The 70,895-nt window shown below is 45.2% G+C and overlaps 4 protein-coding genes across 8 annotated transcripts in view; 2 read left to right on the forward strand and 2 right to left on the reverse strand.

The window, feature by feature from the left end:
* Positions 1–5,367: 5,367 nt before the first annotated feature.
* On the reverse strand, positions 5,368–15,767 carry BORCS8 (BLOC-1 related complex subunit 8). Its single transcript, XM_060784932.2, has 4 exons — positions 15,416–15,767; positions 11,087–11,199; positions 10,576–10,640; positions 5,368–8,170 (listed from the first exon to the last, which is right to left on the reverse strand). The coding sequence occupies exons 1-4, from the start codon at positions 15,450–15,452 to the stop codon at positions 8,065–8,067; spliced, it is 321 nt and encodes a 106-aa protein (XP_060640915.1). The 5' UTR covers positions 15,453–15,767; the 3' UTR covers positions 5,368–8,064.
* A 208-nt stretch (positions 15,768–15,975) lies between these two features.
* Positions 15,976–26,901, forward strand: RFXANK (regulatory factor X associated ankyrin containing protein). Of its 5 annotated transcripts, none has more exons than XM_060784929.2 (10): positions 15,976–16,193; positions 18,561–18,652; positions 19,849–20,014; positions 20,098–20,181; positions 23,323–23,388; positions 23,493–23,593; positions 24,039–24,164; positions 24,260–24,326; positions 25,854–25,934; positions 26,452–26,901. In XM_060784929.2, the coding sequence occupies exons 3-10, from the start codon at positions 19,900–19,902 to the stop codon at positions 26,508–26,510; spliced, it is 699 nt and encodes a 232-aa protein (XP_060640912.2). In that variant the 5' UTR covers positions 15,976–16,193; positions 18,561–18,652; positions 19,849–19,899; the 3' UTR covers positions 26,511–26,901. The 5 variants fall into 5 exon arrangements, with proteins under 5 accessions (XP_060640912.2, XP_060640910.2, XP_060640914.2 ...); XM_060784927.2 differs by having other exon boundaries at positions 18,561–18,648; XM_060784931.2 differs by having other exon boundaries at positions 18,561–18,648; positions 26,460–26,901.
* Positions 26,902–28,681: 1,780 nt separating this feature from the next.
* CNN2 (calponin 2) lies at positions 28,682–46,640 on the reverse strand. The gene is made up of 7 exons (XM_060784926.2): positions 46,471–46,640; positions 38,696–38,817; positions 38,502–38,568; positions 35,988–36,125; positions 31,486–31,602; positions 31,246–31,392; positions 28,682–30,386 (listed from the first exon to the last, which is right to left on the reverse strand). The coding sequence occupies exons 1-7, from the start codon at positions 46,531–46,533 to the stop codon at positions 30,153–30,155; spliced, it is 888 nt and encodes a 295-aa protein (XP_060640909.2). The 5' UTR covers positions 46,534–46,640; the 3' UTR covers positions 28,682–30,152.
* Positions 46,641–68,699: 22,059 nt separating this feature from the next.
* The window catches only part of ARHGAP45 (Rho GTPase activating protein 45), a 29,212-nt gene continuing 27,016 nt past the window's right edge, over positions 68,700–70,895 (forward strand). The window contains exon 1 of the mRNA XM_060784925.2: positions 68,700–68,960. Within this exon, the coding sequence (XP_060640908.2) occupies positions 68,738–68,960 (223 nt within the window). The 5' untranslated portion in view covers positions 68,700–68,737. The remainder of the gene's footprint in view (positions 68,961–70,895) is intronic.

The following is a 70,895-nucleotide window of genomic DNA, read 5'->3' on the forward strand; positions in this document are numbered from 1 at the left end:
TTCACTTGGGTGGTGGGCAGTGTGGTGTTTGTGGAGGACATTGGCAGGGCTCTTGGACATGTTCATCGCGCTCACTATAACCTGCGATGTCATTGGAGGAAGGGCCATTGGTGTCTCCTGAGTAGTGAGAGCTAGAGCTGTTTGTGGAGGCAGGAGCTTGTCTGTGTAAGTGGATATCCCAGCCACACACATATGAATATTTTCACTTTTATTGTGTGTATAAATTATTATTATTATTATTGTTATTATTATTATTATTATTAAATAATAATACATTTATTTAAATAATAATAACAACAATTATGTCAAGTGAGTAGTCTTTATTAATCCCAGTTTTCTCTTGTCTCCTTTTCCTCAGGAGGAGAGTGTCCCTCTTGGGATCTCTATCGGCTTCTCCTTCTTTTCCTTCCCCCTTTTCTTCCTCTCCTCTTTTCCCCATTCGGACCCAAGGCTTGCAAAACACCGGGTCCAGAAGGAAGGACTCGACGTTCCAAAACTACAATGTCTTCCCTTTGGCCCTGTGGCTTTCCCTTTGTCATCCTATGCCTGGGCAAATCCTTGGAGGCTGGGACGATAAAAGGAAGCCCACGGGGCCACGACACACCACCCCTGCGAGGGAGACCAGCCCCACCTTTTCCTTGGGTTCCCATCCACGAAACGTCCCTTTCCATCTCAAGACTCATCCACTTCACTACAAGATCATGGCAGCCAGCGGTGGACCTTTATGAGGACTAGCAGCTTGATTTGTTTTTTTAAAAGGACAGTTGACTCTCAGTTCACCAACAACCATGTATAAATGCATCCTCTGCTTGCTTGAAAGTTGCTCTTAAAAATAGGACTAATTAATACAATACTGTATACTATACATAATTTAGTGTATTATGTAGTACATTAGTATATTATGCATAACATAACTAAATATGCTATATAATACTATATAGATAGTATAGATAAAGGTTGTCCCCTGACATTAAGTCTAGTCATGTCTGACTCTGGGGTGTGGTGCTCATCTCCATTTCTAAGCCGAAGAGCCGGCGTTGTCCACAGACAACTCCAAGGCCATGTGGCCGGTATGACTCATGGTGCGCTGTATATAGAGTGCCGTATATAGCATATAGATAGCATATGCTATATATAATAAACTATATATAATACTATACTGTATACAAAACTACACCATACCGTAGTATTCTATCATACTATACTATACCATACTATATACAAAACTACATCATACCATAGTATTATATAATATATTTAAGTATACTACATATATACACACACATATATATTATACATATGCTATATATAATACTATACTATATACAACATTATAGCATACCATATAGTATTATTTATTTCAATTTCAAAGTTTTCTATACCGAGCTTCTCACCTCTTAGAGGGACTCAGCCATAAAAACATACAATCAGTAAAATATCATAGTTCATAATTACAATAACACATTTAAAATAACCACTATATTTAAAAAACTACGGTGGTCAGTCGTCATATTGTGTCATACTATATTATATGATTTATAATACTATGCCATAATATTATATAGTATATTATGTATTAAATAGTACATAATATATTATATAATTAATTATATATACTATAAATATATATTCTTTGGGTTGCATACATGTGTGTGTGTGTATATATATATGCATAAGCACAGACTATACATAATATACATAATATTATGTACTATATATACTAATATACATAATATTAGTACTATATATACTAATATACATGATATACTATATACAAAACTATATCATCCCATATAGTATTCTATCATACTATACTATACTATACAATGTATCATACTATACCATAACATAAACTCTGTATTGACTTGGTATTAATATTGAAATACAGTCATTAAAAGCAAATTAATAAAATACATATTATAGGGATTGGTCAATGTCTAATCAATGTAGTTTCCGGTTGCTTGTGAGTTACTATTAAATATAGGCTTACTTAATACTAGACTCTGTATTATACCATATGATAAACTCTGTATTACTTGGTATTAATATTGGAATTAATAGTAATCATTAATATCATAAATACTAATCATTGAGATGATTAATAATAAATATCATGAATACTAATTATTAATAGTTGTGATAATTAACAGCATTAATATTAATCATTGATATCATGGATCATCATCATTATTATTACTCATTGATATAATTAATTAAGGTATCTACATCAGCTATACTTATATCTCTAAAGTGATTGTAATTGAATTGAAGGTTGGATTCTATTTGAATATTTGTATGTTGTGGATTGCAATTCTTGAAATGATTGACTTGTATGTTGAGCTGTATTCAAATATCAGTATGTTGGGGATCTGAAATTGCATTGTTGTTTTATACCGTATACTATATATAATTTAGTGTATTATATAGTACATTATGTATAGTATATTATGCATAGCATAATTAAATATACATTATATACTGTATAGATAGTATATTCTATATATAATAAACTATATATATAATACTATACTGTATACAAAACTATGGTGTGAGTCACTTTGCATCTGGATCAAGAGAATTAAGTGAGATATAAATACATAATAATAATAAATAATAATAATAATAATTACTATTATTATTATCATCATCATCATCATCATCACACACAACAAAGCCTAGTTCCATCCCTTTAAGCCTACATTCTGAACCTAGTTCCATCCCTTCCAAGTCTCAATTTTGAACCCAGTTCGAATCTTAATGGTGAAACTTCAGGGGCTCCTTTCTCCCTTGTCTTTAGAGCTATCGGCATGAAACTTGCTACGATAGATAGATAGATAGATAGATAGATAGATAGATAGATAGATAGATAGACAGATAGATAGACAGACAGACAGACAGACAGACAGACAGACAGATCTGCAAAGTCTCTGGCACAAGCCAGTCAAAGTAGTCCCAGTTGTGATTGGCACGCTGGGTGCAGTGCCTAAAGACCTTGGCCTGCATTTAAAAACAATTGGCATTGACAAAATCACCTGTCAGCTGCAAAAGGCCACCCTGCTCAGATCTGCATGCATTACTTGCTGATATGTCACACAGTTCTAGACACATGGGAAGTGTCCGACGCGTGATTGAATACAAAAGCCAGCAGAGTGAGCTTGTTTGCTGTGTGCTCATCTTATTGTGTATATAATAATAATAATAATAATAATAATAATAATATTTTTGGGCTATATGGCCATGTTCTAGAGGCATTCTCTCCTGATGTTTCGCCTGCATCTATGGCAAGCATCCTCAGAGGTAGTGAGGTCTGTTGGAATTAGGACAATGGGTTTATATATCTGTGGAATGACCAGAGTGAGACAAAAACCTACAACAACCCAGTGATTCCGGCCATGAAAGCCTTCGACAATACAATAATATTTATTTACATCCCACTTTAAGCAGCTCATAACATCATACAATACAAATCAAAGCACATTTAACATAAAATACAAGACGAAAATCACACAAAGCATAATAATGTCAAGAAATAAGATAAAAATAAATATTAAGCATTATTGTGGAGACTCATCAATTAAATAGTATATTTCGCTAAACTCAGGGCAAATCGACCTTACTGTCATTAGCAATTGAACAATTAAAACTTGTGCGCCAGCTGCACCCGTACCTTGGGAAGTCTGACTTGGCCACGGTGGTCCACACTCTGGTTACATCCCGTATAGACTACTGCAACGCTCCCTACGTGGGGTTGCCTCTGAAGCTGCAATTAGTCCAATGAGTGGCAGCCAGATTACTAACAGGAGCGGGGTACAGGGAGCACACTACTCCTCTGTTGCGTCAGCTCCACTGGCTGCCAATTAGCTTCCGAGCACAAATCAAAGTGCTGGTACTTACCTATAAATCCCTAAACGGCTCCGGCCTACTTTTCCTGTCCGAACAGATTCTCCCCTACAAACCATCAAGGTTGTTAAGATCTTCTGGAGGAGTCCTGCTCTCGGTCCCACCACCTTCACAATCGCGTCTGGTGGGGATGAGGTACAGGGCCTTCTCGGTGGTGGCCCCTCGGCTGTGGAACTCTCTCCCAATGGAGATTAGATCTGCTCCTTCCCTCCTGACTTTTAGAAAGCTAGTAAAATCCTGGCTCAGAATGATGAGTGAGTCAATAACTGCTGACCATACTAGCGGATGGTGACGAATTGTGATTTTATCTTGACGATTTGGCTTTATGTATTTATTTGATCTGTATTTTAATGTATTTTAATGTATTATGACGTTATGATGTTATTTGTTTATTTGGTGTATGAATTTTCTGTTGTTAGCCGGCTTGAGTCCTTCTTCGGAGGTTGAGAAGACCGGGTTCTAAAAGTTCTAAATAAATAAATAAACAAATAAATAAATAAATTCGTCAAAAGCTTGCCTGAACAGGTTGGTCTTCAACTGATTCTTGAAAGAGAACAGGGATCTCAATGGGGAGAATTTCCAATGGGAAGAAGGCCCTCTCTCTCGTTGCCACCACCAGTATTTGTGACAGTGGTGGCAACGACAGAAGGGTCTCTCCGAAAGATCTAAATGATCGGGCAGGTTGGTAAGAGGCAATGCAGTCAAATAGGTAAGTTGGGCCTGAACTGTTTAGGGCTGTGAAGGTCAAAGCCGGCACCTTGAATCGGGCTCGGAAACAGATTGGCAGCCAGTGTTGGTGTTGTCACAGGGGGGTTGCATGCTCACTGGGCCCAGCACCTGTCAATAACCTGGCTGCAGATCTCTGAACTACGAGGGTTATCTGGAAAGTAAGGTTACAAGGCACGTAGCTCTTTTGGGGAATTTTCTCAGGGGAAGTTGGTCTCACTGCTGTGTAGCAAGAAGCAAGCGGAAGCGAACGAGCAGTGCCAGTTGTCGGTAGCTGATCAACTGGTGTCGCGGTGAAGGTTAGAGATGAGCGTCCTCATTCTGTTTCCCTCCAAGTGAGAAATATGTGCTGTAATATGCTATCTAAACGCTAAAGGCATGAACACTGCTGCGAGTCATCGTGAAATCATTTCCGTTTATGGAGAGGTTGTAATGTCAAGATAGCATGTGACAAAATGGGTACAGAATGAAGAAACTTTGAAGAGCCATCCAAAACAAACGTCGTGGGATGCTGATGGTGGGAGTCTGCCTCCTTCATGAAAATGCGCATTCGCACACAACTCATGCAACACAAGAGTTGTTGACTTCATTTGGTTGGGATGTTTGAAGCCCCCCGCTCCCTATAGCCCCGATTTTGCACTTATCATCTGTTCACTAAATTGAAGGAACACCTGGGTGGAAAAGACTCTTTTGATAACGACGATGTGAAAATTGAAATGACGAACTGGATAATAATAATAATAATAATAATAATAATCTTTATTTAATACCCCGCCACCATCTCCCCAGTGGGGACTCGGAGCAGCTTACATGAGGCCAAGCCCAACAGTATATTACAATAAAGTAAAACCAAAACACAATAACACAGTAAAATATATACAACATATGAGTACAAAAACGATAAGCAAAATCATACACAGTAAAATAACATAACAATGAGTGGGTCGCATGTGCAAGATAAAAACTAAAATACTAAAATCAGGATGAGATAGGGATGGAACAGATTGTTTGTGGGGGAGAAACTCATAAAGGAACGGGGTCATAAATATAGACCTTCATACAGGTGGGGAAATATACTCTGGGGACAAAAACCGTTGAGGGGGAGCAACTGTGTATGATAATATGGCTACTCTCCAAAAGCGCATCAGAAAAACCAGGTTTTGAGATCCCTCTTGAAAATTTCTAAGGTGGGGGCCTTCCTAATCTCACCGGGCAATGAGTTCCAGAGTCGGGGGGCCACAGAGGAGAAGGCTCTCTCCCTTGTGCTTACAAGACGCGCCTGTGATAGTGGCAAGGGCAAAAGGAGAGCCTCCCCCGAGGATCTAAGACCTTGGGCTGGTTCATGGAGAGAGATCCGGTCACGAAGGTAAGCGGGTCCCAAACCATTTAGGGCTTTGTAGGTGATAACCTGCACCTTGAATTGGGATGAAAAAGGCAGAGGGAAACTTCTATGACACAGGCATCAAAAACTCGTCCCACAGATGACAAAATGTATTGAATTGAATGATGATTATGTGGAAAAATAATGTAAAGCCTATGCTATAATCCATGTCAGTTTTGTTAAAATATATTCATTCTTTGTAATTTTTTTAAAATGTAACCTTACTTTCAGGATAACCTTCATCGTTGGAGTTTCCAGGCAGTTTTCAAAAACAGTCTGACGTAGAGTCCATTACAGTAGTCTAAATAGGATGTAACTGGAGCCCCTGGTGGCGCAATGGGTTAAATCCTTGTGCTGGCAGGACTGAAGACCGACAGGTTGGAGGTTCAAATCCAGGGAGAGCACGGATGAGCTCCCTCTGTCAGCTCCAGCTCCCCATGCGAGGACATGAGAGAAGCCTCACATAAGGATAGTAAAACATCAAAATAGTGGGGCGTCCCCTGGGCAACGTCCTTGTAAACGGCCAATTCTCTCACACCAGAAGCAAGTTGCAGTTTCTCAAGTCACTCCTGACACAGAAAACGGTATGTATCTAAGGCAGTGGTTCTCAACCTGGGCCCCCCAGATGTTTTTGGCCGACAAGTTCCAGAAATCCCAGCCAGTTTACCAGCTGTTAGGATTTCTGGGAGTTGAAGGCCAAAAACATCTGGGGACCCCAGGTTGAGAACCACTGATCTAAGGCATGAACAACCATGGGCAAGTCCGGCTTCTCAATGTACGGTCACAGTTGGTGCACAAGTTTTAGTTGTGAGAAGGCCTCCTGGCCACCACCCAGACCTAGGCCTCCAGGCTTAGTGATGAGTTCAGGAGGACCCCCAAACTGTGGACCAGTGTCTTCAGTGGGAGTGGGACCCCATCCAGCACAGAATGGCACCAAACTCCAAAACTCTGGATGAACTCTCCCAGCGATCATCAACATGAAGGACAAAACCGAGCCCTGCAGGATCCCACAGGACAATGGCCATGAGGTCAAGCAGGTGTTCCCCAATGACACCAAATGGGTCCATCTTTCCAGGAAGTACCAGAGTCACTGTAAAACAGTGCCCCCAGAGTCCCATCCCAGCCAGGCGACCCAGAAGGATGCCATGGTCAATGGTATCGAAGGCTGCTGAGAGATCCAAGAGTACCAACAAGGACACACTCCTGTCAGAAATATTAAAAAATAACTAGGTATTTTTAATTACAAAGATGTAAGTCAAGCACTGAAAGAGTTAGTAGGATGAAGCTGGTGTCCTCCTGAGGAGTGTGAGGTAAACCTCTGTGTGAGAGAAGCCTCGTGTGAGAAACCTCCAGTGTGAAGGCTGCTGTGTATAAAGATACTCTGTATTTGTTTATTTGTGTTGTGGAAACCTTGTTATTTTAAATAGTGCAACCATATTATTACACTGCAAAGAAAAGCCACCTAAGGAAGATACAACATTGGTCTGTGTGTTTTTGTTCTTTTCATCACTTTGGGCTACTGGCGCTGGGTCACGCTGCTACTCATGAGTTACTTTGCTGTACATTTATGAGGAGGGTCTTTTGTTAATAAGCCCACTCGCCCAACAACTCCCCCTATCAAGCTCACAACATAAATCATCCAAAGCCAGCAGAGTGATCTTGTTTTCTATGAACTAATCTTCTTCTTCTTCTTCTTCTCCTTCTCCTTCTTCTTCTTCTTCCTTCTTCCTCCTCCTCTTTCTTTTTCTTCACTTTTTGGCGTGCCTTTGCTTGCTTGTGCTGAAAATGAAACTGACTTTGGGAGGCTTCCGAGGATTACAGAATTTAAACGGAAATATTTGGTGAGTGTTTTGATTCTGAAGTTAGATATACGAATTTAAAACTAAGTTTTGCACACCCCTAGCATCTATAATGGTGTCAATAATGATACACATTTGCAGGAAATGCATTCCAGGTTTAATATTTTGAATTATAAACGAGGTGAAGAATTACATATGTCAATTGCAGACTTTTCTTGGAAGGGGAGCAACAGAGTCCGGATGGGGATTCGAACCCGGTTACCTGCGGGCCGAGTTCAAGCGGTCCTTGACGGCGGAGGCATGTCGGAGCAAGCCTTCGATGCTCTTGAAATAGACGCCACTGTCCTTCATGTTCTTGATGGCACTGCAGGAGGGAGAGAGAAATGCGGGTGAAGCCAAAGGACTGGGAGGGGCCGCTAGAGGCAATCTAGACCAAGCCCTGCCTGCTGGGAAGCAGCACAGCACAGGCCCATCCCATTATTTACAAAGTGTAAGAGCTATTTAAATATATATAAGTATACTAGCTGTACCCGCCACGCGTTGCTGTGGCCAACCTTCCCTCCCTCTTTCTCTCCTTCCTTCCCTCTTTTTCTTTCCCTATCTCTCATCTTTCTTCCATCTCTACCTGTTTCTTTCCTCCCTTTCTTTGCTCTTTGGTTACATCCTTCCATCCTTCCTTCCTTCCTTCCTTCCTTCCTTCCTTACTTACTTATCTTTTGTTCCTTCTCTCCTTCCTTCCCTCTCTTTTTCCTTTCACTTTTTTATTTGATTCTCTCCTTCCTTGCTTCTCTATCTTTCTTTCTTTCCTTCTTTCCCTCCCTGCTTCTCTCCTTCCTTCCTTCCTTCCCTTTTCCCCTCCTTCTCTCGTTACTTCCTGACTGTCCCTTCCTTTTAATATTGTATTTATATTTTAGAAAGAAGGAAAGGAAGAAGGAAGGAAGGAGGGACAGGAAGGAAGGAAAAGAAAGAAGGAGGTACAGGAAGGAAGGGAGGGAGGGAGGGAGGGCAGGAGGGAAGGAGGGAGGAAGGAAGGAAGGAAGGAAGGAAGGAAGGAAGGAAGGAAGGAGGAAGGAAGGAGGGAAAGAAAGGAGGGGGATGAAGAAAGGAGGGAGGGAAGGAAATGAAGGGGAAGGAAATGAAGAAAGGGAAAGAAGGAGGAAATGGAAGGGAGGGAGGAAAAGAAGGAAAGGAAGAAGGAAGGAGGGACAGGAAGGGAGGGATGGAGGGAAAGAAGGAAAGGAAGGAGAAGGAAGGAACAAAAGGAAAGGAAGGAAGGAAAGGGAGGAAAGAAGGGAAGCGGGGGAGAGAAGGAAGGTCCTTCATTCAAGCACCATGGACTTTGTATACTATGAAATAATACAAATATATAGATATAAAAATTATTTAAAATATAATATAAACTACTTTACAAAACTCTTCCAATACACTATATATATCTTTCACATCCATAATAAAAGTGAAAATGTGTATGTATGTGTGCGGCTGGGGTGACCACTTCCACAGACAAGCTCCCACTTCCACAAACAGATTTAACCCACAGTGCTGGGGAGCCACCAAAAGCCCTGCCTCCAATGACATTTCAGGTTGTAGAGAGAGCCATGAACATGTAGCCCAAACCCTGTCAATGTCCTCCCCAAACGCCATACTGTCCACCACCCAAGGAATGTTTTCATTCAGAGACAATTTCCTCCTAGATTTAACGTGTTTCCTCCACCACAGACATCCCAGTGTTTTTACTCTCTCCATCGGTGTGGAATTTGCATGACCCCTCCCACTGCCTCTCCCTTAACCTGCACAACAAATAGAGCAGACGTAATCAGCAACTGAACATACTGGAGGAGTTTGGGGGATTGATTCCACATTGTGGAAATTGTAGTTCACCCTGCATCAAGTCATGGTGCTGTGACCCCCACTGACAATGGACCTGGACCACATTTGGCACACAGAACCCCCATGACCAAAGAAAAATACTGGAGAGGTTTGGGGGGAATTCACCTTGATTTATAGACACTGTAGGTACTGGGATTTATAGTTCATATGCAATCAACAAGCACTCTGGAGCCCACTAACTATGGCCCTGGATCTCACTTGGCACACAGAACCACCATGACCAACTGAAAATACTGGAGGAGGTTGGGGGGAACTGACCTTCATTTCTGGAAATTGTAGTTCACTTACATCCAGAGACACTGTGACCACCACCGATGACGGATCTGGACCAAACTTGGCACACAGAACCCCTATCACCAACTAAATCTACTGGAGAGATGTGAGGGGAGTGACCCACCATGATGGGAGCTGTAGTTTATCCTGCAGCCAGAGATCACACTGAACCCCACCAATGATGCATCTACAGCAAACTTGCCCAACATGACAAACTTTAAGTACTGATGGAGTTTCAGGGGGTTAACCTAGCATGTTGGGAATTGTAGTTCACCCACAACCGTGTGCATTTTGTAAAATTTAAAAAATGACTTCTTCAAATAACCTGGGCAACACCGGGTACCCAAGCTAGTTGAATATAAAATATGTTACAATACTCTTCCAGTATAGGAAATATAAAAATATTTAAAATGTAAAATATTTAAAATCTGATATGAAACATTTTACAAAACTCTTCCAGTGTAAGGAATATTAGAAAACATATAAACATCTAAAATCTAATATAAAACGTAAAATGAGTCTGCCTACAGACACTATGATAATATAGGACACCTTCTATGCTACCACTACTACCACCCATAATAATAATAGCAATAATAGCAATACCTGCAGGCATACTCCACAGTGTAAATGGCCCCTTGGCTTTGCTCTTCCCAGCTCTGCATGTCGGCCTGCGGAAATAAAGAGTTAATTCCACCCTGGTTTAAAGTAGAAAAAGAAATGATTTCTTTCCAAATAGTAACAGATATTAAAATACATTGAAAATGACATGCATTTCTTAATAAGTGTCTATTCTTTGTGCGTAATGCACCAAACCCCATAGGATACAGTGCTCCAGGTTAAAACCATTGCTTTCCATTGGATAATATTGTTCTGTACCAAAACCCATAGGATACAATAGACAGTGCTCCAGCTTAAAACCCCTTCTTTCCATGGGATCCTACTGATCTGCATCGAACCCCATAGGATACAAGAGACTGCTGATGGGTGGGCAAAGCAGAATAGAGCAGGACCGTCACTTCCCTTGATCTGGACACTAGACTCTGATGGATTCAGCCCAGAATCATGTTAGCCTTTTATGCTACTGCATCACACGGAGGACGGACACGGATCTGACCTTGTGCTGAGCCAGTTCTGGGAGCGACCGGCGGACGTGTTCCTGGAGCCGATACAAGGCAACAGAGGGCTCGTTGGCCAGGACGTACATGCTTTCGGTGAATTTATCCGTCACTGTGCCCAAGAGAGAGAATAAGATCAATCAATCCAATAAATAAAAGACTAACCAGCATAACAAGTTTTACATACAGGAGAGGTTTGCAATGGTAGAAGGGGGTTGGACTAGGTGGCCTTTAGAGGTCCCTCCCGACTCTATGGGTCTAATAATAATAATGGATAATACTATAAGAGTAATTCTATCTTGCTTCCTAGCAGAACAGGTAGGACTAGGTGGTTTTTAAAGTCCCTCCCAACTCTATGAGTCTAATAATAATGGATAATAATATAATAATAATTCTATCTTCCTTCCTGGCAGAAGGGGTTGGACTAGATGGCCTTTAGGTACCTCCCAACTCTATGAATCTAACAACAACAACAACAACAACAACAACAACGGTTATTATTAAACTTGAAGTCTGTTGGGATTTTCTCAGTCACACACACTTTTTCAATTTTTTTTTCATGTTAAGAGCAACTTGAGAAACTGCAAGTCGCTTCTGGTGTGAGAGAACTGGCCGTCTGCAAGGATGTTGCCCGGATGTTTTGATGTTTTACCATTCTGCCATAAACTGTGGGTGTAGTTGTTGTTGTTGTTGTTGTTGTTATTTGATACACAACAAGATTAGTACACACAGCAAACAAGATCACTATGCTGACAGTTGTATTGGATCACACATCGGACACTTCCCAAGTGTCTAGGACTATGTGATGTATGCGATGTATTAGGCGACTAAAATGATCAAGGGTCTGGAGAACAAGCCCTATGAGGAGCGGCTTAAAGAGCTGGACATGTTTAGCCTGAAGAAGAGAAGACTGAGAGGAGACACGATAGCCATGTATAAATATGTGAGAGGAAGCCACAGGGAGGAGGGAGCAAGCTTGTTTTCTGCTGCCCTGGAGACTAGGATGCGGAACAATGCCTTCAAACTACAAGAAAGGAGATTCCATCTGAACATGAGGAAGAACTTCCTGACTGTGAGAGCCGTTCAGCCGGGGTGTATGGTGGAGGCTCCTTCTTTGGAAGCTTTTAAACAGAGGCTGGATGGCCATCTGTCAGGGTTGCTTTGAATACAATATTCCTGCTTCTTGGCAGAAAGGGGTTGGACTGGATGGCCCATGAGGTCTCTTCCAACTCTATGATTCTATGAATAATGTAGGCTGATCCAAGTAGAGTGGCCTTTTGCAGCTGACAGATGGTAATTTTGTCAATGCTGATTGTGTAGACCAAGATCAACACTGGGACCACCTTTACTGGTTTGTGCCAGAGTCTTTGCAGATTAATCTTTAAATCCTCATATATCGTGTCAGCTTTTCCGGTTGTTTCTTTTCAATCCTGCTGTCACCTGGGATTGCAAAATCGATGATCCATACTCCGCTTTCTAACAGTGGAGGAGCCAGGGCTCTGAGAGGGCAGAATGTGTGAGCTGTAGACCCCCCCCCCCTCTTCCTTCCCTCCCAGCTGCGTGTCTCACTCGCTGCGCTGTCTCATGCACATGTTTCCTTCATGAATTCTGACCCGCAGTGAACAACCAGCGTAGGGTCCCAGCTATCATATTTTTGTCGGTCTAAGCTGGCTATACAGATGTTCATTGGCTCTCCATAACAGACAAGAAGTCACACATAGGATCTAAACAATGGCACAACTATAGTCTATTGTTCTCCAGCCATGAACACTCAGTTGCGAAGTATCTATAGGTCGATACTTCAAGCAGCTGGGAAACTAGGGGAGTACAAGCTAACTAGTTCTGTCCTGATGTAATTTTATCCTTGAAACTTCCTCTCTGCACCAATGTTTTCCCAAACTGTCAGCACCTTCTACAAACAAAGGCCTATGCAAATCAGGACTTATGGGATTTAAAGTTATTGAAAGCATCCATGAAAATTACTCCTTTGTTATTACTATTATTATTATTTGAAACACAACAAGATGAGTCCACAGCAGACACTCTACTAGCTGTTGTATTGGATCACACGTCGGACACTTCCCAAGTGTCTAGGACTGTGTGATGTATCGGCAAATAATGCGTGCAGATCCCAGTAAGGTGGCCTTTTGGTGGTAATTTTGTCAGCACCGACTTTGTTTAAGTGCAGGCCAAGGTCTTTAGGCACTGCACCCAGTGTGCCGATCACCACTGGGACCACCTTGAGTGGCTTGTGCCAGAGTCTTTGCAGTTCGATCTTTAAATCCTCGTATCGTGTCAGCTTTTTTCAGTTGTTTCTCTTCAATCCTGCTGTCATCCATGATCCATACTTTTTTTTAACACGATTATGAGGTCAGGAGTATTGTGCTCCAAAACTCTGTCAGTCTGAATTCGGAAGTCCCAGAGGAGTTTGACATGTTTGTTTTCTGTAACTTTTTCCGGCTAGTGATCCCACCAGTTCTTTGTTGCAGTCAGATTGTATTTGTGGCACAAGTTCCAATGAATCATCTGAGCAATGGTGTTATGCCTCTGCTTGTAGTCTGTCTGCGCGATCTTCTTGCAGCAGCTGAGGATGTGATCTATCATTTTGTCTGCTTCCTTGCAGAGTCTACACTTGGGCTCTGTCGTTGACTTTTCAATTCTGGCTTTGATGGCATTGATTCGAATGGCTTGTTCTTTGGCTGCCAGAATCAGGCCCTCCGTCTCCTTCTTCAAAGTTCCATTTGTGTGCCACGTCCATGTTTGTTCCTTGTCAATTTTGCCCTCATTTTTTCCCAGAAACTGTCCATATTATTATTTATTATTATTAATATCCTGCTTTTTCTCTCCAAAAGGAGACTCAAAGTGTCTATGTATCTATTATTAGTATTAACACACTTACATACTTACTTAGGTGATCCCTCGTTGGACGAGTAAGATGGTCTTCCATTATACGTTTCCTTGTGGGTTCGTAGGTGGCTATGGAGCCCTATTCTTGACCCGCATCTTCTCCCACAGTGAGGGCATTGGTTTCCAGGTGGAAGACGGTCCCGGTCGGAGTTGGCTTGACACGCCTTCCTCCTGACACGTTTCTCTCTTTCACCCTCGACTCGTGCCTCCTCGAATTCTGCAGCACTGCTGGTCACAGCTGACCTCCAGCTGGAGTGCTCAAGGGCCAGGGCTTCCCAGTTCTCACTGTCTATGCCAGAGATTTTAAGGTTGGCTTTGAGCCCATCTTTCAATCTCTTTTCCTGTCCACCAACATTCCGTTTTCTGTTCTTAAGTTCAGAGTAGAGCAACTGCTTTGGGAGACGGTGGTCAGGCATCCGGACAACGTGGCCGGCCCAGCGGCGTTGATGGCAGAGGACCATCGCTTCAATGCTGGTGGTCTTTGCTTCTTCCAGCACGCTGACGATTGTCCGCTTGTCTTCCCAAGAGATTTGCAGGATTTTCCGGAGGCAGCGCTGATGGAATCGTTCCAGGAGTTGCATGTGACGTCTGTAGACAGTCCACGTTTCGCAGGCATATAGCAGGGTTGGGAGGACAATAGCTTTATGCACAAGCACCTTGGTCTCCCTACGGATGTCCTGGTCCTCAAACACTCTCTGCTTCATTCGGGAAAATGCTGCACTCGCAGAGCTCAGGCGATGTTGTATTTCAGTGTCGATGTTGACTTTGGTGGAGAGGTGGCTGCCAAGGTAGCGGAAACGGTGAACATTTTCTAATGTTACACCATTAAGCTGTATCACTGGCATTGGAGAGGGGCTGGCTGGTGTCTGCTGGAACAGCACCTTGGTTTTCTCGATGTTCAATGACAGGCCAAGCTTCCCGTATGCTTCTGTGAAGGTGTTTAGAGTGGCTTGTAGATCTTCTTCTGAATGCACACAGGCGACGTTGTCATCAGCATACTGGAGTTCTATAACAGATGTTGTTGTAACCTTGGTTTTGGCTTTCAGTCTGCTGAGGTTAAACAGCTTGCCATCTGTCCAATAGATGATTTCCACTCTGGTGGGAAGCTTCCCATCAACAAGGTGAAGTATCATAGCGATGAAGATGGAGAATAGAGTTGGGGCAATAACACATCCCTGTTTGACACCCGATTCCACCTTAAATGGGTCACTTTGGGAGCCACTGCTGTCCAAGACTGTTGCCATCATGTCACACACACTACATATATGGCTATATGAACCTCCAAGCCACTTGTTGGCTGGGAATTGAATGGCAAACTGCTTTCACCACCCAAGTCCAATTCAATGGCGCCCCCTCTTCTCCTCCCCCCCCCGGACGGTTTTGAGTGTAACACCAACCGGAAGTGCCTCCCGCCCCGTTACCTTTCTTCACTTTGAGCTGCATCTCCGGCTCTTCCATCGTCTCAGAAGGCGCCTTAAAGGGGCTTTCGGAGAAATCCGACGCGAATCCGGAGCGGCGCAGAGCCCAGTGGCGACTTCCGGTTGAGGAGTTCTTTCCTGTCGGAAACAGGAGCGACGAGAAGGGTTCCGGGATGGTGGAAGGCTTGCTATCGTTTAAACTGTGAAATAGAAGAAAATGTCCCCTTTTCTATCCCCAAATGTTCTCACGTGTTTCCAACTGGGAAATGCGGTTGACAACTTGAGGCTTGAGTTACTTCCCAATTGGGACAATTTCAAAACAAGGCAAAAACAGTGACGCTGTCCCTTTAAGAGCCAGAACTGGACAGAGCCCGCCTCCTCTTCCCGTAAACGGACGCTGATTGGCGGAGGAGCTGAAAGAGGGCGGAGACACCTCCCAAGCGCTCATTCATAAACGAAGCAACTTCCGCATTGTTTGGGGAATAGCAATTGCTGATTGGCGGAGAAGCGGAAAGAGGGCGGAGACACTTCCCGGTCGCTCATTCATAAAGCGCCATGTCCGGGGAAAGCTCTTAAAGGGCCAGTGCAGGCGGGAACCAAACAGAGGAGCAAGGAGGCGGGCTTGCTCGCCGATGCATTGTGGGACGGGGAAAGTTACTTTCACTGCTTGCAACGGAGAAGATGCGAAGGAAGGAAGGCTTCTGGCTGGCCTTTATGTGACGTAACCCCAGATTAAGAGAATTATGACGTCACAGGTTGAAAGAGAGACCAAGCTGCTTTGGTGAGTTAGGAATGAATGGCTGGAGAACCTGGATTTGTAGATCCTGGGCTTCTTTGCATCGTTCTAATAGAAATGCATAGAAAAATAGAAAATAATCAAGTCAATTAAGAGTATATGGCATAGCATAGTATGGGGTATAGTCTTAGATCCCTTCCACACAGCCATATAACCCAGAATAAGAAGGCAGACTATCCCACAATATCTTCTTTGAACTGGGTTATCTGAGTCCACACTGCCATATAATCCAGTTCAAAGCAGATAATGTGGAATTCAAAGTGCTGGAATTCAAAAGGCTGAATTCAAAGTGCTGGCGTTGGCCTTTAAAGCCCTAAACGGTTCTGGCCCAAGCTACCTATCCGACCGCATCTCTGCCTATGAACCCACCAGGACTTTGAGATCTTCCGGGGAGGCCCTGCTCTCGATCCCGCCTGCTTCTCAAGCACGGCTGGCGGGGACGAGAGATAGGGCCTTCTCGGTGGTGGCTCCTCGGCTGTGGAACACCCTTCCTACGGACATTAGGCTAGCACCATCTCTAATGGTATTCCGCAAAAAGGTGAAGACCTGGCTGTTTGAGCAGGCGTTCAAATAATTAGTGCAATGATTGGTTAATGAACACTGGAATGGAACAATGGATGACGAATCTGGAACATGTTTTTGATGACGAGACGACAGTGAATGGGTATTGTAGTAACTGTTTATTAATTGTGTAATGTGTTAGGTTGTTAATTGTTTCTATACTGTAGCACTGAATTTTTGCTGTTCGTATTTGTTGTGAACTTCTGTGAGTCGCCTTCGGGCTGAGAACAGTGGTATATAAGTAAGGTAAATAAATAATAAATTTTATTCAGCTGTGTGGAAGGGGCTTGAGTTAGGCCTATTTTGAATAGGAGCTGAAACTACAATTATCTAACATCATAATTTTGTTTTCTGTATTTTCTTTATTTACTGTGTCAGAAGCGAACCGAGGGTACAGTTGCAATGTATTTAAAAACACAAAGTTTAAAAAACTTGGGATTATACAAAATGTCCATTGACCAGAAGCTGGCCACTTGGAGTGTCTCTATAAGAAGGTCCTCCATTGTGTGTGTGGCAGGGTTCAGACTGCATTGTAGTAGGTGGTCTGTAGTTTGCTCTCCTCCACACTCGCATGTCATGGATTTCACTTTCTTATGGTTGGCTCTGCATCTTGTGGTGCCAGAGCGCAGTCTGTTCAGTACCTTCCAAGTCACCAGTCTTCTGTGTGCCCAGGAGGGAGTCTCTCATTCAGTATCAGCCACTGATTGAGGTTCCGGGTTTTAGCCTGCCACTTTTGGATTCTCGCTTGCTGAAGTGTTCCTGCAAGTATCTGTCAATCTTTGGAAGCTATGTCTTGATTTAAGGCATTGGCATGCTGGCTAATATCTGAACAGAGGATGGGCCAGAGCTATCACTGCTTTGGTCCTTTCATTACATGCCGCTTAAGCTCTGCGAGCGCAGCATTTTTCCGAATGAAACAGAGAGTGTTTGAGGACAGGGACATCCGTAGGGATACCAAGGTGCTTGTTTATAGAGCTAAGTAACTGCAATAAATAAATAAATAAATATTGTCCTCCCAACCCTGCTATATGCCTGTGAGACGTGGACTGTCTACAGACGCCACATGCAACTCCTGGAACGATTCCATCAGCGCTGCCTCCGGAAAATACTGCAAATCTCTTGGGAAGACAGGCAGACAAATGTCAGCGTGCTGGAAGAAGCAAAGACCACCAGCATCGAAGCGATGGTCCTCCGCCATCAACTCAACTGGACCGGCCATGTTGTCCGGATGCCCGACCACCGTCTCCCAAAGCAGGTACTCTACTCCAAACTCAAGAACGGAAAACGGAATGGTGGTGGAAAAGAGATTTAAAGATGGGCTCAAAGCCAACCTTAAAAACTCTGCCACAGACACTGAGAACTGGGAAGCCCTGGCCCTTGAGCGCTCCAGCTGGAGGTCGGCTGTGACCAGCAGTGCTGCAGAATTTGAGGAGGCACGAGTGGAGGGCGAAAGGGAGAAGCATGCCAAGAGGAAGGCGCGTCAAGCCAACCCCGACCGAGACCGCCTTCCATCTGGAAACCAATGCCCTCACTGCGGAAGAAGATGCAGAGCAAGAATAGGGCTCCACAGCCACATACGGACGCACAAGAATATTGGAAGACAATCGTCCTCGGAAAACGAGGGATCGCCTAAGTAAAGGAAATTTTACAACCTTGGATGTTGGTTATATATATTAACCCATTTGCTTTACACAATATCGCATTGGTTTTATTTCTGTCTGGATAATTTGTTTTACAACAATATTGCCTAGTTTTACATTCATATTCTCCTTACTTCCCCTTTATGTGCAGAGCAAGAATAGGGCTTCACAGCCACATATGGACCCACAAGAACACTGGAAGACAATCATCCTCGGAAAACGAGGGATCGCCTAAGTAAGTAAGTAACAGGCCGCTACTTCCCGGCGGATATCAGGTGGTGCAATACTGGCTACACAGTATAATTTCTCCAGTGGTGAGGGGCGTAGACATCCTGTGATAATGCTGCATGTCTCATTAAGAGCCACATCCACTGTTTTAACATAGTGAGATGTATTCCACATGTGTACTCAGCAGCAGAATAGCAAAGCACAACGGCAGATGTCTTCACTGTATCTGGTTATGATCCCCAAGTTGTGCTAGTCAGCTTTCCTGCAATATTGTTTCTAGCGCTCACTTTTAACTTGATATTCAGGCAGTGCTTCTTGTAAGTAAGAAACACGGTCCAGATTCACTCCCGGGTATTTGGGTGTGCTGCAATGCTCCAGTGGGATCCCTTCCCAGGTCATCCTCATAGCTCAAGATGCTTGTCTGTTTGTACGGTAAAAAGCACATGTCTGTGATTTAGATGGGTCAGGAATCAGCTGATTTTTCCTGTAATAGGCAGTAAGAGCACCTAAAGCTTTGGAGAGCTTCTGTCCAACCGTTCCAAAGCTCCCTGCTTGGGTGGTGATTGCATGTTCATCAGCATAGATGAAACTCTCTATCCCTTCTGGGAGTGGCTGATCATTTGTGTAAATTAGTCGCCTACAGGCTGAGAAAGGCTGTATACAAATGCAGTAAATAAATGTTAAATATTGGTGGAGTCAGCACGCTTCCCTGCAGCAAGCCATTCTTCTCTTTCCGCCATCTGCTTCTATGACCCTGGAATTCACCAAAAAAGCTCCTGTTTTGTAGCATATTTCCTATGAGGCGGGTGAGGTGATAATCCTTTGTGATATCATAAGTTTTTCTCAGAATGCGATGATTTACAGCGTCATAAGCCGATGACAGGTCTATGAAGGCAGCTCCTGTAATCTGCTGCCTTTCACAACCATCTTCTATGTGCCGAGTTAGGTTCAGCACTTGTGATGTGCAGCTTTTGCCTTTCCTAAAGCCAGCTTGCTCTGGAATCATACATGGATCTATTTTTTCTGAAATTATATGAAAAATAAGTCTCTCCAGAATTTTCCCATGATCTCATGAGAGATTGGTAGAGCCTATTGGCGTCAATCAATAACGTGATACAGGTTGCGCTTCCCTTCTCTCAAAGGCTTGGGACCGGATGCGTTGGGGATGCTGGGCCCTGGAATCTGCATCCATTCATTTTTTCCTCCTACAGATCTTATTGTCATCCTATCCGCACTGCTTGAGTAGCCATTCCGCCCGCAAGATGACCTCGAACGACCTGGACGCCCCTGCTAGTGATGGGGAGGAGGAAGACGCGTCTGTTGTGCTGCATTTATACCCATATTCAGAAGAAAAGGACGATCTGCAGGCTCCAAACGGTGAGTCCCTTACATTGCATTAGCAAAGCAATGCTTAAATGGAGAGGCTCTACATCTTATTTGCTTTCCTTTCCACAATGCAGACGGTGGGATTTTGAAGCATTCGACCACCCTGACCAACCGGCAAAGAGGGAACGAAGTTTCGGCATTGCCAGCCACCTTGGACAGTGAGATCTTCATTTTTTATGTTAGAGAAGCAGCCTGGCCATCTGTTAGGAGGGATCGGATGGTGTTGTGGCAAAATGGGGTTGGACTGGGTGGCCCTCTTGGGGGGGGGGGGAGGATCCCTCCCAACTTCCTAGGATTTCATGATTCCATTGTCTTATTTCTCCATGAACCTTCTGTTGTCTATGAGGTTGGATGGCCATCTGTTGGGAGGAATCGAATGGTGCCTTATTTATTTTTATATTATTTACTGTATTGTGTACAGGATTGTGGCACAGCTGGCTGAGTGTCAGCTGCATTAAGATTGCTCTGACCAAAAGGTCATGAGTTCGAAGCCAGCCCGGGTTGGAGTGGGTTTCCAACCAATTGTGTAGCCTGTTGTCGACCTTTGCAACCCAAAATACAGTTGCATCTGTCAAGTAGGAAAATTAGGTACCCCCTTGTGTGGGGAGGCTAAATTAACTAATTTATGAGGCCATAAAAAAGACTCCAGTAAAGCACTCCAGCAAAAGCATGCGGGGAATGCGGAAGTACTTCATCAGCGTCGCAAATGGACGATGAAAGCAACAGCTCCCCAGGCAGCCAGAAAAGTTAAATAGCCTCTGTGTATGTCTGTATAGGTTGTATGTCAAAATTGGCATTGAATATTTGCCATATATGTGTACACTGTAATTCGCCCTGAGTCCCCTGCGGGGTGAGAAGGGCGGAATATAAAAGCTGTAAATAAATAAATAAATTTATACCCCTCCCTTCTCAATCTCGTAGGGGACTCAAGGCGGCTTACATATATAGACAACATACATAAAACACACATAATAAAAAACGTAAGCATTAAACAATAATTAAAACATATAAAAACCAATTATTTAAAATCACGTAAATTGGTTTGTGTGTGCACAGAGGTTCCAATGGAATGTTTCAGAGCTCAGGAGTTTTGGCAGGACCTCCTGTGCATGGCCTTTTCTGCCAATTGAGTTCCCCAGAAACAGTAGTGAGCAAAAATGTTTTCCAACTGCAAGGACATCAAGTATGGTTATATTTTATCACGCTATTTGTTTAATTTGTACACTGACTGTATTGTACGTACAGCTCAATTCGAGGAGGAAACATCAACTACTTGAGATACAGAGTCTGTTACATTTTGAACACATCATGAGAAGACCTGACGCATTAGAAAACACAATGAGAAGGGGTGCAAAGCAGTTGAAAGAAAAGTTCACATTACACTGGGTAGATTCAATCAAGAAAGCCAATGTTATGCTAAGCAGGGTGATAACAGGCTGACTTGAAAATCACTGTAAGTCCAAGTTGAGTTTACTGCAGTGTTTCTCAACCTAGAGGTCGGGACTCCTGCAGCAGTTGCGAGGGGGTTTCAGAGGGGTCGGCAAGAACCATCAGAAAACATGTATTTCTGATGGTTGTAGGAACTCCTTTGGCAGAGAAGGATTAGGATCTCTCTGCCTGTCCTTCCCTTCCTTTTTTGGAAACAGACGGGAGAATCCTCCCACCAAAAGCCTTCCTCCATTGTGATTGACCGGCCTCTCAACCAAGGGGAGGGCTGTTTCTGAGAATCCAAGCATGGAGGGGAGAGCAGGCGTGCTCAGCACATGACAGCGTGGTGCGGATGTGTGGCGTGAGGGAGAGCATGCAAGGCTGGAGGGAGGTTTGCACCAGTGAGTCCCTTCAAAGCATGGTGGTTCTGTGTGGGAAGTTTGGGCCAATTCTATCATTGGTGGGGTTCAGAATGCTTTTTGATTGTAGGTGAACTGTAAATCCCAGCAACTACAACTCCCAAATGTCAAGGTCTATTTTTCCCAAATTAAATTTATTTATTTATTTGCAGCATTTATATTCCGCCCTTCTCACCCCGCAGGGGACTCAGGGCGAATTACAGTGTACACATATATGGCAAACATTCAATGCCAATTTTGACTTACAACATATACAGACATAGACAGAGGCTATTTAACTTTTTCTGGCCGCCAGGGGAGCTGTCGCTTTCATCGTCCATCTGCGACACTGATGAAATACTTCCACATTCCCCGCATGCTTTTTTTGCTGGAGTGCTTTGCTGGAGTCTTTTTTATGGCCTCATAAATTAGTTGATTTAGCCTCCCCACAGTTTAAGGTGGTACCTAATTTTCCTACTTGACAGATGCAACTGTCTTTCAGGTTGCAAAGGTCAACAACAGGCTACACAATTGGTTGGAAACCCATTCCAACCCGGGCTGGCTTCGAACTCATGACTTTTTGGTCAGAGTGATCTTAATGCAGCTGACACTCAGCCAGCTGCGCCACAATCCCGGTGCACCGTCACAATCATAGTGTTCACATTTGAGAATATTGAGTATTTATGCCAAATTTTGTCCAGATCCATCATTGTTTGAGTCCACAGTGCTCTCTGGATGTAGGTGAACTACAACTCCAAAACCCAAGTTCAGTGCTCACCAAACCCTTTCAGTATTTTCTGTTGGTCGTGGGAGTTCTGTGTGCCAAGTTTGGTTCAATTCCATTGTTGGGGGAGTTCAGAATGCTCTTTGATTGCAGGTGAACTATAAATCCCAGCAACTACAACTCCCAAATGAGAAAATCAATCCCTCCCCCAACCCCACCAGCAGTATTCAAATTTGGGCGTTTTGGATATTTGTGCCAATTTGGTCCAGTGAATGAAAATACATCCTTCATATTAAATATTTACAGTACGAATCATAAGAGTAGCAAAATTACAGTTATGAATTGGCAACGAAAATAATTTTATGATTGGGGGTCATCGCAGCATGAGGAACAATTATAGAATTGGGCCAAACTTCCCACACGGAACCCCCACGCCTTGAAGGGACTTGCTGGCATGAGCCTCCCTCCAGTCTCGCACGCTCTCCCTCGCCTGCACATGTGCACCACGCTGCCTGATTGTTGTGCAATAATATAATACAAGAATATAAGGATAATCTAATATATGAATGATATATTATGAGGTATAGAAAGGCTGATTATTCATAGTAGCTCTCGAGCAACCAGAAACTACTTATCTAGCATCTTATCCATCCCCATAGGGTTGCTATAACTGAAGAGTCTGCTGTATTTTGGAATCTGTTCTAATTATATTTGATCATTCGTTTCTTTTCTTTTTTGGGCATCTAAAGCTCTGTCTGTTCACCAGCTGGCAGCTCAAGGGGAAATGATCCTGTTGAAAGAAAGCTTGCGGAAAGGTAACAGACTCAATGATGTGGCTTCAGCCAAGAGAGCTGGACTGGATGACCTCTGGGGGCCCTTTCCTGTTTTATTTTCTAAAACAGAAATGTTTTTCCTGTAGGCGAGAACTTGTTGAATAAGCCGGATGAACGAGGCTTTACCCCTTTAATGTGGGCATCGGCCTTCGGGGAAATCGAGGCCGTCCGCAGCATGCTGGAATGGGTAACTCCCCACCCCCCACCCCCAATATTGTTTTGTAATTCTGTTCGAGACTGGACAGCTATCTGTCAAGAGAGCTTTGATGGTGCCTTCCTGCCTGATAGAATAGGGTTGGATTGGATGCCCTCTTGGTGTCCCTTCCGACTTTATGGCCCTTGATCTCCATGAACTTTCTAATGTCTATGAGGCTTGGCTGGCCATCTGTTGGGATTAGATGGTGGGATTGGATGGTGTCTTGGCAGAATAGGGTTGGACTGGGTGGTCCTTGGAGGTCTCTTCCAACTCTAGCACTCTATTTTGTATCAAATTTCCAAAAATATTAATGCCCATCTATGAGTATGGGAAATCTAATCTACCCCAGACTATATATCCCAAGTTGGAGCACAGTTGGAATGGGATCAGATGCGAATATGGAACAGAATGGATGTTCTGTATTCATTCTTTTTAGGGTGCCGACCCCCATGCCCTCGCAAAGGAGCGGGAAACGGCTTTATCGCTAGCTAGCACTGGCGGATACACCGATATCGTGGCCCTTTTGCTGGACAGAGAGGCCGACGTCAACACCTATGACTGGGTAAGTGACTATTGTTATTACTATTATTACTAATTAGGCTTTGGGGGTGCTGTGTCTTATTGGAGCGATAACGGGGGGTGCCCTCTCCTTTGCAGAACGGCGGGACACCCCTCCTCTACGCCGTGCGCGGGAACCACGTCAAGTGCGTTGAGGTTTTGCTGGGTAAGTCCTTCCCTTTGGGGTTTGCATCCGGATTTATACCTTTCAGTAAACACCCTGCTCAGTAGCTGCACTACTGCCTGCTGGCTATACGGAGTGCCTTACGTCCTGACTCCATTATTGCAGTGCTGTCTTTTGGCCACAGGGAGTGCCTTACTTAACTGGAGTGAATTACAGGGAGAAGTCCACCCCCCTGGTTAAGGAGCTCCATTGGCTGCCTTTCATTTTCCAGTCCCAATTCAAGGTGCAGGTTATCACCTACAAATCCCTGAACGGTTTGGAACCCGCCTACCTTCGTGATCGCATTTCCTCCTATGAACCTGTGATCCTTCAATCTTCAGGGGAGGCCATTCTCTCGCCCCTGCCTTCGTCACAAGCGCGGCTTGTGGGGACGAGGGAGAGGGCCTTCTCTGGGGTGGCCCCTCGGTTCTGGCACTCGCTCCCCAGGGAGATTAGGCAAGGACCCACCCTAGCAGCCTTTAGGAAAAGCTTAAAAACTTGGCTTTTCCGGTATACTTTTGAGGAATTAACAACTAATTCCCATGCCATGTCTCATCCCAGTACCAATTTGTCTTTCTGATGCACTTCATCTCACCCCTCAGTGTAAATTAAACTCATTGTTTATCCCACCAAGCCTCCCAATAGACACAGCATCTTATCTATCTACTTATCTCACCCACGAGTTTTACAATTTTTACCCTTCGCATTGGCCCAGCTCGCCCTTGTTTAACTTAGCATTTTATACTTTGTTTCTATTATGTTATTGTCATTATTATTATTATTATTATTATTATTATTTGCATTACTATGTTATTGTTAAGCATTTCTGTTTGATGTTATCATTGTTTTGTATGTACTTTACTTTGCTTTAATGTAATTATTTGGGCTTGACCTCATGTTAGCCACCCCAAGTTCCTTCGGGGAGATGATGTTGTTGTTCATTCGTTCAATCGCCTCCGACTCTTCGTGACCTCATGGACCAGCCCACGCCATAGCTCCCTGTCGGCCGTCACCACCCCCAGCTCCTTCAAGGTCAGTCCAGTCACTTCAAGGATGCCATCCATCTTGCCCTTGGTCGGCCCCTCTTCCTTTTGCCTTCCACTTTCCCCAGCATCATTGTCTTCTCTAGGCTTTGCTGTCTCCTCATGATGTGGCCAAAGTACTTCAACTTTGTCTCTAGTATCTTTCCCTCCAGTGAGCAGTCGGGCTTTATTTCCTGGAGGATGGACTGGTTGGATCTTCTCGCAGTCCAAGGCACTCTCAGCACTTTCCTCCAACACCACAGCTCAAAAGCATCTCTCTTCCTTCGCTCAGCCTTCCCTAAGGTCCAGCTCTCACATCCGTAGCTTACTACAGGGAATACCATGGCTTTGACTAGGCGGATCTTTGTTGCCAGTCTGAGGGGAGATGATGGTGGGGTATAAATAAAGTTTTATTATTTTATTATTACTTCAGACTCTGGGATTGCAGTGCTGCCTTTTGGCCACATGAGTGCTTTACTTTTACGCCCTACTTCCCTTTTTATTTCAGCCCAAGGCGCTGACCTGACCATGGAAGCCGATTCCGGTTACACGCCGATGGACCTCGCCGTTGCCTTGGGACACAAGAAGGGTGAGTCTGGGAAAATGCAGGGATCATCATAGCAGTAATATTAATGGGATATCTCTGGTGGAGGAAACATAAAACCTAGGATGAAATTGTCCCCTGCCTTCACTTGGATGGTGGACAGTATTGCATTTGTGGAGGACATTGGCAGGGCTCTTGGACATGTTCATGGCACTCACTATAACCTTCAATGTCATTGGATGGAGGGCTTTTGGTGTCTCCTGAGCAGTGGGAGCTATAGCTGTTTGTGGAGGCGGGAGCTTATCTGTGTAAGTGGACACCCCAGCCACACACACACACATACGTATTTTCATTTTTATTATGTGTGTAGATATACTAATAGTAAAATAGTAATTAATATATTAAGGTATTTGGATATATGTGTGTGTGCGTGCGTGCATTGTTAGCTACCTTGAGTCTCTCCGTTGGGAGAAAGCTGCCATGAAAAATAAATCAACAAAGCTGGTGTTCCTGTTTGAAATAATATATGTATTGAAATTAATTTTCTGGTTCTGGGTTTAAGTCCAACAGGTGATGGAAAAGCATATACTTAAACTTCTCCGGGACAAAGTTGCAGAGTAGGTCGCGTCATTTCCAGGAAAAGCAATGAAGGCTTTGACAGATTCAATCCAGCCTCTTCGGAACGGGTTTGGGGCCATGATGATGTGCCTGAAATATCAGGATGTTATGTCCGAAAGAAGCTCTGAGAAACCCCCAGTGTGAAGAGAAGGGAAATGGCTTCGATCCCCTGAATTCCAGGTCACTTGAAGAAGCGAGCCGAAGCTGCATGAAGGAAACCGTGCCGGCTTTGGGTTCAAACTGTTGCCTCTGGCAATTTTTATACAGCACTCTCCTTTTCCCAACCACTGCCTTTCTGGACGGCAGGTTGAGGGTTACAAACCGGCCCATATTTTGCAAAATCCGGGGCCATTGCTTTCTTTTAATAAAAGAAATAAAGCAGGAATTACATTTACATTCTCAGGAGGCATTTCTGAGGCCTGTGTTTGATTTCCTGGGTGAAGCTTCATCCATTATTTTCCATCTTGTTTCTTTTTGATGCTATTTTGCTGTTCTGAGTTCAGACAATCTGACAGTCTCTTGTTGATATTTGACTTTGGCGCAAATGCAACAAATCATGGTTTGTTGACTGGGTTTTGTTGGATGGGCTTTAAAGGAACCATAGTTTGTTGGGTGAGCTTTACATGAACCATGGTTGGTTGGGTGGGCTTTAAATGAACCATGCTTTGTTGGGTGGGCTTTAAAGAAACCATGGTTTATTGGGTGAGCTTTAAACAAACCATCGTTGGTTGAACGGGCTTTAAACGAACCATAGTTTGTTGAGTGTGCTTTAAAGAAACCATGGTTTATTGGGTGGGCTTTAAACAAACCATCGTTGGTTGAACGGGCTTTAAACGAACCATAGTTTGTTGAGTGTGCTTTAAAGAAACCATGGTTTATTGGGTGGGCTTTAAACAAACCATTGTTGGTTGGACGAGCTTCAAAGAAACCATGGATGGGTTTTTTAAAAACATGGTTTGTTGGGTGGGCTTTAACTATGGTTTGCTGGATGGGTTAAGGAACCATGGTTTTTTGGATGGGCTTTAAAGAAACCATGGTTTGATACATGGGCTTTTAAAAACATGGTATGTTGGGTGGGCTTAAAAAAATATAGTTTGTTGGACTGTTTTAAAGGAACCATGGTTGGTTGGATGGGATTTAAATGAACCATAGTTTGTTGGATGAGCTTTAAATGAACCATGCTTTGTTGGACTGGTTTTAAACAAAACATGTTTTGTTGGATGGGCTTTAAACAAACCGTGGTTTGTTGGATGGCTTTTAAATGAACCGTGGTTGGTTGAACAGGCTTTAAATGAGCCATGCTTTAAAGGAACCATGGTTTGTTGGATTAGCTTTAAATGAACCATGGTTTGTTGGATTAACTTATTAAAAACCATGGTTTGTTGGGATAGGATTTCAAGGAACCATGGTTGGACGGGCTTTAATAATGTAGTTTGTTGGATGGGCTTTAATAACATGGTTTTTAGACGGGCTTTAAATGAACAATGGTTTGTTGAATTGGCTTTAAATGAACCATGGTTTGTTGGACAGACTTCAAAGGAACCATGGCTTGTTGGATAGGTTTTAAAAAACATGGTTTGTTGGGTGGGCTTTAAACAAACCGTGGTTTGATGGATGGGCTTTTAAAAACATAGTTTGCTGGACTGCTTTAAAGGAACCATGGTTTGTTAGATGGGCTTCAAAGGAACCAAAGTTTGTTGGATGGGCTTTAAAGGGACCATGATTTGTTGGGTGGACGTTTTAAAAAAACTTGGTTTGCTGGATGGGCTTGAAATGAACCATGGTTTGTTGGATGGGCTTTAAATGAACCATGGTTTGTTGGATGGGCTTGAAATGAATCATGGTTTGTTGGATGGGCTTTAAAGGAGCCATGGCTTGTTGGATGAGCATTTTAAAAAAACATACTTTCTTCGATTGGCTTTAAAGGAACCATGTTTTGTTGAGAGATCTTTAAACAAACCATGGTTTGTTGGATGGGCTTTAAACAAGCCATGGTTTGTCGATTGGAGTAGGAGAGAAAGGTGGGTGATAAAATCAGCGTAGTATAATAAGACAGTAAGTTAAATAACAAACAAATCCGCACCCCCAAAAAACTCCTTAGGGTTGGGAAATCCCGCAACGCTCACCCAAAAGGCCACACAGCCCAGAATCCCATTTTGCTTCTGAAACCACACTTTGTTTTGTTTCTCTGTTTATTGCCTATAATCACACATGACATGGTTCACATTGTGGGGATTCCCGGCTCCCGGCAAAGGCCAGTTTGGCATCCAGTTTTGAAGTGAAAAGCAACCCCCTTTGGCTTCTTTGCTTCCAAGGCCAAATAGGGGATTTGAACCCGGGATTTTACCTTTTCTCGAACCAAGCAACCAGACAGGAACACTACACATCCCTGAAGTGATAACCCGGCACCGGGACCTCTGTCTCCATCCTTTGAACAAGCAATCCTATATTTAAACATTCCATATAATAATAATTAAAAAATCCCTTTCCTCCAGTATATATATATATATAAGTACTAAAAAACAGGCACCTCTTGATAAAAAATATTGGTCCCTCGAGAGCTGGAAAAAAATAAATCAGTATGTTCCTCGGCTTTAGTATTATATAAAAAGGCACGCATTATATATAAAAGGATTTCTTGGTCCCTCGAGAAGTTCCGGAGCCTCCGTGAGATATTAGGGAATATCATTCGATTTAAATAGAGGGAGAGTTGGAAAAATATCAGGGATATTCCAATGCTGGGGTCAGACTAGATGACCTTTAGGGTCCCCTCCAATGTCTATGGTTTTATTTCCTTTGGGGCAAAAATAATGCATTTGAATTATTTTAGAAAAACTTCAATGAAGAGTCCCATTTGGGATATTGGATTATGTTATGGTACATTAGGAATATTTTAATAGAGGGACCTGTTGAAGTCAGACTAGATGATCTTTGGGATTCCCTCCAATTTCAATGAGTTATCTTATTGGAACTCTATTAGTAATGTACATTGGGCTATCTCATTATATTAGGGATATTTTAATAGAGGGTCTCATTCAGGTCAGAGTAGATGGCCTTTAGTGTCCCCTCCCATACCTATGGGTTATTTTATTTTATGTTTATTAGTAATACTTTGATCAAGGATCATGTTGGGCAATCTGATTATATTAGGGATATTTTAACGGAGGGTCCCATTGAGGTCAGACTAGATTACCTTTAGTGTCCCCTCCAATTTCAATGAGTTATATTTCATGTGAACTCTATTATGAATACTTTAATCGAGGGTTGCGTTGGGCTATTTGATTTTATTAGGGATATTTTAATGGAGGGTCTTATTCAGGTCAGACTAGATGACCTTTAGTGTCCCCTCCCATTCCCAAGGGGTATTTCATTGTATTAGGAATATTTTAATTGAGGGTCACATTGAGCAATCTGATTATATTAGGGATATTTTAATGGAGGGTCCCACTGAGGTCAGACTAGATGACCTTTGGGGGGCTTTTTGAAAAACAGTTTTTTTCTTCCCTCTCTCTGGCTCCAAACACACTCCAACAGGCGTAATGTATCCCATTTTGTGTGTGTGAATTTGGGGTGATCAGCTTGTGACAGGATGAACCCCCAGCCCCGGGTTCAAGTTCACTGTTCCGCGTCTTCGTCTTCTGGATACTAGTAATACCCGCCATCTTCGTGCCGCGCGGCGTTGGCGGCCTCGCCAGGGGGCCCACTTTGAGGGCAGTATTTGGGGTCGTAGATCTGGCGTCCCAAGCCAAAGACCTGCCCGCTCTGGTTGGCGCCCAGGTTGGAGCCCATCTGCAGTGACATGGAGCTGTCGTCGCACTTCTCGGTGCCCAGCTTGGCGTCGTAAATGTGCCGCCGGGTGCCAGGAGCTGTCATGCCCACCTGGGAAGGAGAGAAAGCCCATGCCATTCTTAGGCGCCATCTATGGCCACCTGTGGGGAGGGATCAGATGGTGTCTTTTTGTGTGACTGAATGGGGTTGGACTGGTTGGCTTTTAGGGGTCTCTTCCAACTCTAGGATTCTATGGTTCAAATACTACTGCTAATAATCATCATCATCATCATCAGAGGCTGGATGGCCATCTGTCGGGAGGGATAAGTTGGTGTCTTTTCATATGGCTGAATAGGGGCAGACTAGTCCCTTGGGATCTTTTCCAACTCTAGGAGTCTGTGTTCAACTATTAATAATAATAATTATCAGCATCATAGGCTGGATGGCCACCTGTAAGGAGGGATCGAATAATATCCTTCACGTGGCTGAATGGGGTCAGACTGGTTGAGGTCTCCTCCAACTCTAGAATTCTATGGTTCAAATACTACTGCTAATAATAATAATAATAATAATAATAATAATAATAATAATAATCAGAGGCTGGATGGCCATCTGTCGGGAGGGATCAGATGGTGTCTTTCCATATGGCTGAATAGGGGCAGACTGGATAGTCCCTTGGGGTCTCTTCCAACTCTAGGAGTCTGTGGTTCAGCTACTACTACTAATAATCATCAGCATCATAGGCTGCATGGCCACCTGTCAGGAGGGATCGAATGGTATCCTTCACATGGCTGAATGGGGTCAGACAAGTTGGGGTCTCTTCCCACTCTAGGATTCTATGGTTCTAATACTAATACTGCAGTATGTAACAAATTTTGTAATTTTTGTTCCTAGTTTGAAAGTGTCCAGACGCGACCAGACTACAACTCTCATCGCTGTCTCTCTAACCCAAAAGGAATGCGGGGCTCACCTGGCTGGCGCACTTGTTGGTGCCCATCTGGAGGCTGATAGTGGAGTGGTCCATGGGGGCCAGGATCTGGTTCTTGGGGTCGTAGAGGTGGCGCCGCGTGCCGTAGGCTGTCATACCCGACTGGCTGGCGCACTTGTTGGTCCCCATCTGGAGTGGGAGAGGGCACACTCAGTGAGACACACTTTTGGCCCGCCCTTACCTGTCCCCCCCACCAGGTGTTTCCCAGGTCCAACGGCTTACCTGGAGGCCGATGACGCAGTGGCCGGCCTTGAGCTTGGCATCGTCAAAGCTCCGCTCTTGCCGCTCCGAGTATTTGACCCCGATGTCCACCCCGCTCTCCATCCCTTTCGTCTTGGCCTGCGGACGGGAACAGATGCCAGCGAGAAGGAAAAAGAGAGCACTGAACAAATTATTCAAATAAAGGATTTATTTGGACTCGACAAAGTGTTGTCGAGTCCAAAATCCATTGCAATGTCCACGCTGAAGATTCTTACTGTGTTCAGTAGTTATTCTATTTCCACTTTTGGTTTTCGATAGAACTTAAGGTCATCCATGTACAGAAGCTATGAAATTCTCAGTGAATTTTTTGCTGTTTGGTATCTGACTAGTTTAGAATAATAATAACAATAATAATAATAATAACAGTTGTTGTTGTTATTTTGTGTGCTTGAAGTGAACTTGGCTCAGACTTTTAATTGGAAGTGATTATTATTATTATTATTATTATTATTATTATTTTCTGTGCTTAATGTGAACTTGGCTTGGACTTTTAATTGGAAATAATAATAATAGTAATAACAACAACAACAACAACAACAATAATTTTGTGTGCTTGATGTGAACTTTGCTTGGACTTTTAATTGGAAATATTACTACTACTACTACTACTAATTATCTATATAAATAAAAATGTAATGTTCGTTTGTGCTATTCACAGAACTCAGAAACCACTGGGGCAACTGACATCAAATTTGGACACTATGTCCCTAACAACCCAATGTGTGTTCTCCACTCAAAAAAACAACGAAAACAAAAAGCAGAAAGGACTTCTAAACTGCATGGTCCACAGTGCTTGAATGAAGGACCTTCCTTCTCTCCTTCCCTTCCCTTTCCTTCTTTCCTCCCTTTCCTTCCTCCCTTTCTTTCCTTTTCTTCCTTCTCCTTCCTTTCCTTCTTTCCCTCCTTCCCTTCCTCCCTGTCCCTCCTTCCTTCTTCCTTTCCTTCTTTTCCTTCCTCCCTCCCTCCCCTCCTTTTTCCCTTTCTTCATTTCCTTCCCCTTAATTTCCTTCTCTCCCTCCTTTCTTCACCCCCTCCTTTCTTTCCCTACTTCCTTCCTTCTCCTTCCTCCCTTCCTGTCCTTCCCTTCCTTCCTGTCCCTCCTTCCTTCTTCCTTTCCTTCTTTTCCTTCCTCCCTCCCTCCCTTTCCTCCTTCTTTCCCTTTCTTCATTTCCACCCCCTTCATTTCCTTCCTCCTTTCTTCATCCCCCTCCTTTCTTTCCCTCCTTCCTTCCTCCTTCTTTCCTTCTCCTTCCTCCCTTCCTGTCCCTCCTTCTTTCTTTTCCCTCCTTCCTTCCTGTCCCTCCTTCCTTCCTTCTTCCTTTCCTTCTTTCTAAGACATAAATACAATATTAAATGGAAGGGACAGTCAGGAAGTAACGAGAGAAGGAGGAAAAAAGGGAAGGAAGGAAGGAGGGAAGCAGGGAGGGAAAGAAGGAAAAAAAGAAAGACAGAGAAGCAAGGAAGGAGAGAAGGAAATAAAAAAGTGAAAGGAAAAAGAGAGGGAAGGAAGGAGAGAAGGAACAAAAGACAGGGAAGGAAGGAAGGAACCAAAGAGCAAAGAAAGGGAGGAAAGAAACAGGTAGAGATGGAAGAAAGATGAGAGATAGGGAAAGAAAAAGAGGAAAGGAAGGAAAGAGGGAAGGAAGGAGAGAAAGAGGGAGGGGAGGGGAGGTTGACCACAGCAACGCGTGGCGGGTACAGCTAGTAATAATAATAATTTTGTGTTCTTTATGTAAACTTGGCTCAGACTTCTTTTAAATGGAAATAAGAATAAGAATAATAGGAATAATAAGTCAACGACAGATCCCAAGTGTAGACTCTGCAAGGGAGCAGATGAAACAATAAATCACATCCTCAGCTGCTGCAAGAAGATTGCACAGACCGACTACAAGCAGAGGCATAACACCGTTACTCAGATGATTCATTGCAACTTGTGCCACAAATACCATCTGCCTGCGACAAAAAACTGGTGGGATCACAAGCCTGAGAAAGTTACAGAGAATGAACACATCAAGCTACTCTGGGACTTCCGGATTCAGACTGACAGAGTTTTGGGGCACAAGACTCCTGACCTCACGATTGTGTTAAAAAACCAAGTATGGATTGTCGATGTTGCAATCTCAGGTGACAGCATGATTGAAGAGAAACAACTGGAAAAGCTGACATGATATGAGGATTTAAAGAAAGAACTGCAAGGACTCTGGCACAAGCCAGTCAAGGTGGTCCCAGTGGTGATCGGCACATTGGGTGCAGTGCCTAAAGACCTTGGCCTGCACTTAAACATAATCGGCATCTGCCAGCTGCAAAAGGCCACCTTACTGGGATTTGCACGCATGATTCGCCGATGCATCACACAGTCCTAGACATTTGGGAAGTGTCCGATGTGTGATCCAATACAACAGCCAGCAGAGTGTCTGCTGTGGACTCATCTTCTTGTGTTTCTAATAATAATAATAATAATAATAATAATAATAATAATAGTGTGTGGCTGATGTGAACTTCTGACTTTTAAATGGAAATAATAATAATGGACCAGCTTTGGCACAGCAGGTTAATCACCTGTTGCAGCTGCAGTAAATCTTGCCAATTGAAAGACTGACAGATCAAAGCTGGGTCAGGGTGAGTTCCTGATTTTCAACCCAGCTCCCCTGCCCGTCTAGCGGATCAAAATCAGCAATGTGAGTAGATGAATAGGAACTGCATTAAGCGGCCTGCCTCAGGGGAGCGTGCTCACTCCATCCATGTTCAACATCTACACAAATGACCAGCCACTGCCAGAAGGGACAGAGAGCTTCATCTATGCTGATGATCGTGCCATTACTGCTCAAGCAGGGAGCTTTGAGACTGTAGAACAGAAGCTCTCCGAAGCTCTAGGTGCTCTTACTGCCTATTACAGGGAAAACCAGCTGATCCCTAACCCATCTAAAACACAGATATGTGCCTTTCATCTCAAGAACAGAGAAGCATCCCGAGCTCTGAAGATCACCTGGGAAGGAATCCCACTGGAGCATTACAGCACACCCAAATACCTGGGAGTCACTCTGGACCGTGCTCTTACCTACAAGAAGCACTGCCTGAACATCAAGCAAAAAGTGGGTGCTAGAAACAATATCATACAAAAGCTGACTGGCACAACCTGGGGATCACAACCAGATACAGTGAAGACATCTGCCCTTGCGCTGTGCTACTCTGCTGCTGAGTATGCATGCCCAGTGTGGAACACATCTCACCATACTAAAACAGTGGATGTGGCTCTTAATGAGACATGCCGCATTATCATGGGGTGTCTGCGCCCTACACCACTGGAGAAATTACACTGCTTAGCCGGTATTGCACCACCTGGCATCCGCCGGGAAGTAGCAGCCAATAGTGAAAGGACCAAGGCAGAGACATCTCCAGCTCATCCCCTGTTTGGGTATCAGCCAGCACACCAACGACTTAAATCTAGACATAGTTTTCTAAGATCTACAGAGACACTCGCTGGAACACCTCAGCAAGCGAGAGTCCAAAAGTGGCAGGCTCAAACCCAGCACCTCAACCAATGGCTGATACCAAATGAGAGACTCCCTCCTGGGCACACAGAAGACTGGGCGACTTGGAAGGCATTGAACAGACTGCGCTCTGGCACCATGAGATGCAGAGCCAACCTTCAGAAATGGGGCTACAAAGTAGAATCCTCGACATGCGAGTGTGGAGAAGAACAAACCACCGACCACCTGCTGCAATGCAACCTGAGCCCTGCCACATGCACAATGGAGGACCTTCTTGCAGCAACACCAGAAGCACTCCAAGTGGCCAGATACTGGTCAAAGGACATTTAACCAGCTACCAAACTCACAAGTTGTGTATTTTTCTGTTTGTTTGCTTTGTTCTGTTAGACTGGTTGTTCTGACACGACAAATAAATTAAGCGGGGAGGTATTTTAGGCATCATGTTTCAGAGGAAGGTTTACAAAGAAAGCTCTTCAGCAAGGAGATGGCACGACACCAACCCCCTATGGCTGGAACCGAGCACAGCCTCCAAAAGATGTCGAATGATGAGAAAAAGCCTATCTGTTGTCTGTCTTGTCATTGTATAATCAGCATTAAATGCTTGCCATACATGTGTTCTGTAGTCCACCCTGAGTCCCCTTCAGGGTGAGAAGGGTGGAATATAAGTACTGTAAATAAATCAATAAATAATTTTGTGTGGCTCAGGCTTCTAGGTGGACATAGCGATAAGGATGATAATGAACAGCACAACAAACATCTCCAAAGTTTATATGTTTATGTATATGGCTGGAGTTAACACTTTTGAAATGTACCTCTTCCAACTTATGCGAAAATCCAACTGAAGACCAAACCTACAGGACCTATCTTGTCCGTAACTTGGGCACTGCCTGTCTACTGTTTCAAATTTTAAAAAAGCAAAACAAAAAATTAAAAACAAATTAAGAAGTGCATGGAAAACTCTGCTCGTCTTACCATTCCCGCCAGGGCCAAGAGCGACACTTGGACCTGGGTCATGTTCCCATTTTCATATAAATCGTTGGCCTCAAACAAGTCAACCGGCTTCAGTCCGTAGCTGATTGTAGCCTTGATGAAGTTGGAGAGGTTTTCCAGCTGGTTTTAGAAGGGAGCGAATTACAGAATGAGAAGCTTCCCCTTGGCTTCCGTGCAAAGCTTTGGAGGTCCGTTTTCGTCATTTGGAGATTTGTAGGAACCGTTAATAAAAATCTCTGAATTACTAATCGGAATGGGACCCCCTCCTTCGAAGCATTACGAAATGAAACAGACACCAATGTGTGAATGACAGCGGCAACTGCATGCTATTTTATTTTTCCTTGTCAGCCAATCACATGGCTTTCTGCAAAGCTGGTCTCCTCCTTTGATTTGTAAAAACTTTAACAATTTACTAAAAATCAGAGGATGACCGAAATGTTCTGAAACTTGACAGGCTTAAAGTTGTCAATGTTGCCTAATAATAATATAATAATAATAATAATAATAATAATAATAATCCTTTATTTATATCCCGCTACCATCTCCCAGAGGACTCGGTGCAGCTTACAAGAGGCCGAGCCCAAATACATCAATAAAAACAACACAGCAATACAGACAATAAATAAACTCATAAACAAAGCAATAAACAGTAATAATAACACCACGACGCATTAAAAACCTATGGCAGGGCCAAACTTTACGGTTCTGGTCCAGCGTATCTGTCCGAACGTATCTCCCTCTACGTCCCATCCCAGAATTTGAGATCATCCGGGGAGGCCCTGCTCTCGACCCCACCGCTATCACAAGTGAGGCTGGTGGGGACGAGGAGCAGGGCCTTCTCGGTGGTGGCCCCCCACCTGTGGAACTCACTCCAGGGGGAAATCAGGGCATCAGCATCCCTCCTTGCCTTTAGGAGGAAGGTAAAGACGTGGCTATGGGACCAGGCCTTTGGGCATCCTGACAATTAAATATGGAAACCAGATGGATAGGATCGACAAGGTATGGAAATTGGAATTTAAAACTATGAGACTGTGAAACGCTGACCAGCAATGAGGTTTGTATTGCTCTTACTGTTTTTACCTGCTTTTATTGGTTTTAGGGTTGTTTTCTGCCGATTACAATTACTGTTCTGTTAATTGCTGTTAATACTAAAATTGCTGTTGTTAACTGATGCTTTGTTTTTTTGCTGTATGTAATGTGGGCATCGAATTGTGCCTTGCTTGTGTAAGCCGCCCTGAGTCCCCCGTCCCCCCCCCCCCCCCGGGGTGAGAAGGGCAGGGTAGAAGCAACCAAAATAATAATAATAATAATAAATGTAATAATTAAAATTTTAAAATACTGGGCATGACAAGGTGACATAACTAGGATAGTTGTTTGGGGAGAGATGGAGCAAGCAGACAATCCTAGATCATTAGTAAAGTGCGATTAGGGACATGTTGCTTAGGGTTCCTTATTCTGGGAAGGCACACTGGAACAACCACGTTTTCAGGCTCCTCTTAAAGACTGCCAGAGTTGGGGAATGTCTAATGTCCTTGGGGAGCGAGTTCCAGAGTCGAGGGGCCACCACCAAGAAGGCCCTATCCCTCGTCCCCACCAATCGTGCTTGCGATGGAGGTGGGATTGTGAGTAGGGCCTCTCCGGATGAACGAAGGGTTCGTACACAGAGATGCGGTCATGCAGATAGGTGGGTCCCAAGCCGTTTAGGGCTTTGTAGGTAAGCACCTGCACCTTGAATTGGGACCGGAAAATGAATGGCAGCCAATGGAGCTCCTTGAACAGGAGGGTTGACCTCTCCATGTAAGGAGCACCAGTTAACAACCTGGCTGCCGCCCGTTGGACCAGTTGAAATTTCCGGGCCATTTTCAAGGATAGCCCCACGTAGAATGCATTACAGTAATCCAATCTACATCCTGATCATCATAAAAATGAGGGATGAACGAGGCTCGAGCCCACTAGAGTGGGCTGATGTCATTGACAACGGCAACTGCATGCTATTTTATTTTTTCCTTGTAAGCCAATCACATAGCTTTCTGCAAAGCTGGTTTCCTTTGATTGTAAAAACTTTAAAAATTCCTAAATATTCATTGGATTACCAAAACATTCTGAAACTTGGCAGACTTAAAGTCATCAATGTTGCCTACAAGTGTGCCAAGTTTAATCCTGATAGCCATAAAATCGATGGGTAAAATGAGCCTCAAGATTTTCCCCATGACCGCTAATGGAACGAATCCGAATGAAACAATTACAAAGCTTCGGATTATGATATGAAACCCCTCTGAATCTTTACAAAACAAAACGGGGCCAATCCAAATCTCCGAAACAAATTAGTCATCAGATTTCAGTCACTTTGTACACCTTTATTGTTTTGGGCAGCTCCCAAAACTCACTCTCTTTCATGCCAAACCATGCCAGACCATGAAGGATGGTCTGGATAACCTCTGAGGTTCCCTTCTAACTCCTTTCAAACCCAAAAGGCCTGAGGAAGGGAGTTGTTACCTGGTGCCAATTCAGGGCAGAGCGATTGATCTTCCGTATTGATCCAGGATGAAGTTTGTTCATTAGCCTAGGATGGAGAGAAACCATGGGGGAAATGGACAAGTCGTTTAAATAATTAATTTTTGACCTCTGTGAGAAAATTAGTACGTGCCTGAATTGCCCACTTCACCGCCCCCGGCTTGGACCCTACTCACTCGCAAAGAAGGACTCCGTCTTTCAGCCCTTTCTGGAAGTCAGGTCCGATCTCCCGGCCGGTGATGTTCTCTATCCAAATCCGCAACTCAGCTTCTTTCTGGGGGTCATATTTTTGGGCGAGCTGCGGAGAGAAAAGCAAGGTTATTCCAAAGGCCTTTATGAGGTTGAGAGAGTGTGACCTGCCCACAGACTCCTGCACTCTGTTCCCTTGCCTGGTCAACATTGTTGAGTTTTGGAATCCTAGAATCAGAAGGGACCCCTAAGTGCCCAACCCCCTTCCGCCATGTAGGAAGATGTCATCAAAGCCCTCCAACCTCATAGATATTGTGTTGTCAAAGGCTTTCATGGCCATAATCACTGGGTTGCTGTGAGTTTTTTTTGTGCTGTATGGCCATGTTCCAGTAGCATTCTGTCCTGGCGTTTCACTTGAATCTGTGGCAAAGTTTTGTTCAGAGGTCTGTGGAAATGAGGGAAGTGGGGTGTATATATATATGTAGAATAATGTCTAGGGTGGGAGAAAGAACCCTTGCCTGTTTGAAGCAAGTGTAAATGTTGCAGTTGGCTAGCTTGATTAGCATTGAGTAGCCTTGCAGCTGCAGTGCCCGGCTGCTTCCTGCCTGGGGGAATCCTTTGTTTAGGAGGTGTTCACTGGCACTTGATTGTTTGCTGTCTGGAGTGGACAATTTCAACAGAATGGAGGAAACCATGAATGAACACTGTCTAGTGACTTTAAGCCAACCTTTAAAACTCTGGCATAGACACTGAGAACTGGGAAGCCCTGGCCCTTGAGCGCTCCAGCTGGAGGTCAGCTGTGACCAGCAGTGCTGCAGAATTTGAAGAGGCACGAATGGAGGGTGAAAGAGAGAAACGTGCCAAGAGGAAGGCGCATCAAGCCAACCCCGACCGGGACCGCCTTCCACCTGGAAACCAATGCCCTCACTGCTGAAGAAGATGCAGATCAAGAATAGGGTTCCACAGCCACCTACAGACTCACAAGAATTCTGATCTTGGAAGACTATCCTACTTGGCCAATGAGGGATCGCCTAAGTAAGTAAGTGACCAGTTTTTAAAAAACACAAGAATCAAGACAGTAAAGAAACAGGGGAATTCCAAATAGCAATAACACATCCAAAACAGCAGATGCCTCCAAGCAACGAAGTCCAGGCAACCTCTATGCAAATACCCTCACTGACTAGCTATTCAGTGCTAATCAAACTTGCTAACTGCAACATTCACACTTCAAACAAAAAAGGGTTATTTCTCCCAGCCTGGAAATTATTCCGCAGACATATATATGTGCTCCACTTGCATCATTTCCAACAAACCTCTGAACAAACCTCTGAGGATGCTTGTCACTGATGTAGGTCAAACTTCAGGAGAAAATACTACTGGAATATGGCCATATAGCCTGAAAAACTCACAACAACCCAATCCTGTTGCATCCACATGGTCCTGGGAGCTGTAGTTTGGCAAGGCGGGGAAAACAAGGCCACCGGACAACAGATTAGGGTGATGCAGTCCTGGGAGATGTAGTCACACAAGGCTTTTGGCCTTTCCTACGCAATGGGACAAATGTTGTTTGATAGTTCACCTATAATCAAAGAACATTCAGAACTCCACCAATGATAGAATTGAACCAAACTTGGCAAACAGAACTCCCATGACCAACAGAAAATACTGGAAGGGTTTGGTGGGCATTGAGCTTGAGTTTTGGACTTATAGTTAACCTACATCCAGAGAGCACTGTGGACCCAAACAATGATGGATCTGGACCAAACTTGGCACGAATACTCAATATGTCCAAATGTGAACAATGGCAGAGTTTGGAGAAAATAGACCTTAATGTATTGTTGAAGGCTTTCATGGCCGGAATCACTGGGTTGTTGTAGGTTTTTTCGGGCTATATGGCCATGTTCTAGAGCCATTCTCTCCTGACGTTTTGCCTGCATCTATGGCAAGCACCCTCAGAGATATAAACCCACTTTCCTAGTTCCAATAGACCTCACTACCTCTGAGGATACTTGCCATAGATGCAGGTCTATTTTGGGTCGTTGTAGGTTTTTTAGGGCTATATGGCCATGTTCTAGAGGCATTCTCTCCTGACGTTTCGCCTGCATCTATGGCAAGAATCCTCAGAGATATAAACCCACTTTCCTAGTTCCAATAGACCTCACTACCTCTGAGGATGCTTGCCATAGATGCAGGCGAAACGTCTGAAGAGAATGCCTCTAGAACATGGCCATATAGCCCGAAAAAACCTACAACAACCCAAAATAGACCTTGACATTTGGGAATTTTTGTTGCTGGGATTTATAGTTCACCTACAATCAAAGAGCATTCTGAACCCCACCAATGAGACAATTGGACTAAACTCACAGAGAACCTTTATGTCTCAAAGGGACTTGATGGCACAACCCTCCCTCCAGCCTTGCATGCTCTCCCTTACCCGCACATGCGCACCACGCTGCCATGTGCTGAGCAAGCCTGCTCTCCCCTCCCCTTAGCTGAGAGGTTGGACAATCACAGCAGGAGGAGGGCTTTTGGTAGGAGGGTTTTCCTCTGTTTCCAAAAAGGTAGGGAAGGACAAGCGGAGGGATCTTCAGCCTTCTCTGCCAAAGGGGTTCCTAAGACCAGCAGAAAAATATGTTTTCCAGTGGTCTTTGGTGACCCTTCTTATACCCCCTCAAGACCCCCCCCCCCCAAGTTACTGACCCCCAGGTTGAGAAAAGCTAGTATAAGATATAAAAATATAGCTTTTCAATAAATTACAATAAATAGTCATTGTCAGCTTCATCCACTTAAAGCAGTGGATCCCAACCTGTGGCTTGTGGACCACCAGTGGTCCGCAAGAGCACTTGTTGTCATGGACAACAAGTTAAACATAAGCCGGCAATGACATGGGGCAGCTTAAAAAGCCAATGGGATTTTGGCCTGCATCAATAGGAGTCTAGTGTCTAGATCTAGGGAAGTCATGCTACCCCTCTATTCTGCCTTGGTCAGACCACACCTGGAATCCCACTTTGTGCAATTCTGGGCACCATAATTGAAGGGAGATGTTTAAGCTGGAATGTGTCCACAAAAAGGTGACTCAAAGGATCCAGGGTCAGGAGAACAAGCCGTCTGAGGAGCAGCTTCAAGAGCTGGGCATGTTAAGCCTGCAGAAGAGAAGGCTGAGAGGAGTCATGGTGAGATGTGATGGGAAGTCATAGAGAGGAGGGAGCAGGCTTGTTTTCTGCTGCCCTGGAGGCTAGGACACAATGGAACAATGGTTTCAAACTAAAGGAAAGAAAGGAGATTCTACAGCAAAACAGCAGAGAGGAAACAACCAGGCACATATTAACACCTCTCAACAGAACATTTTCCCAGGCTCAGCCAGGCCTTCAAATGCTAATGAAGGTGGTCAGCTGAAACATTCACACCTAGCTTCAGCAGAGAGCTCTTTGCCCCACCCCAGTCATTCCACAGATATATAAACCCATTTTCCTATTTCCAACAGACCTCACTACCTCTGAGGATGCTTGCCATAGAGGCAGGCGAAACGTCAGGAGAAATGCCTCTAGAACATGGCCCTATAGCCCGAAAAAACCTACAAGAACCTAAAGGAGATTCTACCTGAACATTAGAAAGAACTTCCTGAGATAGAGCTGTTGAGCAGTGGAACTCTCTCTCTCTGCCCCTGAGTGTGGTGGAGGCTCATTTTTGGAGGCTTTTCAGCAGAGGCTGGATGGCTATCTGTCAGTGGTTCTCTGAATGCAATTTTCCTGCTTCTTGGCAGGACTAGATGGTCCATGAGGTCTCTTCCAACTCTAGAATTCCATGATTCTAAGAATGAAAGTATGGTCAAAGGCTTTCATGGCCGGAATCACTGGGTTGTTGTAGGTTTTTTCGGGCTGTATGGCCATGGTCTAGAGGCATTCTCTCCTGATGTTTTGCCTGCATCTATGGCAAGCATCCTCAGAGGTAGTGAGGTCTGTTGGAATTAGGAAAAAGGGTTTAAATATCTGTGGAATGACCAGCATGAGACAAAGGACTCTTCTCTGCTGGAGCTAAGTGTGAATGGCCATACAGCCCGAAAAAACCTACAACAACAACCCAATGAAAGTATGGTCCATGACCTCATAATTAGTACACGTTGCCTTGAAACCACGTGGCAATGAGAGTGACTGCTCTCGCGAAATCCTCTGATAGTGCTGAGGATGTCCGAGAGATTGACTACCCACAAAAGAGTACTACGAGCACATCAGCTCTAGATTATTAAATATGGTGTTCTGTGGGCAAGCATATGGTAACTACTGGATGGCACATGTTCTGTATCAAAGCAGAATGATTCTGGCCATGAAAGCCTTTGACAAGAGAAAGTTATACTCTATATAAATAGAGGCAGGGGGTTGGACTGGATGGCCCATGAGGTCTCTTCCAACTCTTTGATTCTATGATTCTATGATTCTATGAAATGTAATGTTCGTTTGTGGGATTAACAGAACTCAGAAACCACTGGGGGAATTGACACAAAATTTGGACAAGATACACCTAACAACCCCAATGTATGTCCTTCACTCAATTTTTTTTGATTTTGTCATTTGGAAGTTGCAGTTGCTGGGATTTACAGTACACCTACAATCAAAAATCATTCTGAACTCCACCAATGATGAAATTAAACCAATCTTGGGACACAGAACTCCCCTGACCAACAGAAAATACTACAAGGGTTTGGTGGGCATTGACCTTGAGTCCTGGAGTTGTAGTTCACCTACATCCAGAGAGCACTATGGACTCAAACAATGATGGATCTGGACCAAACTTGGCACGAAAATTCCATATGCCCAAATATGAACACAGATGGAGTTTGGGGAAAATAGAACCTGACATTTGGGAGTTGTAGTTTCTGGGATTTATAGTTCACCTACAATCAAAGAGCATTCTGAACCCCACCAACGACAGAATTGGGGCAAACCTCCCACACAGAACCACCATACTTAAGGCCATCCAGGCCAACTCCCTTCACCAGGGCAAGAAAACGTAATCAAAGCCCTCCTGACAAGAACCATCCAGCCATAGATATAGATAGATAGATATGATTCACGCACACACACACACACACACACAGATATAGTATCATAGATTTTAAAGGGACCCCTAAAGAAGGACAATGATATATTGCATGTTCCATACTAGGCAAACCAGACAATCTCCACATCAACACCGACATAGAAACAACAAGGAATACTGTTTACCCACAAGCATAAAGGAATTATATATATTAGAAACCATTCCTTTATTTTCCAGATCGCCAGACTGGGCCACAGCAACGCATGGCAAGGGACAGCTAGTCTATATAAATAAAAATGTAATGTTCGTTTGTGGGATTAACAGAACTCAGAAACCACTGGACGAATTGACACCAAATTTGGATACAAGACACCTAACAACCCAATGTATGTCCTTCACTCAAAAAATTGATTTTGTCATTTGGAAGTTGTAGTTGCTAGGATTTATAGTTCACCTACAATCACAGAGCATTCTGAACCCCACCAACGATAGAATTGGGCCAAACCCCCCACACAGAAACCCCCATGTGGGCCACAGCAACGTGTGGCAGGGGACGGCTAGTAATAATAATAATAATATGAAGAAGAAGAAGCCAGAATTGAAAAGCTGACAACAGATCCCAAGTGTAGACTCTGCAAGGAAGCAGACGAAACGATGCATCATATCCTCAGCTGCTACATGAAGATTGCACAGACTACAAATAGAGGCATAACACCGTTGCTCAGATGATTCAATGGAACTTGTGCCACAAATATCATCTGCCTGTGACAAAGAACTGGTGCGATCACAAGTCTGAAACAGTTACAGAAAATGAACACGTCAAACTACTCTGGGACTTCTGAATTCAGACTGACAGAGTTTTGGAGCACAAGACTCCTGACCTCACAATCATGTTAAAAAAACCAAGTATGGATCATCAATGTTGCAATCCCAGACGATGACAGGATTGAAGAGAAACTGGAAAAGCCGACACAATACGAGGATTTAAAGACGGAACTGCAAAGTTTCTGGCACAAGCCAGTCAAGGTATCTGAGGGATCGTCTCACCCCCTACCAACCCCAGAGATCCCTCCGTTCTGAGGACCAAGATCTATTGGAAGTCCCCAGTGTCAAGACCTTGCATCTAATGGCAACCAGACACAGAGCCTTCACAGCAGTGGCGCCATCAGTCTGGAATGCTCTGCCACCTGAAGTTCATGCCCTGTGGGACTTACCAGCTTTCCGCAGGGCATGTAAGACATACCTGTTCTGACAGGCTTTTAATGTTTGATACTGTTGTTTTTAAATTGTTTTAAATTGCTTTTAAACTTTGTTAGATTTTAGCTATTCTTGTAAGCCGCTTCGAGCCCCAGGGGAGTGGTGGCATATAAGTTTAAATAATAAATAAATAAATAAATAAATAAATAAATAAAGGTGGTCCCAGTGGTGATTGGCACACTGGGTGAGGTGCCTAAAGACCTTGGCCTGCACTTAAAAACAATCGGCGCTGACAAAATCACTACCTGTCAGCTGCAAAAGGCCACCCTACCGAGATCTGCACACATTAGTCGCCAATACATCACACAGTCCTAAACACTTGCGAAGCATCCCAATGTGTTGTTTTCTTTTTGTTTTTTTGGTCGTTGTCAAGAGCGACTTGAGAAACTGCAAGTCGCTTCTGGTGCCAGAGAATTGGCCATCTGGATGGACGTTGCCCAGGGGACGCCCGGATGTTGTGATGTTTTAACATCCTTGTGGGAGGCTTCTCTCATGTCCCTGCACGAGGAGCTGGAGCTGATAGGGGAGCTCATCCGCGCTCTCCCCAGATTTGTACCTGCGACCTGTCGGTCTTCAGTCCTGCCGGCACAGGGGTTTAACCCACTGTGCCACCGGGGGCTCCTATATCCCGACGTGTGATCCTATATCCCGACGTGTGATCCTATATCCCAACGTGTGATCCTATATCCCGACGTGTGATCCTATATCCTGACGTGTGATCCTATATCCCGACGTGTGCTCCTATATCCCGATGTGTGCTCCTATATCCCGACGTGTGCTCCTATATCCCGACGTGTGCTCCTATATCCCGACGTGTGATCCTATATCCTGACGTGTGATCCTATATCCCGACGTGTGCTCCTATATCCCGATGTGTGCTCCTATATCCCGACGTGTGCTCCTATATCCCGACGTGTGATCCTATATCCCGACGTGTGATCCTATATCCCGATGTGTGATCCAATACAACAGCCAGCAGAGTGATTTTGTTTGCTGTGTACTAATCTTGTGTTTCTAATAATAATAATAATAATAATAATAATAAAATATTTTATGTATAACCTGTCCTATTTATCTCCCCAAAGGGCGGTTTACAGACAGAAGCAACAAAGTAGCAAACATGCATTGCCAAAAGGAAGAAACAACAACAATACATCATCTGCAGCCTTCTCTTGTTAGGAAACTCCTCCATACTTGTCCCCAAACTTTCTTTCTGGGCAGGTGGTACTTCTGAGTAACTTCTGGCCTGGGAAATAGGGGTTCCCCTCCCACTCCCTCAAAATACAGCCCTGGAGACCTACATCCACACCCAGGGCAGCCTCTCCAAAGCAGGCACGCATCAGGCCTCTCTCTTTCTCTTCCTCCCTCTCTCTCTCTCTCTCCCCAAATGCGCTCTGCGCCTTTTACGCGCGGCTTTGGAGAGCTCCCCTTTGGAGACCCTTCTGCCCCCTCAAAGCCCCCTTCTCACCCGGTTCTTAACTTCGGCCGACAAGCCATAACTGGGTCCCTTGTTGAACTGGTTGCTGCTCATCCTGGATGGGGGACGGGGCCGTCCAGAGAGGGAGCCCCAAGGAAGCGCCTCGCCCAAAAGTTTGGGGACTCTCCTCCTCCTCTTCCTTCTTCTCCTACTTCTTCTGGCAGCGCCTCCTCCTCCTTCTCCTCTGATTGGGCGCCCGTGGAAATGGCCTTATAAGGGCACAAAGAGCCGAATTCCTCCGGCTTGGGAGGGCCCCTGTGTGGGGCAAGAGGGGGGCACCCCGACACCCCCAGGAATGGGGCTCTTCCTCTCCTCCTATTGCCTCCCGCCTTGGGTGGGTGTTTGTGTTGGGGTTGTTATGAACTGCTGGTTTCAGGAAGGAGGGGCCTCCAAAGCATCCCTTCCAGCAGGCATGGGCAAACTTGGGCCCTCCAGGTGTTTTGGACTTCAACTCCCACAATCCCTAACAGCCTGTCCAACTCTACTGCTTCCATGGAGATTAGGACAAGGAACAATGGCTTCAAACTACAAGAAAGGAGATTCCATCTGAACATTAGGAAGAACTTCCTGACTGTGAGAGCCGTTCAGCAGTGGAACTCCCTGCCCTGGAGTGTGGTGGAGTCTCCTTCTTTGGAAGCTTTTAAACAGAGGCTGGATGGCCATCTGTTGGGCGTGCTTTGAATTTTCCTGCTTCTTGGCAGAATGGAGTTGGACTGGATGACCCATGATGTCTCTTCCAACTCATTCTATAGAATCATAGAATCATAGAATCAAAGAGTTGGAAGAGACCTCATGGGCCATCCAGTCCGACCCCCTGCCAAGAAACAGGAATGTTGCATTCAAATCACCCCTGACAGATGGCCATCCAGCCCCTGTTTAAAAGCTTCCAAAGAAGGAGCCTCCACCACACTCTGGGGCAGAGAGTTCCACTGCTGAACGGCTCTCAGTCAGGAAGTTCTTCCTCATGTTCAGATGGAATCTCCTTTCTTGTAGTTTGAAGCCATTGTTCCGCGTCCTAGTCTCCAAGGAAGCAGAAAACAAGCTTGCTCCCTCCTCCCTGTGGCTTCCTCTCACATATTTATACATGGCTATCATATCTCCTCTCAGCCTTCTCTTCTTCAGGCTAAACATGCCTAGCTCTTTAAGCCGCTCCTCATAGGGCTTGTTCTCCAGACCCTTGATCATTTTAGTCGCCCTCCTCTGGACACATTCCAGCTTGTCAATATCTCTCTTGAATTGTGGTGCCCAGAATTGGACACAATATTCCAGGTGTGGTCTAACCAGAGCAGAATAGAGGGGTAGCATGACTTCCCTAGATCTAGACACTAGACTCCTATGGATGCAGGCCAAAATCCCATTTGCTTTTTTTGCCGCCACATTACATTGTTGGCTCATGTTTAACTTGTTGTCCACGAGGACTCCAAGATCTTTTTCACACGTACTGCTCTCGAGCCAGGCGTCCCCCATTCTGTATCTTTGCATTTCGTTCTTCTTTGGAAGCTTTTAAACAGAGGCTGGATGGACATCTGTCAGGGGTGCTTTGAATGAAATATTCCTGCTTCTTGGCAGGGGGGTGGACTGGATGGCCCATGAGGTCTCTTCCAACCCTTTGATTCTATGATTCTATGATTCTTGGTGAACTTATGGACCAGCGCAGGCCAGAGCTCCCAGTCGGCCGTGGTCACCCCCATCTCCTTCAAGGTCAACCCAATCACTTCAAGGACACCATCCATCCATCTTGCCCTTGGTCGGACCCTCTTCCTTTTTCCTTCCATTTTCCCCACTTAGGCGATCCGAGTAGGATTGTCTTCCAAGATCGGTGTACTGGCAGTGGGTACGTAGGTGACTGTGGAGCCCTATTCTTGATCTGCATCTTCTCCCGCAGTGAGGGCATTGGTTTCCAGGTGGAAGGCGGCCCCAGTTGGGGTTGGCTTGATGCGCATTCCTCTTGGCACATCTCTCTCTTGCGCTCTCCATTCATGCCTCTTCAAATTCTGCAGCACTGCTGGTCACAGCTGACCTCCAACTGGAGCGCTCAAGGGCCAGGGCTTCCCAGTTCTCAGTGTCTCTGCCAGAGTTTTTAAGGTTGTCTTTGAGCCCATCTTTAAATCTCTTTTCCTGCCCACCAACATTCCATTTTCCGTTCTTGAGTTCGGAGTAGAGCAACTGCTTTGGGAGACGTTGATTCGGACAATGTGGCTGGTCCAGTGGAGTTGATGGAGGAGGACCATCACTTCAGTGCTGGTGGTCTTTGCACGCTGACATTTGTCCGCTTGTCTTCCCAAGAGATTTTCAGGGTTTTTCGGAGGCAACGTTGATGGAATCTGTTGGTTGTTGTAGGTTTTTTCGGGCTATATGGCCATGGTCTAGAGGCATTCTTTCCTGATGTTTCGCCTGCATCTATGGCAAGCATCCTCAGAGATAGTGAGGTGGGGATGCTTGCCATAAATGCTACCTACCTCTGAGGATGCTTGCCATAGATGCAGGCGAAACGTCAGGAGAGAATGCCTCTAGACCATGGCCATATAGCCCGAAAAAACCTACAGTAACCCAGTGATTCTGGCCATGAAAGCCTTCAACAATACGCTGATGGAATCATTCCAGGAGTTGCATGTGATGTCTGTAGATAGTCCATATCTCACAGGCATAGAGCAGGGTTGGGAGGACAATAGCTTTATAAACAAGCGTCTTGGTATCCCTACAGATGTCCCGGTCCTCAAACACTCTCTGCTTCATTCAGAAAAATGCTGCACTCACAGAGCTCAGGCGGAGTAGAGCAACTGCTTTTTGAGTTCGGAGTTGAGCAACTGCTTTGGGAGATGGTGGTCGGGCATCCGGACAACGTGGCCGGTCCAGCGGAGTTGATGGCGGAGGACCATCGCTTTAATGCTGGTGGTCATTGTCTTCTCCAAGCTTTCCTGTCTTCTCATTATGTGGCCAAAATACTTCGTCTTTACCTCTAATATCCTTCCCTCCAGTGAGCAGCCGAGCATTATGTCCTGTGGAGGATGGACTGGTTGGATCTTCTTGCAGTCCAAGGTACTCTCAGAATGATCCTCCAGCACCAAAGTTCAAAAGCGTCTCTCTTCCTTCGCTCAGCCTTCCTTATGGTCCAGCTCTCGCATCCATAGGTTACTATGAGGAATACCATTGCTTTAACTATGCATAACTTCCTTGCCAGTGTGATGTCTCTACTCTTCATTATTTGATCAAGATTGATTATTGCTCTCCTACCAAGAAGGAAACCTCTTCTGATTTCCTGGCTGCAGTCTGCGTCTGCAGTCATCCTCACAGCTAGAAATACAAAGTCTCTCACTGCCTCCATGTTTTCTCCCTCTATTTGCCAGTTATCAATCAGCCAGTAGGCTGTTAGGAATTGTGGGAGTTGAAGTCCAAAACACCTGGGGGCCCAAGTTTGCACATGTATGCCTTGTTGTTGTTGTTTATTCGTTCAGTCGCTTCTGAGTCTTCATGACCTCATGGACCAGCCCATGCCAGAGCTTCCTGTCGGCCGTCACCACCCCCAGCCAGTCACTTCAAGGATATCATCCATCCATCTTGCCCTTGGTTGGACTGTCTTTTTTTCCTTCCATTTTCCCAAGCATCATTGTCTTCTCTAAGCTTTCCTGTCTTCTCATGTTGTGGCCAAAGTACTTCATCTTTGCCTCTCTAATATCCTTCCCTCCAATGAGCAGTCGGGCTTTATTCCCTGAAGTATGGCCTGGGTGGATCTTCTCATGGCCCAAGGCACTGACAGAATTTTCCTCCAACACCACAGTTCAAACTACAAGAAAGGAGAATCCATCTGAACATTAGGAAGAACTTCCTGACTGTGAGAGCCGTTCAGCAGTGGAACTCTCTGCCCCGGAGTGTGGTGCAGGCTCCTTCTTTGGAAGCTTTTAAACAGAGGCTGGATGGCCATCTGTCAGGGGTGCTTTGAATGCAATATTCCTGCTTCTTGGCAGGGGGTTGGACTGGATGGCCCATGAGGTCTCTTCCAACTCTATGATTCTATGAAAAGCATCAATCTTCCTTCGCTCAGTCTTCCCTATGGTCCAGCTCTCACATCCATATGTTGCTACGGGGAATACCATTGCTTTAACTATGCGGATCTTCGTTGCTAGTGTGATGTCTCTTCACTATTTTATCAAGATTGGTAATTGCTCTCCTCCCAAGAAGGAAACGTCTTCTGATTTCCTGGCCTGCCTTAGAATCATAGAGTTGGAAGAGACCACACGTCCCATCTAGCCCAACCCCTTATCATGCAGGAAAAGCACAACGAAAGTACCCCTGACAAATAGCCATTCAGTTTCTGTTTCAAAGCCTCCAAGGAAGAAGCTTCCGCCACACTCCGAGGCAGAGAGTTCCACTGTTGAACAGCTCCTAGGGAGGGAACAGGGCTGCTCATGTGGCACAGGGTAGGGAAGCATATGGGGTCTTCCAATACGGCAGATGGGAAGGCATGGCAACGTTCCAAAGTGAAGGCTCTCTGATGGCTAGAAACCTCCAGCATGGTTAGATATTTCATGACTCCATTGATGATAAAGGATGGGGCGCTGGCTAAGTCTGATTGGCGCTCAATGTCTGTTATGCATTGTTTACTCAGATATTTGGGTTGATCGTAGCCCATACTGGTTAGCAGTCCTGGAGAGAAGCCCAGGGATGAAATTTTGAGTGCTACTGCCTTTTTCCATCTGGACTAAAAGTCATCCAACATAGTAAGTGGAGCAAGGCCAAGAGGAGAGAGGGATAGTCTAAGCCAGTGTTTCTCAACCTTCCTAATGCCACAGCCTCTTAATACAGTTTCTCCTGTTTTGGTGACCCCCAACCATAACATTATATTTGTTCCTACTCCATAACTGTAATTTTGCTACTTTCGTGAATCGTAATGTAAATATCTGATATGCAGGATGTATTTTCATTCACTGAACCCAATTAGGCACAAATACCCGATATGCCCAAATTTGAATACTGGTGGGGTTGGGGGGGATTGATTTTGTCATTTGGGAGTTGTAGTTGCTGGGATTTATAGCTCACCCACAATCAAAGCGCATTCTGAACTCCACAAACAATGGAATTAAACCAAACTTGGCACACAGAACTCCCATGACCAACAGAAAATACCGGAAGGATTTGGTGAGCATTGTGAGTTTGGGAGTTGTAGTTCACCTACATCCAGAGAGCATAGTGGACTCAACCAGTGAGGGATCTGGACCAAACTTGGCACGGATACTCAATATGGTGTGAACACTGGTGGAGTTTGGGGGAAATAGGGCTTGACATTTGGGAGTTGTAGTTGCTGGGATTTATAGTTCCCTACAATGAAAGAGCAAATTGATTCGGATATGGGAAGATAAAAAAGCAAATGCAACACTCGGGAAACTGTTTTGTTTTGTTTGTTTTTTTGAATCGGTCTGAATGCAAACGAAGACCTTTTCCAAAAGGGGAAAATCAAACCAGGTTGGCAGCTTGAGGCTTCTCGAAAACAACAGTGTTTTCTCTCTCTCTCTCTCTCTTTATTGGCTTTTTCCTCTATGGGAGGTTTGAAGGAGTCTCCCCGCACCCAGTGGGCAGACAATTCCTCAAATGCCAGGACGGTGACATCATTTAAGGTTAGGAAATCCAGTCCAGGAAAGCAGAGAGGAGAGCGGCTTTTTCCTCCTTTCCTTTCCTTTCCTTTCCTTTCCTTTCCTTTCCTTTCCTTTCCTTTCCTTTCCTTTCCTTTCCTTTCCTTTCCTTTCCTTTCCTTTCCTCCTTTTCTTTTTCCCCCTGCACATCACTCTTATCAGTAAGAGTGATGTGTTATGATTTATTATGAAGTAGAAGGGTGTCCATGAAAGATTTCCCCTGGCCCACTTCTATTTATCACAGGGTGCTGAAACTGCACCTGTGTAATGATCTAAGTCTCTATAGGTCACATGCCAATTTACAAGTCAGAACTGAGAACGGTCTTGATTTTACAGGTGTGGAAGTGGTGTGAGGTTTGAGTATGGACCCAGCAGAATACAGAGCAGTCCTGAAGTTCCTTTCCTTGAAAGGCCGCACACCAAAGGAGACGTTTGATGAGATGAAAGAGGTTTGTGAGGATGATTCCCCGTCATAGCATAGAGTCAAGAACTGGCATTGTCCATTCCAATGTGGTCGGACTTTGATACAAACAGCTCCAATTCCAGGGCGACCCCACTCTGCTATTGATGAGCACGTGGAGGTCACCATTTCGGACAATCGATACGTAACCATTCACCACCTAGATGTGGCAAAAATCATCCAAGACCATCCTCACATGCATAAGGTATCTGCTCACTCATACCTTTCCAGAAGCAGGAATGAGTCAAATGCTCTCAGGCTCTCTTGACAATGACATGCCATGGACTTTTTCAACAGACTGATCACACAGGAGGAAAGCTGAGCCCATCACTCTGATCCTGAGACTCAAGTCCAGTTGATGCAATAGAAGCATCATGACTCACCACCTCCAAAGAAGGCACGTGCCCACCTCTCGGCAGGTAAGGTCATGCTCAAAGGATTTTGGGACCAGCACTGAGTAGGATTGATGGATTTCCTAGCAAAGGGGACCAGGATCACTGGGGCAGACTAGGCTTCACTGCTGCAGACATTGCGGGAGATCATCCAAACCAAGATGCTCCTGTTCAACCCTCCTGTTTAAGGAGCTCCATTGGCTGCCATTCATTTTCCGGTCCCAGTTCAAGGTGCAGGTGCTTACCTACAAAGCCCTAAACGGTTTGGGACCTGCCTACCTTCGTGACCACATCTCCGTATATGAACCCACACAATCTCTCCAATCATCTGGAGAGGCCCTGCTCACGATCCCACCTGCGTCGCAAGCGCGATTGGTGGGGACGAGGGACAGGGCCTTCTCCGTGGTGGCCCCTGACACTGGAACTCTCTCCCCAAGGACATCAGACAATCTCCAACACTGGCAGTCTTTAGGAAGAGCTTGAAGACGTGGTTGTTCCAGTGTGCCTTCCCAGAATAGGAAACTCCAAGCATCATGTCCCAAATGCACTTTACTAGAGATTTAAGATGGTCTGCACATTGCACCTATCTCCAAAAACCTATCTATTTCACCTGCCATGCCCAGCATTTTAATATTTTTAATCATTACATTGGCCCGGCCTTAGTTTTAAATGTGTCATGGTGTTACTGTCTAATGTTATTTGCTGTTGTTTAAATGTTTATTGCTGTTTTATGAGTTATTTTGTTGTATTTGTGATGCTGTTGTTTTTGTTGTGTTGGGCCTCAGCCTCTTGTAAGCCGCACCGAGTCCTTCGGGAGATGTTAGCGGGGTACAAATAAAGGATTATTATTATTATTATTATTATTATTATTATTATTATTATTATTAAGGTATCCGCCTTCTGCAAGGCAATGCACCAGTTCACAACTCACCTGTTGCTCAAATGGAAGAAGCATGTGCCTATGGTTTGACATTTGACCGCATCCCCCTTCTTCACCCAACCTCGCACCATCAGACTTCCATGCAAGCATTTCTCAGGTGAGGAGACTCTGATTTCCAAAGTCACAACGTGGCTTTTGGAACAACCTGTTGACTTCTACAAGGGAGGTGTTTACAGTTGCTTAAAAAGATGGGAGAAGTGTGTGTCCCTGGGTGGTACCCATGGAGAGAAGGACTCAGAACTAGGCCAAGTTTCATTGCTCTCAGTCCACAGGAAGTGAGTCAGGGGAAATCTTTAGTGAACGCCCCCATAGATAATCAAGTTAAGCTGGCCTCTTTTAGGGAGCCTCTAGGGAAGGGGAACCAAAACCTCTCGAAACCATTGGATCTTATGCAGAGGCGGCCCTAGGTAATTTTCAACAGTAAGCAAACAGTATTTTGGTGTGCCCCCCCCCCCCCCACACACACACACACCAATCATTGATATGGATCAGGAACGAGAGGGGCTAGGCGAGGCTCAAGGGCCCGGCCCCTTCGGGAAGAGGATCGCCCGGCAGTGAGGCAAGGAAGCTGAGGCTCCCCCCGGACTGCTAGAGCTGTTGTGAGCCGAGGGGGTGCTCCTCAAGTGGCGTTCGAGGGGCATTTACAGAGGCGCCTCTGCACCCCTGGCAAAAAAAGTGTACAGCAAACGCTTACTTTGCGTAATGGTTGAGCCGCCCCTGATCTTATGAATGACGGATCTCAATTGAGTCCTAACTTCAACTTGAAAAGTCGGGGCTGAGTTGTTGTTGTTGTTTTATTTATTTATACCCCACTTTATCTTCCCAGAGCTTACTCAAAGCAGAAGAGGACCTCCATCTTTTCCTGCTGCTTTCCACCTTCGCTGTTGACTGCCATTTGATTTCAGAAGAACCCAAGAATGAAAGACCCCACCCCCCCCCCCCCAAGTCCATCTCTTTGTCCATTTCCCTACTCAGGTCTCACCAAGTAGATTGAATCCGTCCATCTTTAATGTAGGCTTCCATTTTCCACTTACCTTCGCAAGCATTATTCCCAAGTTATGTAAAAGTGAAAATACGTATGTGTGTGTGTGTGGATGGGATGCCGACTTACACAGACAGGCTCCCACTTCCACAAATAGCTATAACTCCTACTGCTCAGGAGACACCAATAGCCCTCCCTCCAATGACATTGCAGGTTATAGTGAGCACCATGAACATGTCCAAGAGCCCTGCCAATGTCCTCCACAAACACCACACTGCCCATCACCCAAGTGAAGGCTTTCATACAGGGAGTATTTCATCCTTTTCTGTTTTTCCTCCACCACAGACATCCCAGTGTTTCTGAGTTTCTCCATTGGTGTGAAGTTTGCATGACCCCGCCCACTGCCTCTCCCTTTGCCTTTCCTGTTCTTTTCCATGGCACACAGCAAACAGAGGAATTGGCTAGTGACTAAACATACTAGAGAGGTTTGGGGAGAATTCACCATGATTTATAGGATTTGTAGGCACTGGGATGTATAGTTCACTTGCAATCTAAGAGCATTCTGAACTCCACCAATAATGGACTTGGAACTAACTTGACACACAGAACCTCCATGACCAACAAAAATACTGGAGGTATTTGGAGGGATTTATAGGAGTTGTAGTTCACCTATATCCAGAGTGCACTATGAACCCAAACAATGACGGATCTGGACCAAACTTGCCATGCGTACCCAATGATACGCCCAAATTTGAATACTGGGGGCATTTGGAAGGGAATTGGCCTGGCCATTTTAGAGTTGTAGGTCCTGGGATTTAGAGTTCACCTGCAATCAATGAGCACTCTGAACTCCACCAAAGATGGAATTGGACCAAACTTGGCACACAGAGCCCCCATGACCAGCAAAAAATACTGCAGGTGTATGGGGGAAATTCACCTTAATTTGGGGGAGTTGTATTTCACCTACATCCAGAGAACCCAAACACTAATAGATCTGGACCAAGCTTGGTACACAGACCTGATAAGCAGAAATTTGATTCCTGGAGGGGTTTGGGGGAAATGACCTCTTTTGAGAGTTGTAGTTCATCCACAATCAGAGAAGCTAATGATGGACCTGGACCAAACTTGGTACACAGAGCCTCTATGACTAACTCAACCTACTGGAAGAGTTGGAGGGGACTGACTCTCCATAGTGGAAGTTGTAGTCTACCCTGCAGCCAGAGAGCACACTGAACCCCACTGATGATGCATCTAGAGCAAACCTGCCCAACATAACAAACTTAAAGTATTGATGGGGTTTCTCAAGGTTAATCTGGCATGATGGGAGTTGTAGTTCACTCACAACCTTATGCATTTTGTACAATTAAAAAACTGACTTTTTCAAATAACCTGGCCAATGCTGGATACCCAAGCTAGTATGTATGTATATGTATGTATGTATATGTGTATGTGTGTGTGTATGATTTACACAGTGTTACCTGCTGCCTGGCTGCTTTCTCCCTTCTCCAGCTCAGAGAAGGCCTACCTCACAATGTCTTAATGGCAACTCCCTTCCCCTTATACACAGGTTATCACAGAGGGCCACTTCACCTAGCAACACTTTGTGGTACAAACAGATAAACAGACAGACATACTTCGAGATTGTGTGTGTTGTATGTGTATATATCTCTATCTATCTATCTATCTATCTATCTATCTATCTATCTAAATACGATTAGAATATTGTGTGCATGCATGCATACAATCCATGGCTACTGAGATCCAATTGTATGTGGTTGTATTTTTTGTTCTGTCAGTAGAGGGAAGCAAAGCTCTTTTTCTTTTTCTTTTTTTTTTCCAAACCGAAAGGCACATTGCACAAAACAGCATTCTTATTCTTATCATTCACACACACACATACATAAACATGCACATATATGCCTGGTTGCAACATAGTCCTAAGGCTGAAAACAACAACAGAAGCAAAGTATAAAAATTGCTAGGTATAAGCTATACACCAATGTCATGTTTCAAATGGAATGGAATCCATTATCGACAGTATTGTGCTGGATTATTATTGTTGTTGTTGTTGTTGCAAAATTATACTCGACCAGACATAGTTCGGAATTTACCATGGAACGCTTTACGTTGCCACTGATAAAACTTGACTAAAATAGTAACTTTTGGTCAAACAAAGGGAGTCAATGTGGTGGTGCTGTTTGAGAACCAGGTTCGAATCCCCTTCTTGGCTGCGGAAACTGTCTTTGGGCAAGTCATGCTCTCTCTCAACCTCGGAATAAAGGCATGTCTACATTGTAGAGTTAATGCACTTTGGCCCCGTGACTCGATATGAAGGAATCCTGGGAGTGGTAGTTTGGCAAGGCCTTGTGAAGCGACAACTCCAAGGATCATGTTGCATTTATTCATCGTGTCAGAAGCGAACCGAGGGTAATGTTGTAATGTATTTAAAAACATAAACAAAGTTTTAAAAAAACTTGGCATTATTTTTTATTATTATTATTGTCGTGTCAGGAGTGACTTGAAAAACTGCAAGTCGCTTCTGGTGTGAGAGAATTGGCCGTCTGCAAGGACGTTGCCCAGGGGACGCCCAGATGATTTGATGTTTTTATCATCCTTGTGGGAGGCTTCTCTCATGTCCCCGCATGAGGAGCTGGAGTTGATAGAGGGAGCTCATCTGCCTCTCCTCGGATCTGAACCTGCGACCTGTCGGTCTTCAGTCCTGCCGGCACAGGGGTTTAACCCACTGCGCCACCGGGGGCTCCTTGGCATTATGATAAATGTCCTTTGACCAGAAGCTGGCCACTTGGATTGCCTCTGGTGTCACTGCAAGAAGGTCCTACATTGTGCATGTGGCAGGGCTCAGGCTGCATTGTAGTAGGTGGTCTGTGGTTTGCTCTCCTCCACACTCACATGTCGTGGACTCCACTTTGTGGCCCCATTTCTTAAGGTTGGCTCTGCATCTCGTGGTGCCAGAGCGCAGTGTGTTCAGTGCATCCCAAGTCACCCAGGAGTGAGCCTCTCATTTGGTATCAGCCATGGTTGAGGTTCTGGGTTTTATCCTGCCACTTTTGGACTCTTGCTTGCTGAGGTGTTCCTGCGAGTATCTCTGTAGATCTTAGGAAGCTGTTTCTTGATTTAAGGCATTGGCTTGCTGGCTGATATCTGAATAGAGGATGGGCTGGAGATGTCAATGCCTTGGTCCTTTCAGTATTGGCTGCTACTTCCCAACAGGTGTCAGGTGGTACAATATCGGCTAAAAAGTGTATTTTCTCCAGTGGTGTTGGGCGTAGACATCCTGTGATAATGCAGCATGCCTCATTAAGAGCCACATCCACCGTTTTAACGTGGTGAGATGTATTCCACACTGGGTATGTGTACTCAGCAGCAGAGTAGCAAAGCACAAGGGCAAATGTGTTCACAGTGTCTGGTTGCGATCCCAAGGTTGTGCCAGCCAGCTTTGGTATGATATTATTTCTTGCACCCACTCTTTGCTTTATATCAGGGGTCCTCAAACTTTTTAAGCAGAGGGCCAGGTCACAGTCCCTCAAACTGTTGGAGGGCTGGATTATCATTTGAAAAAAAATGAATGAATTCCTATGCACACTGCACATATCTTATTTGTAGTGCAAACGACACTTAAAAACAATACAATAATTAAAATGAAGAACAATTTAAACAAATATAAACTTATTAGTATTTCAATGGGAAGCGTGAGCCAGCTTTTGACTCATGAGATAGGATTGTTGTTGTTGTGTGCTTTCAAGTCGTTTTGGACTTAGATTGACACTGAGCGAGGGCTGGGTAAATGACCTTGGAGGGCCATATCCGACCCCCGGGCCGTAGTTTGAGGACCCCTGCTTTATAGTCAAGCAGTGCTCCTTGTAAGTCAGAGCATGCTCCAGAGTTTTGTTTTGTTTTTGTCGTGTCAGGAGCGACTTGAGAAACTGCAAGTCGTTTCTGGTGTGAGAGAATTGGCCATCTGCAAGGACGTTGCCCAGGGGACGCCCGGATGAATGGATGTTTTTATCATCCTTGTCATCTCTCATGTCCCCGCATGAGGAGCTGGAGCTGATAGAGGGAGCTCACCCGCCTTTCCCCGGATTCGAAGCTGCGACCTGTTAGTCTTCAGTCCTGCCGGCACAGGGGTTTAACCCACTGCGCCACTGGGGGCTCCAGAGTAACTCCCAGGTATTTTGGTGTGCTGCAATGCTCCAGCGGGATTCCTTCCCAGGTAATACTCAGACCTTGAGATGCTTGTTTGTTCTGAAGGTGAAAAGCACATGTCTATGTTTTAGAATCGATGGATTAGGAATCAGTTGGTTTTCCCTGTAATAGACAATAAGAACATCTAAAGCTTTGGGGAGCTTCTGTTCGACCATTTCAAAGCTCCCTTCTTGAGCAGTGATGGCACAATCATCAGCATAGATGAAACTCTCTGTCCCTTCTGGCAGTGGCTGGTTATTTGTGTAAATGTTAAACATTGCTGGAGCAAGCACACTCCCTTAAGGCAGGCCATTCTTCTGTTTCTGCCAATTGCTTCTCTGGCCCTGGAACTCAACATAAAAGCTCCTGTTTTGTAGCAGATTTCCTATGAAGCGGATGAGGTGGTAGTCCTTTGTGATATTATACAAAGGAGAAGGCAATGATTAACAACAGTGGTTCCCCAGATGTTTTGGCCTTCAATTCCCATAAATCCTCACACCTGGTAAACTGGCTGGGATTTCTGGGAGTTGTAGGCCAAAACACCTGGGGACCCACAGGTTAAGAAGCTGTCATTTACAGTATCTTAATCTGCTGACAGGTCTATGAAGACAGCTCCTGTAATCTGCTGTCTTTCAAAACCATCTTCTATGTGCTGAGTCAGGTTCAACACTTGTGATGTGCAGCTTCTGCCTTTCCTGAAACCAGCTTGCTGTGGAACCGTAAAGTGCTGCCAAAACCGCCTCCAATTCTGCAAAGTAGACATAGCCAAAGAAGGACAAAAACCTTGTGAAACTACAGCTCTAAGGATAAAGTTGCATTAAAGCGACATTCCCACCGCGTATATGTGCCCAATGAAGGACAAAGACCTTTTGAAACTACAGCTCTAAGATGAAGGTAAATGTTTTCCTATGACATTAAGTCGAGTAGTGTCCAACTCTGGGGCTTGGTGCTCATCTCCATTTCTGAGCCGAAGAGCCAGCGTTGTCCGTAGACACCTCCAAGGTCATGTGGCAGGCATGACTGCATGGAGTGCCATTACCTTCCTGCCAGATTGGTACAGAGGCGCCCTAGGTAATTTTCAACGGTATTCCCCCCCCCCCCCCCCAACCAATCACTGATATATATTTTCTGTTCGTCGTGGGAATTCTATGTGCCCGTATTTGGTTCAATTCCATCATTGGTGGAGTTCAGAATGCTCTTTGATTGTAGGTGAACTATACATCCCAGTAACTACAACTCGCATATGTCAAGGTCTATTTCCCCCTAAAAGTGCCTCAAGAGTGTCCCTGAGCAAAATCAACTATACTGCAAATGCTTCCTTTGCGTAATGGGTTGAGCCGCCCCTGCCTATTCATCTACTTACATCTGCATGTTTTTGGACTGCTAGGTTGGCAGAAGCTAGGGCTAACAGCGGGAGCTCACTCTGCTCCCCAGATTCAAACCTCTGACCTTTCGGTCAGCAAGTTCAGCAGCTCAGCAGTTTGATCCACTGCACCACTGGGGCCTCCGGTGATATAATTGCACTGAACAGCTCTAAGATATAATTGCATTAAAGCGGTGCCCAACCGCAGTCATTCTATAGAGTTGAGGCACGCACCCAAAGAAGGCCAAAGAACCTACAACTCCTTGCGTTCAAGTCTCCATCGAAATGGAATGAGCCAAAACTGTCCCCAAAAAGGGGCTGAGCAACAAAAGCCGCCGAAAACAATTTCCTCCAGAGCTGTGGGACTCGCACCCGCAACCCAGCCTTTTTCCTGTGTCTTGTTTTCACCGCTGCTTCTTCTTTTTTGTCGTCGTTGTCTTCTCTGTCCCCCAGCCAGGAAATCATGTGCCTCTGGCGCGTGTGAGGCCTTGCGTGGTGCCCCGTTGGAGAAGCCAGTGGATGGCCAAGTGGGGGGGCCCCTTTGGTGACTCCGGCCAGGCCCTGATTGCAAGGTGTTGACCATGTTTTCGAGGAAGAAGCGCGACTTGATGAAGACTCCTTCCATCTCCAAGAGGGGCCGGGCGGCCAGCCCCGTGCCACCCTCGGCGGCTCTAGCGGTGAGTGGCTTCCGACAGCTCTCCGACAATTCTGACGAACTGATACCATTGGATCCCATTCCATTTGCCATGGGTTGGTGCTACCAAGTCCTTTGTCGTCTCTCAAACCACAACACCCAACTAAAACGTTGCTCAAGGGCGCAGAGGCACCCTCGGTTCCGGTTAAGCGGGAAGAAGGCCCGAGCGTCTGTCATGTTGTATGTTGTCAAAGGCTTTCGTGGCTGGAATCGCTGGGTTCTTGGGAGTTTTTGCCATGTTCCAGCAGCATTCTCTCCTGACATTTGGCCTGCATCAGTGACAGGCATCCTCAGAGATTTGTTCAGAGGTCTGTTGGAAATGAGGCAAGTGTATATATATTTGTGGAATAATGTCCAGGGTGAGAGACAGAACCCATGTGTGAATGTTGCGGTTAGCAAGCTTGATTAGCATTGAGTAACCTTGCAACTGCAAAGTCAATCAGTGAGGGTCTCTGCATAGAGATGTTGCCTGGAGGCCTCCTCAGTTTGGGAGGTGTTAACTGGCTCTTCATTGTTTGCTGTCTGGAATTCCTTGTTTCTTTATTTACTGTCTTGATTCTGAACATTAGGAAGAACTTCCTGACTGTGAGAGCTGTTCAGTAGTGGAACTCTCTGCCCTGGAGTGTGGTGGAGGCTCCTTCTTCGGAGGCTTTTAAGCAGAGACTGGATGGCCATCTGTCGGGAGTGCTTTGAATGCAATTTTCCTGCTTCTTGGCAGGGGGTTGGACTGGAAACCCCATGAGGTCTGTTCCAACTCCATAATTCTATGGTGTTCCTTCTCCCAGCAGCATTCTCTCCTGACATTTGGCCTGCCTCTGTGGCAAGCATCCTCAGAGGTTTGTTGGAAATGAGGCAAGTGGAGTGTATATAGATATATATCTGTGGAATAATGTCCAGGGTGGGAGAAAGGATCCATGTCTGTTTGAAGCAAGTGTGAATGTTGCTATTAGCAAGCTTGAATAGCATTGAGCAGCCTTGCAGCTGCAAAGTCAATCAGTGAGGGTCTCTGCATAGAGCTGCTGTTGCCTGGAGGCATTCTCTGTTTGGGAGGTGTTAACTGGCCCTTCATTATTTGCTGTCTGGAATTCCTCTGTTTCTTTATTTACTGTCTTGATTCTGGTGTTCCTTCTCCCAGCAGCATTCTCTCCTGATGTTTGGCCTGCATCTGTGGCAAACATCCTCAGAAGTTTTTCCAGAGGTCTGTTGGAAATGAGCAAGTGAAGTATCTATCTATCTATCTATCTATCTATCTATCTATCTATCTCTCTCTGTGGAATAATGTCCAGGCTGGGAGAAAGGACCCATGTCTGTTTAAAGCAAGTGTGAATGTTGCAATTAGCAAGCTTGAATAGCATTGAGTAGCCTTGCAGCTGAAAAGTCAATCAGTGCGGGTCTCTGCATAGAGCTGTTGTTGCCTGGAGGCATCCTCAGTTTGGGAGGTATTAACTGACCCTTCATTATTTGCTGTTTGGAATTCCCCTGTTTCGTTATTTACTAACTTGATTCTGGTGTTCCTTCTCCCAGCCTGGCCTTCATTCCACACACACACACTTTCTCTCTCTCACACACACTCCACTTGCCTCACTTCCAACAGACCTCTGAAAAAAACCTCTGAGGATGCCTGCCACAGATGCAGGCGAAACGTCAGGAGAAAATACTACTGGAGCATGGCCAGACAGCCCGAAAAAAATCACAGCAACCCGATCTTGTTATGGTTTGCAAAGATCCTAGGGGTGCCTTGCATCCATCCGGTCCTGGGAGCTGTAGTTTGGCAAAGCAGGGAAAATAAGGCAGCTGGACAGCAGCGTAGGGTTTGCAGTCCTGGGAGCTGCAGTCCTGCAAGGCTTTTGGCCTTCTCTATGCGATGGAAAGAATGTGGTTTGGCGTCACTTTAATGCCCTGGAACCTGGGGAGTTGTAGTTCCTCAAAGCCATTAGCCTTCCCTATGCAGTTCGGCGTCACTTTAACGTGATGGCATCTGGGGAGTTGTAGTTCTGCAAGGCCTTTGGCCTTCCCTCTGCAGTTTGGCGTCACTTTAATGTGATGGCACCCAGGAAGTTGTATTTCTGTGAGGGCTTTGACCTTTCCTATGCAGTTCAGCGTCACTTTAATGCGATGGCATCCAGGGAGTTGTAGTTCCGCAAGGCTTTTAGCCCTCCCTCTGCAGTTTGGCGTCACTTTAATGTGATGTAATGGCACCCAGGGAGTTGTATTTCTGTGAGGGCTTTGACCTTTCCTATGCAGTTCGGCGTCACTTTAATGTGATGGCATCCAGGGAGCTGTAGTTCCGCAAGGCCTTTAGCCTTCCCTCTGCAGTTTGGCGTCACTATAATATGATGGCACCATGGGAGTTGTAGTTCCTCAAGGTCTTTGGCATTCCCTATGCAGTTTGACATCACTTTAATGTGATCATAGAATCATAGAATCAAAGAGTTGGAAGAGACCTCATGGGCCATCCAGTCCAACCCCCTGCCAAGAAGCAGGAATATTGCATTCAAATCACCCCTGACAGATGGCCATCCAACCTCTGTTTAAAAGCTTCCAAAGAAGGAGCCTCCACCACCATGGCACCATGGGAGTTGTAGTTCCTCAATGTCTTTGGCCTTCCCTCTACAGTTTGGCATCACTTTAATATGATGGCACCATGCGAGTTGTAGTTCCTCAAGGTCTTTAGCCTTCCCTATGCAGTTTGGCATCACTTTAATGTGATGACACCATGGGAGTTGTAGTTCCTCAAGGTCTTTCGCCTTCTCTCTACAGTTTGGCATCACTTTAATGCGATGACACCATGGGAGTTGTAGTTCCTCAAGGTCTTTGGCCTTCTCTCTACAGTTTGGCATCACTTTAATGCGATGGCACCATGGGAGTTGTAGTTCCTCAAGGTCTTTGGCCTTCTCTCTACAGTTTGGCATCACTTTAATGCGATGGCACCATGGGAGTTGTAGTTCCTCAAGGCCTTTAGCCTTTCCTATGCAGTTTGCATCACTTTAATGTGATGGCACCCGGGGAGTTCTAGTTCCTTAAGGCCTTTAGCCTTCCCTATGCAGTTTGGCATCACTTTAGTGCGATGGTACCCTGGGAGTTGCAGTTCAGCAAGGACTTTGGTCTTCCCTGCAGTATAGAACGAAGCCAAAAAAGGCCTCATCAAACCACAACTCCCATAATTCCAGTGCCAAGCTGCAATCCTTTTATAAAATTCTAGATGCATCCAGCGTAGGCCAAAGACCTTGCAAAACTGCAACTCCCAGGGTTCAGTCACATTCAAACAGGGCCAAAGTCCCATTCATTCTACAGGATAAAGGACTACATAGGAGGGGAAAGACTACAAACGACAAAACTGCGTCTTATTTCAAGTTGGGCGTTCCTTCAACAGCGGAGATGCATTCAACCCGCAATACAAGGTTGATGCGCCCAGAGTCTTGGTAAGCTACGCATCCCAGGCCCAGTTCCAAGGAGCATATGACAGAGAGGGTTGGGTGTCCCCACCCCTTGCAATGGGGCCTCGCATGTTATCTATTTTGCTCTCCTGGCGTCTTGACGTGCTCCAAAAGAGGAAGCCGATGGCTGTTGCTTCGGGGAGGAGAGCAAAAAAATATATTGCGGTTTCCTTCTCCTTCCGGCCGCTTTGCAGCAACCTTCGTAGGCCTGCTGTGTTGATTGCATTTTAGTTTTCAGCACTACTAACCCCCTCCCTAAAAGGAAAACAATATTGAGAAACTGCTCAGAATATCTATTCAAAGTCTCCGAGTGTTTAAGAAGGAGTGGACGGTCAAATGGCAGGGATGTTGGTCAAGCGGGTCAGCGGCAAGGGTGGCTACAGCCCATATTTGACCGGACGGCGAAGGAAAGCCCCCAAAGCTCAGGGGTCGGGTTTGGTCACCTCCCGAGCCAGCGTTTTGCTCAAGGTAGGGACAAATGGACGTTGGAGGGGCCTCTGTTGGGCGGGTTTCAGTCCTGGCCGAAGGGGTCAGACTAGATGACCTCGCTAGCCTATGAGTGCCTTTAAGGTCCTCCTCTCCGGAGACATTGACGGCACACAACAGCCGCACGTATTCCTCCTCTACTTTTTCTTGATCCCACTTCCTCTTGATTGCAATCCCGTTATTTCACCTCGATCTGGGAACTAAATGTGCATCTCCACTGTCAAACGAATGCAGTTTCAAAGCCGTGGGATCTTGGAAGTCGTAGTTGTACAGTACATGACCTTTTGAGTCCAGCTCAATGAGATTTTTTGTCATTTGGGAGTTGTAGTTGCTGGGATGTATAGTTCACCTACAATCAAAGAGCATTCTGAACTCCACCGACGATGGAATTGAACCAAACTTGATACACAGAACCCCCACGACTAATACTGGAAGGGTTTGGTGGGCATTGACCTTGAGGTTTGGAGTTATAGTTCACCTACATCCACAATGATAGATCTGGATCAAACTTGGCATATATATTCAATATGCCCAAAGGTGAACACTGGTGGAGTTTGGGGAAAAAAGACCTTGACATATGGGAGTTGTAGTTGCTGGGATTTATAGTTCACCTGCAATAAAAAGAGCATTCTGCTGCCATGACTCAAGGATATGGGATGCCAGGATTTGTAGTTTGGCAAAGCCTACCATACGGAGATGCGGTTATTCAAATAGTCTGGACCCGAACCGTTTAGGGCAGTGTTTCTCAATCTTCCTAATCCCGCGACCCCTTAATATAGTTCCTCATATTGTAGTGACCCCCAACCATAACATTATTTTCGTTGCTGCTTCATAACTGCAATTTTGCTACTGTTATGAATTGTAATGTAAATATCTGATATGCAGGATGTATTTTCACTCACTGGACCACATTTGTTACAAATACCAAATATGCCAAAATTTGAATACTGGTGGGGTTTGGAGGGTTTGATTTTTTGTCATTTGGGAGTTGTAGTTGCTGGGATTTATAGTTCACCTACAATCAAAGAGCATTCTGAACTCCACAAACAATGGAATTGAACCAAACTTGGCACACAGAACTCCCATGACCAATAGAAAATACCGGAAGGATTTGGTGAGCATTGACCTTGAGTTTGGGAGTTGTAGTTCACCTACATCCAGAGAGCATAGTGGACTCATCCAATGATGGATCTGGACCAAATTTGGCACGGATACTCAATATGGCCAAATGTGAACACTGGTGGAGTTTGGGGCAAATAGGGCTTGACATTTGGGAGTTGTAGTTGCTGGGATGTATAGTTCACCTACAATCAAAGAGCATTCTGAACTCCACCAATGATGGAATTGAACCAAACTTGATACACAGAACTCCCATGACTAACAGAAAATACTGGAAGGGTTTGGTGGGCATCAGAGGCGGCCCTAGGTAATTTTCAACAGTAAGTATTTTGGTCCCCCCCCCCCACCAATCACTGATATATATTTTGTGTTCGTCATGGGAGTTCTGTGTGCCATATTTGGTTCAATTCCATCATTGGTGGAGTTCAGAATGCTCTTTGATTGTATACTGCAAATGCTTACTTTGCGTAATGGGTTGAGCTACCCCTGGTGGGCATTGACCTTGAGGTTTGGAGTTGTAGTTCACCTACATCCACAATGATAGATCTGGATCAAACTTGGCATAAATACTCAATATGCCCAAAGGTGAACACTGATGGAGTTTGGGGAAAATAGACCTTGACATGTGGGAGTTGTAGTTCCTGGGATTTATAGTTCACCTGGCATAAAAAGAGCATTCTGAACCTCACCAATGAGAGAAGTGGGCCTGCCATCCCACACAGAACCCTCATGCCTGGAAGACCCGCACTGGCACAAGCCTCCCTCCAGCCTCTCCCTCATATGCGGACCACATTGGCATGCACTGAACACGCCTGCTCTCCGCTCCCCACTTGGAATCTCAGAATCAGCCTTCCCCTTGGCTGAGAGGCCTGCCAATCCCAGCGGAGGAGGGCTTTTGGTGGGAGGATTCGCCTTCTGTTTCCAAAAAGGAAGAGAAGGGCGGATGGCAATCTTCAGCCTTCTCTGCCAAAGTGATTCCTAAGACCAGCGAAAAAATATAGGTTTTCTGATGGTCTTTGGCGACCCCTCAGATACCCCCTTGCGACCCCCTCCAGGGGTTCTGACCCTCAGGTTGAGAAACACTGCATTGAGCCTTCGCAGTTTAAGTGGTGGCATTAAAACCACTGTGTCAACATGCCACGATTCCATACCAACAACAACAACAACAATAGACTTTATTTATTAGAAAATGTTGACCATTTCCGCTACCTTGGCAGCCACCTCTCTACCAAAGTCAACATTGACACTGAAATACAACACCGCCTGAGCTCTGCGAGCGCAGCATTTTTCCGAATGAAGCAGAGAGTGTTTGAGGACCAGGACATCCGTAGGGAGTCCAAAGTGCTTGTTTATAAAGCTATTGTCCTCCCAACCCTGCTATATGCCTGCGAAACGTGGACTGTCTACAGACGTCACATGCAACTCCTGGAATGATTCCATCAGCGATGCCTCTGGAAAATCCTGTAAATCTCTTGGGAAGGTGGACAAACGTCAGCATGCTGGAAGAAGCATTGAAGCGATGGTCCTCCACCATCAACTCCGCTGGACCGGCCACGTTGTCCGGATGCCCGACCACCGTCTCCCAAAGCAGTTGCTCTACTCCGAACTGAAGAACAGAAAACGGAATGTTGGTGGACAGGAAAAGAGATTTAAAGATGGGCTCAAAGCCAACCGTAACAACTCTGGCATAGACACTGAGAATTGAGAAGCCCTGGCCCTTGAGCACTCCAGCTGGAGTTCAGCTGTGACCAGCAGTGCTGTAGAATTTGAAGAGGCACGAATGCAGGGTGAAAGAGAGAAACGTGCCAAGAGGAAGGCGCGTCAAGCCAACCCCGACCAGACCTCCTTCCATCTGGAAACCAATGCCCTTACTGTTGGAGAAGATGCAGATCAAGAATAGGGCTCCGCAGTCACCTAAGGACCCACCAGAACACTGATCCTGGAAGACTATCCTACTCGGCCAACGAGGGTTCGCCTAAGTAATACACTATTTATATTTCGCTCCATTTCCCCAAGGGGACTCAGAACGGATTACAGTACACATATATAGGCAAACATTCAATGCCTTTTATACAGTAACAACAACAATATGCAATACAAAACAAAGGCACAGATTTCCCTTTCCATGCCCGGCGTCTGGAGGTGATGTTCAACTTTGGCCATGGGGAGGTGCTCTTGTTCAGTTTTTCCAAGCTGAGATGCCTGTTGGCACCTCCTGGTCATGTTTGCCGGCATGGCTACATGGGCACCTTTACCTTCCTGCCTATTGATCTACTCACATTGCATGTTTGGTTGGCAGAAGCTAGGGCTAACAGTGGGAGATCACCCCGATCCATGGCTTTGAACAGCTGACCTTCTGTTCAGCTAGTTTTCTGCATCCAGCTGTTTAACGGTGGCCCCAAAATGTGGAGATATGTCATAGGGGTCTGTGCAATCGTCCGGGGAGTCAGGGCTCACCCTCCACTCTTCTTGGCACTCAATTGATGGCACTTCCTAAACCTTTCTCCTTGTAGGAGCTGCCCTCAGTGGTGTCGGGCCCGGGGGACGGCACAGCAATGGTTAAGCGACCCACCAGTCTCAGCCGCCACGCCAGCGCCGCGGGGTTCCCCCTCTCTCCGGCCAAGGGACTCTCCAAAGGCCACAAAGTCCACAGCCCCGGGGACGGAGGCAGCGCAGAGGGCAGCCTGACTGACCCAGAGGACATTGCACAGCTCCTGGCAGACGTGGCCTGCTTCGCTGAGCGGCTGGAGAAGCTCAAGGACGTTGTGCTCCAAGAGGGTCAGTGCCAGCTAGCAATAGCCCTCGCCTGTTCATCCCATTCGGTTTCTCGTGGTAATGAATACTGATTGCGAGTTTTACCATTCCTTGATTGATCCCGGTTGAAAACGCATGCCTGGGTACATAAGTTAGCATTTTATAACAGCTTCAGGACTCAGATTCTAGCCACAGATTCTCACGACTCAAGTTTTGTCATCTAAAAGGCAGCTTTCTCCTTTCTCCTGCTCCCTTTTATCATTACCTGTCCTCAAAAGGGAAACTTTATCCCTTCCATCTTTGCCTTATCATCAAAATGGCAACTTTCTCCCTTCTCCAGCTCCCTTCAATCTTTGCCTATCTACAGAGGCAGCTTTCTCTCTTCTCCAGCTCCCTTCCATCATCGCCTTATCCTCTAAATGGCTATTTTCTTCCTTCTCCAACTCACATCCATCTTTCCCTTATCCTCTAAATGGCGATTTTCTCCCTTCTCCACTTCCCTTCTATCCTTGCCTGTCATCTGAAGGACAACTTTCTCCCTTCTCCAGCTCTCTTCCATCGTTGCCTGTCCTCAAAGGGAAACTTTTTCCCTTTCTCCCTTCCATCTTTGCCTTATCATCTAAAGGGCAACTTTCTCTCTTCTCCAGCTCCCTTTCAAAGTTGCCTGTCCTCAAAGGACAACTTTCTCTCTTCTCCAGCTCCCTTCCATCGTTGCCTGTCCTCAAAGGACAACTTTCTCCCTTCTCCAGCTCCCTTTCAAAGTTGCCTGTCCTAAAAGGACAACTTTCTCTCTTCTCCAGTTCCCTTCCATCGTTGCCTGTCCTCAAAGGACAACTTTCTCTCTTCTCCAGCTCCCTTTCAAAGTTGCCTGTCTTCAAAGGACAACTTTCTCTCTTCTCCAGCTCCCTTTCAAAGTTGCCTGTCCTCAAAGGACAACTTTCTCTCTTCTCCAGCTCCCTTCCATCGTTGCCTGTCCTTAAAGGACAACTTTCTCTCTTCTCCAGCTCCCTTTCAAAGTTGCCTGTCTTCAAAGGACAACTTTCTCCCTTCTCCAGCTCCCTTCCATCTTTGCCTATCTTCAGAGGCAGCTTTCTCTCTTCTCCAACTCACATCCATGTTTCCCTTATCCTCTAAATGACAACTTCCTCCCTTCTCCACTTCCCTTCTATCCTTGCCTGTCATCTAAAGGGCAACTTTCTCCCTTCTCCAGCTCCCTTCCATTGTTGCCTGTCCTCAAAGGGAAACTTTTTCCCTTTCTCCCTTCCATCTTTGCCTTATCATCTAAAGGGCAACTTTCTCTCTTCTCCAGCTCCCTTTCAAAGGACAACTTTCTCCCTTCTCCAGCTCTCTTCCATCTTTGCCTGTCTTCAGAGGCAGCTTTCTCTCTTCTCCAGCTCCCTTCCATCATCACCTTATCTTCTAAATGGCTATTTTCTCCCTTCTCCAACTCACATCCATCTTTCCCTTATCCTCTAAATGATAACTTTCTCCCTTCTCCACTTCCCTTCAATCCTTGCGTGTCATCTAAAGGGCAACTTTCTCCCTTCTCCAGCTCCCTTCCATCGTTGCCTGTCCTAAAAGCACAACTTTCTCCTTTCAACTCCAGCCTTGGCCTAATCCCCTAAATGACAACTTTCCCCCTTCTCCAGCTCCCTTCTATCTTTGCCTGTCATCTAAAAGGCAACATTCTCCCTTCTCCAACTCCCATCTTTGCCTTATCCTCTAAGTGACAACTTTCTCCCTTCTCCAGTTCCCGTCTATTTTTGTCTGTAATCTAATGGGCAACATTCTCCCTTCTCCAGCTCCCTTCCATCTTTGCTTGTCCTCTGAAGGGCTGTAGTAAAAGTGAGATGCAGACCTTCCAATTGTCGTCGTCATTCCCCAAAGTCCTGACACTTCTCTGCCCAAGAGTGCTGGGGCCTCACTGAACTGCAACTCCCAACCATGTTTGCGCTTCTG

This window comes from Anolis sagrei, chromosome X (genome assembly GCF_037176765.1).
Source record: "Anolis sagrei isolate rAnoSag1 chromosome X, rAnoSag1.mat, whole genome shotgun sequence".
Taxonomy (NCBI): Eukaryota; Metazoa; Chordata; class Lepidosauria; order Squamata; family Dactyloidae; genus Anolis; species Anolis sagrei.

Bases quoted from the DNA above. Each gene is read 5' to 3' on its own strand.
- BORCS8 (XM_060784932.2), bottom strand. From the start codon at position 15,452: ATGGAAGAGCCGGAGATGCAGCTCAAAGTGAAGAAAG. The intron at 11,200-15,415 runs GTAACGGGGCGG...TCTTGGGCACAG, and splicing joins GCAGCTCAAAGTGAAGAAAG to TGACGGATAAATTCACCGAA. The intron at 8,171-10,575 runs GTATTGCTATTA...TCCCTCCTGCAG, and splicing joins ACTGTGGAGTATGCCTGCAG to TGCCATCAAGAACATGAAGG.
- RFXANK (XM_060784929.2), top strand. From the start codon at position 19,900: ATGACCTCGAACGACCTGGACGCCCCTGCTAGTGATGGGGAGGAGGAA. The intron at 20,182-23,322 runs GTGAGATCTTCA...GGGCATCTAAAG, and splicing joins ATTGCCAGCCACCTTGGACA to CTCTGTCTGTTCACCAGCTG. The intron at 23,594-24,038 runs GTAACTCCCCAC...CATTCTTTTTAG, and splicing joins TCCGCAGCATGCTGGAATGG to GGTGCCGACCCCCATGCCCT.
- CNN2 (XM_060784926.2), bottom strand. From the start codon at position 46,533: ATGAGCAGCAACCAGTTCAACAAGGGACCCAGTTATGGCTTGTCGGCC. The intron at 31,393-31,485 runs GTAAGCCGTTGG...CTCCCACTCCAG, and splicing joins ACTGCGTCATCGGCCTCCAG to ATGGGGACCAACAAGTGCGC. The intron at 30,387-31,245 runs GTGAGCCCCGCA...TCTCCTTCCCAG, and splicing joins CCAACAAGTGCGCCAGCCAG to GTGGGCATGACAGCTCCTGG.